Source organism: Electrona antarctica (genome assembly GCF_951216825.1).
Source record: "Electrona antarctica genome assembly, contig: SUPER_24_unloc_1, whole genome shotgun sequence".
Lineage (NCBI taxonomy): Eukaryota > Metazoa > Chordata > Actinopteri > Myctophiformes > Myctophidae > Electrona > Electrona antarctica.
The window spans coordinates 732,234-804,322 of NW_027638775.1; the positions used below are offsets into that span (position 1 = coordinate 732,234).

Sequence of the window (72,089 nt, forward strand, 5' to 3'; positions counted from 1 at the left end):
TGTGAAATACCCATTGATATTTCTCTGCAACAAGGCAAGTTTCCGACAATATGGAAGCATGCAAAAATCTGCCCTATTCCTAAGAATAGTAAATCCGCTTTTACTGCCCCAAATAGTCGACCAATCAGCCTACTTTCCTCCCCAAGTAAAATCTTGGAGAAAGTAGTTAGTGATTATATATGGAAATACATGGAAACAAATAACCTATTAACTCGTGCCCAACATGCATACCGTAAAAACCATTCCACTGAAACAGCTCTCATTGACATGACGGATACCTGGCTGAATGCTCTCGAGTCTTCGACCAAGGTAAACTTGCATCCACTTTACTCGCTTTCGATCTGATTGATCACACAATTCTTCTAAAAAAATTAAATCATTATGGCTTCAGTCAGAATTCTATCAATTGGATGAAATCCTATCTGTATGGCAGAAAGCAGTCTGTATATGTCAACGGCTCATTTTCCTCACCTCGTTCTACTTCCTGTGGAATTCCACAGGGGAGTTGTCTTGGTCCTCTATTATATATTATATACACAAATGATCTTCCATTAGTACTAACCAACTCAAATGATCTTCCATTAGTATTAACCAACTCAAATGATCTTCCATTAGTACTAACCAACTCAAATGATCTTCCATTAGTACTAACCAACTCAAATGATCTTCCATTAGTACTAACCAACTCAAATGCACACATGTTCGCTGATGACACAACCATCACTGCAGTAGCTGAATCACAAACTCAGTTGCAAGAGCACCTGGCAAATGATTTTAAACACGTTGTTAAATGGGTTGAGAATAACAAATTAGTGCTGAACACTGATACAACTAAGAATATGGTCATATGCACCAACAGAAAAAGAAATATGTTGGGTCCATGGAACTTATCTTATGGAGGGGTACAGATAAATGAGGTCACAGAAGTCAAACTACTAGGAATTAAAATACAAAATAATTTATCATGGACAGCTAATACCACAGATATCTCTAAAAAGGTAATGCAAATGGCAGGAATGGTTGGGCGAATTGCAGGGCTTCGACGTTGAGGCTAATATCCCGTAGTCTGATTTATAGTCATGTAAACTATTGCTGTGCAGTATGGGGCAACGCAGCTCAGACCGATATGAGAAGACTGCAGATCACACTAAACAAAGCAGCTAGAATGGTCTTAAGATGTGGGTATGAAACAGACTGATTGATTGATTGATTGAAATATTTATTAACAGTTTGCAGAATTACAGTACATTTCAAGCACAAACTCAATACAAAGGCTGTTAACTGTGAGTGGACGACCCAATTAAGCATTACACTTGTTTCCAATAGGGTCCACCATGTTCAATTCATCAAAAACATTTAGAGACGTACAAATAGACACTTCTATATAGACAAAGAACAGAACAGGAATTCATCATAATGGAGGTAAAAAGGGAAAAGAAACATATACAGTGAGGGGAAAAAAGGGGTGGGCGGTGGGGGGATTCACGTTCAGCTCCATTCATTTGTTTGTGTTGGGTCCCCAAGTCGGCTCCGTGGCCGTACCTTGAGTTGGCTGTGTGGCCGTGACCGTCTCTTGTGCAGACACGGGTGAACTGCATAACAGAATGGGATGGCCCACAGGACTTGAATGCATAATAAAACAGTCTCTTGCATTGATTTCTAAAATAAAAACATATAATAAACCAGTAAACATAAAGTATAAATTAACATTAGTTCGCGAGAAACATCAGGTCAACACAAGATCAAGACACAAAGATATTTATGTTCTACCAAAAATAAAAACTAGTATGGGAAGCCGATCTTTTATTTTTATGGCAGTTAAATTATGGAACTCATCATTATAGCTGGGATTGCTTTCATTGATTCACTATTATGTTGTGATTTCTGTTTAGCTTTGTTTTTTTAGTTCTAGTTTCTGTGTTGGTATGCGGTCAGGTTTTCAGCTGGCTCAGGGAAGAGGATGACCCTGCCATGCATAGTCCACTATAGATAGGTGAATGATCTGTATCTGTCTGTGGGCAGGCATATTCTGTGCCTGTGTGTGTGTGTGTGCGTGAGTGTGTGCGGTTGTATGAGTTGAGGATTAGGTATCTGAAATGTATTTTTGAAATGCAATGTACTATTTTGTAATGTAATATAATGTATTCTGTAATGTATTTATTTATTTCTGGACTCTTGGAAGATTAGCCGAAAGGCTAAAAGAGATCCAAATAAAAATCAAATCAAATCAACCAAGCATATGTACATAAAAAAATCACACCCGTGTGAACTGAGTGGTGCAACTCCGTGTGGGGGTCCCCGGAACTTCCAGACCCAGAGGAACGTGCCCAGGTTGCCAGCCCGGTTCCGGTGAGCTGCCCCGCGTCCGAAACGGTCGAGAAATAGGTTAGGACATAGTCTCAGGTTAGGACATAGGGACATTGCTGTTCCTTGGAGTGGTTGCACCACTCAAAAAAATTACACCCATGTGAAGTGAAAGGCACTCTAATCACTGTACATCATCATGCTTAAAAATAGACACTATGCCTATTTGCTCAGACACTATGACGTAACATTATCCATTCATTGTCAATGGGAATTTAATGTTTGTGTAGGACAAAAATAGGCACACTCAGATGTAGATATAGGATGTATTGTTCACAGTAGTTATGGGGTAAATACAACACATCTTTGATAACATTTCTGTAATGATAAAAAGCACACATAGAGGACCTGTAGTGTTGAAACCTTTATTAAACCAAGAAAACAAACACATATCAATATCAATATTTCCATCAACCTAACCCAGGTATAAAAGGGTTTCTTTAAAGGGACACTTCACCCTTTTTGCAAAAAATAATAATATGTTAATGACGTTTAGAAGATTTAGAACACTTTCCTGGGGGTCTTTGTGTGTAATATGTGGTTTTATATATTTTAGATTTTAGCAGTGAGCCCAGTGTCTCTGATGTCATCGACACCGGGCTCGCTTTCTTCCTGGACTACATTTCCTATAATGCTTTGGTGCACTGCTCCTCCTTGTGGATAGGTGGAGGGCTGTCTTACTGAGACAACATGTAGTCCAGGAAGTAAGTGAGCCCAGTGTCGATGGCCTCACTGGGCACTGGGCTCACTGATAAAATCTAAAATATCTAAACCCACATATTACACACATAAAGACCCCCAGGAAAGTGTTCTAAATCTTCTAAACGTCATTAACATATATTTCTGTGTCCCTTTAAATTCCGAAAAAAAACACCTCAATAAAGACACTAATCTCTGTAGACTATAAACAATCAAAGTAATAAAAAAACTAACTCAACCGTCTCTGGAATCGACCATATTATGTACTTTGATAATGTAACAATGTAAAGAACACACATGTCAACACACAGTGAACAGCTACACAAACCCAGCAGCTTGTCAGCACTTTACTGCACCATAATTTACTGCATATCAATGAACATAATAATTATTGCATAAATATTAATGAATATGACTTGTTAAAATCCTGACCAATGTGGACACACACACACTGATGCTCATATTGTACTACCAGTACCAGTAACCTATGAGCTGGAGGGAATAATGCAAGAGAAAATAAACATGACATTCCACAATGTTGAATAGAAAATAAGATCCATACACAAGATAAAACAAAAATACATCACAAGAAACTATTAACGTGTGTTTTTGCCAGATTATGTAATTCCTCTGCTTTTGAATCATTGTCATCCTAGATTAGACTGCCTGATCATATGTGACTAAATTTGACTGAGGGACTGCCATTGGATTTTTTTGAATTTTCGTTTTTTCATGTCATATTAAAGCAGGGAATCATATCAAATTGACATATTGGTTGTTCAGTTTGACCCACCAGTTTTGGAGATATGGCTTATAGAGTAATGTCTTGCAGAAAACAATAAGTTGTGAAAACAGGCTTGAAAGGTTCACTTCTGTGGTCTCTAACATTACACTTAGCTACATGTTTAAGCATTTATTTCATATTTACATGTCGATTTCAGCTCTGACACTTATTTCAGACATGCTCTATTATGTGAAGAGTCTGCCTGTGCCATTAACTCATTTTTGGAGAAAAAAAAATAACTCCTCTGGTGAAAAGTTGGAATTTGCGCGATGGCAGTCTCTCAGTCAAATCTGGTCACATATGTCTTACACTAAAGGCTTTTGCCTGTATGAGTCCTCATGTGTACTTTTAGACTACCCTTCTCAGTAAAGCCTTTACCACATACTGTACAAGAGAAGGGCTTTTCACCCTTATGAGTCATCATGTGTGATTTTAGATGACCGCTCCCAGTAAAGCCTGTACCACATACTGTACAAGAGAAGGGCTTTTCACCCGTATGAGTCATCATGTGTGATTTTAGATGACCCGTCCGAGTAAAGCCTGTACCACATACTGTACAAGTATAGGGTTTTTCACCCGTATGAGTCATCATGTGTGTTTTTAGATCACCTGTATGAGTAAAGCCTTTACCACAAACTGTACAAGTATAGGGTTTTTCACCCGTATGAGTCATCATGTGTGTTTTTAGACCACATGTCTGAGTAAAGCCTTTACCACAAACTGTACAAGTATAGGGTTTTTCACCCGTATGAGTCATCATGTGTTTTTTTAGACCACATGTCTGAGTAAAGCCTTTACCACAAACTGTACAAGTATAGGGTTTTACGCCTGTATGAGTCATCATGTGTACTTTTAGACTACTCGTCTCAGTATAACCTTTACCACAAACCGTACAAGTATAGGGTTTTTCACCCGTATGAGTCCTCATGTGTACTTTTAGACTACCTGTCATAGTAAAGCCTTTACCACATACTGTACAAGAGAAGGGCTTTTCACATGTATGCGTCATCATGTGTGTTTTTAGATCACATGCCTGAGTAAAGACTTTACCACATACTGTACAAGAGAAGGGCTTTTCACCTGTATGCGTCCTCATGTGTGTTTTTAGATGACTCGTCTGACTAAAGCCTTTACCACATACTGTACAAGGAAATGGCTTTTCGCCTGTATGAGTCCTCATGTGTAATTTTAGATGACCCGTCTTAGTAAAGCCTTTACCACATACTGTACAAGAGAAGGGCTTTTCACCTGTATGAGTCCTCATGTGTACTTTTAGACTACTCGTCTCAGTAAAGCCTTTACCACATACTGTACAAGTATAGGGTTTTTCGCCCGTATGAGTCCTCATGTGTACTTTTAGATTACCCGTCACAGTAAAGCCTTTACCACATACTGTACACGAAAATGTTTTTTCGCCTGTATGAATCATCATGTGTCTTTTTAGATGTGCCTTTAGATTAAACATTTTTCCACACTCTGTACAGCTAAAAGGTTTCTTCCCTGTGTGAATTATTGTGTGTCTATTTAGGACACCCTTCTGATTAAACATTTTTCCACACTCTGTACAACTAAAAGGTTTCTTCCCTGTGTGACTCCTCGTGGAGTCAGGTTGTTTTGATGATTTCAGGTCCTGGGGCTGTCCTCCCACATTTTGTGTGTTTTGTGATTTCAGTGTGTTTAAAGCTGACTGATCTGTCCTAGTCTCCTCAAACTCATCACTGTCTTCAGTGTCAGATTCAGAACAGTGTGAAGAGAGGAGCTGCTCATCACTAGTTGGTTGTGATGTTCCACAGTCCTCTACATCAGCTTGTGTTTTCATGTGTTCAGTTGAGGTTCCGGCTACAGGCTCTGTCTCTCTGTTTTCATCATCATCATCTTCACTTTTCACTGCTAGTAATGTCAATGTTGACCCACCAGCCTCTTCTGGTCTTTGAAGTAGCTCCTCCTGTTCTTCTTTAATGTGTGGAGGTTGTGGTTCCTCCTGGGCCAGACTGGAGCTCCTCCCCTCTTCAGGTGGAGCCTCCTCTTTACACACAGGGAGGTGCAGAAAGTCTAGGAAAAAATAATACAAAGAGACTCTATAAAAGGTTTGAATCTTGTAGTGCAGAGTAGTGGCTGTAAGAGGTATCAACAGATTGAAAAATTTAACATTGAAATGTGACGGTGAACTGACTGTGCTGTAAATAGTGTGGCCATTGTTTGTTTACATTGCAGCACTCTCATAGAAGATGTGAGACGAGCTGAATGAGAGGTAGTCATTATCATAGATATATATGAGAAAGGCTAGATGAACGTCCCCGCTGCTGGCCAATAGAGAGTGACGTTATAGAAGGGGTAGATGACTCGCCCCCGCTGCTGGCCAATGGAGAGTGACGTTATAGAAAGGCTAGATGACTCGCCCCCGCTGCTGGCCAATGGAGAGTGACGTCGCCGCATGTCGGCCATCTTGCTAAAGGTAGCTCGCCCACTCACAGCATTGTGTCTGTGTAGCATGTACTTTTTTGAGTGGTGCAAACCACTCCAACAACCAGCTTTGTCTGTACCCGTGTACCTGTACCCGTGTACCTGTACGTGGGACCCAAAGGAATGAGCATGGTCATTGACATTACGTCAGACCACAGCTGATCAGGCTATATAAGACCTTGCACCACTCAGTTCACACGGGTGTGATTTTTTAATAACCATAACTTGCTCAATTTTCAACTTATTTTCAAACAGTTTGGTTTGTTATAAACGTCAGATGATACTGCATACTTATAATGGACTTTCATATAAAAAGGATTTAAGCAGATAAGCATCCTGAATCAACCTGGCTCCCCTCCAAACCTTCAAAACCGGCCTCAAAACACACCTCTTCAACAAAAAAACATGGATGCACCTGGGACGTATCCTCAGTGATGTATCCCAAGGTCATCAGGGTTTCGGGCAGTGTTGTTTTTGTCGGCTATTTAATTTAGTCTCAGTCTTAGTCCAGTTTCAATCACCGTTGTTAGTTTTTATATTATTTAGTCGAACTCATCCTTTTTTTGTTTAGTCTAGTTTTAGTCGACTAAAAGTCGAGCATTTTAGTCTTTATCTTAGTACATTAAACCGTGAATTTATTAGTCTAGTTTTAGTCAACAAAAACTCTTGGTCTTAGTCTAGTTTTAGTCTGACAATTTAGTCTAGTTTTAGTCTGACAATTTAGTCCAGTTTTAGTCGGACAACTATTTTAGCCCTTTACTTTTTTGTCAGCAGATATGTTTCCATCTAATCTAAAAAATATTTCACAGCATTTTCTCTTATCCTTTAGATGAAAAACACAAGTGTAAGGAATACATCCAGAAATGGAACATGTTTTGATTGAATTTGCATATTTATTTGAAACCGTAACGAGTCAGACACATTGATGCTTGCATTAAAATAATCACACCCGTGTGAACTGAGTGATGCAACTCTGTGTGGGGGTCCCCAGCGGGTCCCTCTACTGTACTGTACTGTACTGTCACACCCAAACTCATCATATAAACAGTTAATATGTGTTTGTGTTAGGCTGCGCAACAGTGCACTTGGTTGTGAAAACAAACCAAATGCTATTTTCGTGCTCTGACACAGGGACACATCCAGCCAGCTGAGCCAGGGACACACATAGCTCCGTAAACGAGTTGCCCCACTCAAAAATAAAAAAATCAATTCGACCAACTCAATTCAACAAACTGACCCCAGTGCAGTACAACAAGACAACTCCTATAGAACTGTAAGGTCCACAAGTTTAACCAACTGACCCCAGTGCAGTACAACAAGACCACTCCTATAGAACCTTAATTTAATGTCCACTTGTTTAACCAACTGACCCCAGTGCAGCCTAACATTACTAAACTCCTGGTTAGAACACACACACACACACACACACACACACACGCGCGCGCACACAGGCACACGTGTGTCGCGTTCATGCATGCACGCACGCACACACACCGCATTCATGTGTGTTGCTACATGCTAAGCTAACGATACTATTATTTCTACTAGGCTGCACGCACGCACGCACACACGCGCCACGTTCATGTGTGTTGCTAGTACTCACGGGACGGAGATCAGATAGAGGGGGCTCTCTATGACGAGACGTTGCTGGACCCTATTTCTTCACAATTCCTGGGGTTTATACCATCTCCAGTTCCCTGTGCTTTGCTGTCCAATAAGCCTTATTATATTCCTTTATTGTCGCTTGTCGAACGTAAGCTTGATAACGTTGGTTCATGTTGCAAACACTTAATTCAACCATGACTCGGTGACAGACAGCCCAACCTGCGTTCCGTAGTTTAGTAACTTTTGTAGCTGTTCTGACTGAGCACAGCATGCAGTCCATTCAACTCTAGTGTGTGTGTGTGTGCGTGGCTGGCTGGCTGCGTGCTGCTGCTGCCTGTTTGTAAACAGAGCGAGCGCCGAGCACATGCATGATGCGCCCACAGGAAGAAAAGTATACGATAAATCAAATATATTTCGTCTAGTCTTCAGACTATCACCAGACTATTCCTGAAATTGCATAATGATTTAGTCCAATTAGTGTTTATACACGTGGGTTTTTGTCTCGTTTAGTCTAGTTTTCGTGCGGTGAAAAATGGGCGTTGACGAACATATTTCGTTTTAGATTTCGTTGACGAGAACAACACTGGTTTCGGGTCTCCCAACATCATACCCCTCACTCAGGTGACCCAGCCGGGGTGATCAAGTCCCGACTTACATCCCAGTAGCTACCCTCGATCAGTCCCATTAGGGAAAAACCAGGGCCACACAATCCGTTCCTCCTGAACTACTCTGCCAGGACTGGGAGGTACCATTCTGGCACGTGGAAGGACTAGGCTCTGTGGGTTGACTCCTGTCCGGGCCCCTCCTACGTCTCACCAGGTCCACTCCTGCTCTCACCAGGTCAGGCCCTGTGCGTTGCACCAGACTCCCAGCACCAGGCACTTTATTCAGGAATGGTGGATTCTCGAGCCGCAACGGTTCCGCAGGCTCCACCTTGCCCTTGGTGGTGCCGCAGGCTCCGCTTGAGGCTTGAATGGCCCTCCTAAAGGCCTCACCGTGGGTTTGTTGGGCTTCTTCCTCACGGAAGACACAGGCTGGGGCGCCAACCCATACTGCTCCCGGGTGCCGTCTACTTTCCGGCTGCCACCCGTCTCTCCGGTGGTCACCAGACTATTCCTGGTTGTCACGTAGTCTATTCCTATGAGTCACTATAAATAGAATAACTAAAACAAAATACATACATACATGGATGCACCTGGGACGTATCCTCAGTGATGTATCCCAAGGTCATCAGGGTTTCGGGTCTCCCAACATCATACCCCTCACTCAGGTGACCCAGCCGGGGTGATCAAGTCCCGACTTACGTCCCAGTAGCTACCCTCGATCAGTCCCATTAGGGAAAAACCAGGGCCACACAATCCGTTCCTCCTGAACTACTCTGCCGGGACTGGGAGGTACCATTCTGGCGTGTGGAAGGACTAGGCTCTGTCGGTTGACTCCTGTCCGGGCCCCTCCTACGTCTCACCAGGTCCACTCCTGCTCTCACCAGGTCAGGCCCTGTGCGTGCGTTGCGTTCCGCAGGCTCCACCTTGCCCTTGGTGGTGCAAATTGCTTTACCCAGCTAACCCTTTTCACTGTTTTTAATGTTTTTAGCTCTTGGTGTTTATTTCTTTTTCCTAATAAAGTTGTTTTTATTTTTGTTGTCATCTTTGTTTACTCAGAAAAGCGCTATATAAGTTTGAGATATTATTATTATGTCTATGGTCATTATTATTTATTCCATCTAGCCTTTATGTCTATGGTCATTATTATTTAGAAAGTAAAAGTAGTAGTAAAAGTTAATAGTAAGCCTTGCCGAGCCATGAGGCCCATGGGCAGGAGCCTATCTCCTGTTTCTGTAGCGTGAGGCAGCTTGATGTACAAGTACACCCCCTAGACATGACGCTAGTATATCGCAGGGACTTACCCCAAATCCAACCCTTGATGCTGAGTGCCAAGCAGGGAGGCACTGGGTCCCATTTATATAGTCTTTGGTATGACCCGGCCGGGGATAGTTAATAGTATACTGAAGTAGAATTAACTCCATCTCATGATGCTGATTTTTACAATGAAATGAAAAGTCTTCTCTCTGCTTGTGATAAATATAATGAGACAATATTTTTGGGGGACTACAATGTGAACTGGGCCGATAAAAAGGGCAAATTAAAACTGAAATCTGTAATGGAGAAATATAAATATAAACAGTTGATAGATAAACCCACCCGCATAACTAGAAAGAGTGAAACTCTTATCGATCTGATTTTCACAAATAGGCCAGAGAGAGCAATAAAAACATATAATCTTATAACTGGACTCTCAGATCATAATATGACCCTGATTGTAAGAAAACTAACAGGAAAACGTCTGGTCCACCATTGTAAAATGGAAAGTCGCACCCCAACGACAGGAATTCCCAGGGCAAATGTAGTTAACTTTGAACAGGATTTAATGGAAACCAACTGGGAAGGGGTAACCAGAGAGCCAGATTTAAACAATAGTGTAAATCATTTCACCTCAATCTTGGGCAATTTAATAAATAAATACACTAAAACGTGGAGAAGCAGGCCAAAGAAATATTCTCTCCCTTGGTTCAATAAAGAAATCCTCCAGCTTACTAAAAAGCGAGATCTGGCCCATAAAAAGTCCCTAAAAACAAAAAATAATACTGACCACCTTCTCTTCACAGGCTTGAGGAACAAAGTGCTGTCTGAGCTAAGGAAGGCCAGGAGTAACTACTTCCACAAGCTTATTGAAGAGGCTAATGGCAACAGCTCTAAACTATGGCAGCATATCAACCGAGTAACAGACTCAAGTAGGCACAAGCACGCTAAAATAAATAGTCTGAAAGTAAACAATAGCCTTGTTGACAGTAATATTGCTATGGCAAATGCTTTCAACAATTTCTTCATTGAGTCTGTAGAGGAATTGTCCAGTAATTTTAGACCCACTGAGTCACCCTTTGAGGAGACTGACAATGCCCATTCAGATGATTTCCGAATCAAAGAGGTATCCAGTGATGCAGTAAAAAAATGCATCGCAAATATGAGTAGCTCTATGTCAAAGGATATCCACAGTTTATATGCTGAACTAATAAAAAAAAATCTGACCTGCTTGATAGAGCCTATCACCTACTTAGTTAATCTATCAATAAAAACAAATAGGTTCCCAGAGAGCTGGAAAACGGCAATAATTGCCCCGATCCATAAGTCAGGAGAGAAGGACTTGGCTAGCAATTATAGACCTATTGCCATTCTTCCTGTTGTCTCTAAAATATTAGAAAAGATTGTTGCTATGCAACTAACTGAATGTTTAGAGTCTAAACAACTACTGCACCCACAGCAGTTTGGATTTAGACCTAAACATTCCACAGAGACAGCTAACTGCTACTTACTAGACAGGTTCAAGGGTCTACTGGTGAGGGGACATGTTGTGGGGACAGTGTTCTTGGACCTAAAAAAGGCCTTTGACACTGTCAATCATGGAGTCTTGTTGTCTAAGTTAAAACACTTTAAAATATCAGCAGAAGCTTTACAGTGGTTTAAGTCATATCTGGGAGGGAGACAGCAGTGTGTCAGGGTCAATGGGGAGAAATCAACGCTGCTCCCTAACAACATGGGAGTGCCCCAAGGGTCGGTACTTGGACCGCTGCTGTTCACCATGTACATTAATGATCTTCCAAATACCTGTCCAGGCGTTAGCTGCCAGATGTACGCTGATGACACTGTCATCTATACATCTGCTAAAACAGCCAGCATGGCAGCTGCGCCAATGTGTATCTCAATGTGTATCTCCATCCGCAGCAGGCCTGCTGCGGATACCTTTGAGGTACGCATCAAAAATGAAACTCTTGCTGAAATGAGTGAAGTGAAATACTTAGGAATAATCTTGGATAAAAACTTAAAATTTGAAAAACAGGTAAAGCATATATGCAAGAAGGTTAAACCAAATCTAAATTGTTTTCGTCATATCAGAAGGGACTTATCAGCTAAAACTGCACAACTGTACATGCATGCTATGATTTTCTCACACCTAGCATACAGCGTTACAACATGGTCACAATCCTCTAAAACTGTCTTACAACCAATAACATCAATATACAAACAGGCTATAAAAATCATGGATCAAAAACCGATGAGATGGCACCTTTGTGGTATCCTAAAAAAACACAACCTTTTTACGTTTGACAATTTTGTGTTTTTTTCTACTACCAAATTGGTTTTTAAATGTTTACATGGTTCACCTTTGTTCTCTGGACTGGTTGATAGACTTCCGACCACTGGTAGAGCAACCACACGAGCCTCAACAAGTGGTAACTGTATTGTTCCTAGGTGTAACAACTCATTCGGACAGTCTGCCTTCTCAGTAAAGGGAGCAAACTTATGGAACTCTTTGCCTACGGCTCTAAAACTAGAGTCTGATGGTAACGTGTTCTACAGAGGACTCAAACTATGGTTGAAATCAAATCAACTGTGTTCACATGTATAGCTTCTGACTGGTTATTAGAATGATTATGTTTACTTTTGTATTAGAGATTATGTAATGGATTTTGTAATTGTGCTGTAAATATTATTAGAATGTATAATCTTTTGTACTTGATTGGGTGTTTTTTAAACTATAGTGTCCCTGTAGTTTTTTAGAAAAGTCTCCTGTGGACAAGTGGTGAAAATTAGCACATGTGCTAACACACTGTAAATGATGCATCTACTAATTGTACAACTGTGCAATGAGCAATGTGATTGTTATGTCCATATCAAATAAATAAACATAAACATAAACATAACTGCAAAGCTTCAGTGAACGCATTAATACATTTACAACCAAACTATCGTCCCATTCAGAATACATTTAGATCAATGCATCGATGTAGTCACATTGTTAATGCTTAAGTCGATAACCGATTCATATTGGTTCATATATTTACACCTTCAGTACCGACCCACTGTCACCAATAAAATAAATAGACATCTTTACACCCTCAGTACCGACCCACTTTCACCAATAAAATAAATAAAGACATCTTTACACCCTCAGTACCGACCCACTTTCACCAATAAAATAAATAAAGACAGATTGCTTTAAACTTACTGGGATCCATGTGGTCTTCAGGTTCCTGTTTAAGGTAGTCTTCAGGTTCCTGTTTAAGGTGGTCTTCATGTTCCTGTTTAAGGTGGTCTTCAGGTTCCTGTTTAAGGTGGTATTCAGGTTCCTGTTTAAGGTGGTCTTCAGGTTCCTGTTTAAGGTGGTCTTCAGGTTCCTGTTCAAGGTGGTCTTCAGGTTCCTGTTCAAGGTGGTCTTCAGGTTCCTGTTCAAGGTGGTCTTCAGGTTCCTGTTCAAGGTGGTCTTCAGGTTCATGTTCATGGTGGTCTTCAGGTTCCTGTTCATGGTGGTCTTCAGGTTCCTGTTTAAGGTGGTCTTCAGGTTCCTGTTCAAGGTGGTCTTCAGGTTCCTGTTTAATAGAACCAGTCGTGGCTGGAGAACTGATCTTCACCTGCAGACTGGACTCCACACACTGCTCTAAAATGAAGGAATACAATAAATACTTTAAAAATGGAGTGCCACAATATTTGTATTTTTCCAGTTTTTCACGTGTCTATGAGGTGACAGTACTTCATTAGACCCCCTGGTGTGTTTCGTATGTGCAATGGTGTATTCCCTTTGTATTTAGGGTGTCTTCCTGGAGGCTGGAACCCTTGACAGTCAATGAAATAAACACTGATGTGTGTCGTAAGTGTGACGTATAATTAGCGCACGCACCCACGCACTTCCCCCTATATTTTTGAGTGGTGCAAACCACTCCAACAACTGGCTTTGTACCCGTGTACCCGTGTTTGTTCGTAGCAAAAAAACGAGCATGGTTGCTATGGTAGTTGCACCACTCAGTTCACACGGGTGTGATTTTTTTTAATACGACAACCTCTGTGGGCAGAGCTGCCACATATACAAGTGTGCATTTTGAACACAGCGGTGGCAGGGTGCTCTGAGTCTGTACCAAACTGTGTGACAGCTGTCAGTCATTTGATTCTGACACATTACCAGCTGACAGCAGGCGTGAGCAATGGCTAAATTAAGCAATATTACACGAGAGGGTGTTCTTTATCGTCATTAATGCACGCCTGCGGTGCCGTAGGAACTCGCCAGAAAGTAGCAGGTCATAACATGTCGCTTGTTAGATTAGAATCGATAAAGTGATATTTGATTTTATAATACCTGCGAGAGTGTCACAGCTCATCTCCCAGTCTAGTAAGGTCAATGATGACACATCAGCCTCCTCCTCCTGTTCTTCTTTAATGTGTGGAGGTTGTGGTTCCTCCTGGACCAGACTGGATGTCCTCTGATGTTGTGGAGGTTGTGGTTCCTCCTGGACCAGACTGGATCTCCACTTCTCATATTCAGATGAAACCTCTTTACACACAGACAGAAGGAGGAGAGAATAGGTTAGCATCAGCTCAACAACTCAAATGCTTTTTTATCATGTCAGGATGACATTGTTTAAAAAACACAAGTAGAGGCTCCTGGAATAGGCAAGCCTGTGTCTGTGTGTCCGCACTTGTTTTGTTTTTTTTCTTCATCTGAACAACAACTATTCTCTATGAGGCAATGAGGGCCTTTCTCTGCCCCACCCCTCCCATTTGTTTATATTGTGTTTAGGATCAAAGATGGCCGCAGCACCAGGAGGGGGTGGGGCGGAGGTGAGGGGGTGGGGTCGACATATGCCCTTACTGGGCTGCGTTCACACATTCAAGACACCAGTCTTGTGTCTGCGTTTAATGGCTGCTCCAATGCATTTCCAATGGAAGCCCATATGGTTTGACCAAACATTTTGTTTGATGGGGAGGGGGGCAGAACACATCCATCAAAGCTGTGTTCAGACACAAGGCAAGTGTCTTGAATGCAGCCCAGTAAGGGCATATGTTGACCCCGCCCACTCACCTCCGCCCCACCCCCTCCTGGTGCTGTGGCCATCTTGGAAACTAAACACATGGGAGAAGGGTGGGGCCGATAAAGGCCCTTATTCTATGGGCAATATCGGTAGAAGGCGCTGCAGTGTGTAGTTTGGTGTGTGTGTATGTGTGTGTAACTGCAGTGTGTAGTTTGGTGTGTGTGTGTGTGTGTGTGTGTAGTTTAGTGTTGTGTCTAACACATACCTGCAGTGTGTAGATCGATGTCCATATCAAAATCAATGTCCAGCAGTTTGTTTTGTTTCTCCAGCAGAATCTCTAGTGTCTCCATCTCTCTCTGGAAGAGGCTGCACATCCACACCGCGGCCACACGGAGGCGCTCCAATACAAACACTCTGACATGACCATCAAGCTTCACACAACAAAAATCAGGACCACGCTGCTGTTTGTCCAAAACACACAATATGTCCTCTCCCACCACTGACGTCATGTGTTCATGTATCTTCAGCCGTACAGACTCCATTTGACTCGTTTTACCTCCTTGGATGAGACATTTACACCAAATAGACTACTCTTCGAAACTACCGCTGTTTCCTTGGCTTCAACGCCGACAAATTGAACTCGATGCTGGGCTGAATGAGTGAGGATACACCTCTGGAGTGCCAAGAGATGATTTCGGGTCGTCACGTTTCAGTGACACCGAAGAACCGACTTAATGTAATATAAACATAGGCTATATAATGTGTAAATGTTTCTGTTCCTACTGTAATATAGAATGTGTGTTAAATATACTTATAACTTATAGCCAATAGTGTGTAAGAGACTATCTTCCAAACTACCGCTGTTTCCTTGGCTTCAACGCCGACAAATGGAACTCGAAGCTGGGCTGAATGAAGGAGGAAACACCGCTGGAGTCCCGAGACCGAGATGGCTTCAGTTGTTAAGACTCGGCCGTACCTTGAGCTAGCTCTCCTGGCGTGGCTGCTCCAGAGAGTTGGAGTTCGGGGGTCGATTCCAGCTCAGGGTGATAAACGTTACGTTGTTAAATATACTTAGAACTTATAGAATGTGGAAAATGTCTCTTTTTTCTAGATGAGGATCAACAAAGAGCTTCTCTCCGATTCCGCCATTACGCTGAAAAGTGAAAACACACAACACGCATCGACTTCCGGTTCAACCGACGAACCGGAAGTCGATGTGTGACACTGTCACACCGAGCATGCGCCGCTGCCTCTATGCTGCCACCTGGTGGAGGAGGTGTGTAACTGTTACTGAATACATGATTGTAAGGATGAATGAATGGACTGCTTTCCACTAGCTTCAGGAATAACATGAATGTTAAACAATGTTACTGAATACATGGATGGTGATTGATGATTGACATTCTTTATTTATAGGAATACTAAACCCTTATCTCGTTTAAAGAGCACACCACCAATAAGCCATGAAACAACAGGTAACAGAGTATGTGGAATGCGACATCGTGAAAACATAACCTTCTTCCCACTCTGCATGGAAGTGATATGTTTTAGGCTTCTTTGCCGCACGCATCTTGATATATGATTGATATCCTTTTAATTTGTTTAATTGTTAACAACACAACAGACCATGCAGACTTGATCTTGATATATGATTGATATCCTTTGAATTTGTTTAATTGTTAACAACAATGTTCTTTTGTGTATGTTCTTTTTCTCCTTTTTCCATGGCAGCTAGTGGCAGGCGGTCTACCTGCGCAGCGCTTGCGATCGACGTAATGGGCATCCCTGATCTACCACATCTGGAGGCATGATCATTGAGAGCCCCACCCTCCTCCATGAAGGGATTTCTCAGGTCCTCAAAAGGCATCCACCAGTGCCAGCACATCTGTCTAAAAAATAATTATGCAGCCTCTGAATGTTTAATAATGCACATCAGAAAATTACCTTGTAGCCAGCTGGCCTTTTTGCGTATTGTTCATGACGGCTCCATTCTTCTGACTTATAGAGGGTATGCGCGTGACATCATCATCATACCCGGAAGTTATGCAGGAATGCCTACTGAGTGGCAAAACGCTACTTTCTGGCCTTGACAGCCCATACATCCAAACAGAAAAGTCCTATTTGATTCCATTAAATGACTTTAAACAACATTAAATTCACTTTGTCACTCACTTTGCCACTCGATTTGCCACTCGATCTGCCATTCACTTTATGCATGCGCATACCCTCTATAGGTGGCCTCAATTTCCTGCGTGCCAACTCATTATAAAGAGAAGATTCCAAAGCCAGTACACCATCTCTATTTCTTTCAGATTCAGAATGTCGCTTGGCTTTGAGGACACAGCCAAAATTGCCGTCTGTAATTCGTCCTTTGCGGTGATTATGCCAGTCTTGGTTGTCCGCTTCATGGCCAGCAGTCATAGTGTTATGGATGACGTAACATCAAACTAACCGTTACGTCATTCTCCCTTCTTTATAAGGCTGATTCCAGCCAAAATCACCTTATCGGACAATAAACTTGCGAAGGGAACCTAAATTCTAAATCTAACCTATAACTTCACGACTTGGTTCAAAACCTTAATTTAATCAAGACAGACCCTCGGTATTTTCCCTGCGTTTGGTATCTTCCCCTGTCAGACTCCCCAGCTTCGATTAACATTAAGGTATCTAAAGCAAACCTTAACAGTATTTTCCCACCACCTCAGGTCGAAGCGGAGTCCCCATGGACACATCTAGGAAACCCAAGGACCTTAAAATCAAGCACGTAGTACCTACCCCATCTTCTTCCAACAAGGGACCCAAAGACCAGCCCGAAGACCAGGCAGTGTCCCCCCTCCAAACAGGCGGACACTGCCTCCACTCTCGCACAACTACTGGTACAACTTATTGCTAGCCAGCAGAGACAAGAGGTTCTCTTGACTAACCTTGCTGGGAATCGACCCCTTAGGCACCGTTCCCTTAGGAACAGACATCTTAGGAATCGAACCCTTAGGCAAGGTGCCCCCTGTCCCACCAACCACCCACCCACCCACCCTCCCACAGTATGATCCTCTGCTGTTCCTCTTGTCAATTCCATTCTGGAGATAGAGGATGGCGGCTGGTCCTACTCCTACTTGGCCACACTGAGCAACAGTTTTTATATAAGCTCATCTGCAACCGTTCTGACTCTCTTTTGCTCCATGCTTTCCTGTTTAGCTGGGGTCGTCGTATCACATGTGTGGACTGTGTGTGCGGGCGCCCTTTTACGTCAAGCCATTTTTCATATGCACTTAACCACGGACCCCAAGTTTACCTTTTTTTTTATCTCTGGGACCCCAATCTGCACTCTAAAATCATCTTTATTCTGAGAGTGTACAAATGGAACCAAATAGACCCGTAAGGGTGCATTTGGTTCCATTTTGTACGCTTTCTTGAGTTACAGACCCTTATGCTTCTGCAACCCGCCGTTGAAAAACAATGGCCTATACATCTCTAGCACTTGCAAGTTGCAACAGAGAGAACGCACTGAACTCTCTTCCAAACCTGCTGCTGATTGAGTTGCTGCTGGACAGTGTCTGGTCTGGAGATGTACAGCGTTTTATGAAGTATGATTTGTGTGTTGAGAACTATACGTGTCTCTCTAACTTGTGGTTGTAATTAAACCAGGCCCGTCAGTGAATTAGAAAGCATGGCTCCACTTCCAACTCTAAAACAGGCCCGTCAGTGAATTAGAAAGAATGGCTCCACTTCCAACTCTAAAGCGACAATGTGATTACGTCCCGAAACCACCTGCAGTTACGAGGCTGGGTGCTGGGTCTACTATAAAGCCCTGACCACAGCAAAGGGTCTCCATGCAACTCCTCGCAACCAAACGGTTGTAAGGAGTTCCATGGAGACCCTTTGCTGTGGTTTGGGGCCGTTGAATTGAACCAGGACATGACACACTGCTGGGACCAACGCTGAAACCGTCTCCACCCTTTGGTCGTGTGTTTTGGGCTTAAAGTTCAGCATGTGAAAAATAATCAAATCTGCACGCCAAAATGATGCTTGCACTTGGAGAATGTATGTCGACCTCAACCTTTTTCAACGAGCCGGGAGGTGGTTCAATTCGTTGCCAAGCAAATGCATATTTTGGTGTGCAGAATTTTATTCTTTGCCACTTTTCAACAAGACTATATTTTTTCTGTCATTGTAAAATGAAGTTCAGAGGCTGGCGTGCACACTACAATTAATAATAATAATAATAATCGTTAACAGTTCATTGTGATCACCATCTGCTCATTAATGTCAGCCAGTCAGTTACTCATGTTGTGGCCTTGTGACCACCTGGGGATGCTCGTATCACATCCCCACCAGAGATATTTAACACCTGGGGTGTGTTCACTGGTATCACATCCCCACCAGAGATATTTAACACCTGGGGTGTGTTCACTGGTATCACATCGACATCTCCACCAGAGATATTTAACACCTGGGGTGTGTTCACTGGTATCACATCCCCACCAGAGATATTTAACACCTGGGGTGTGTTCACTGGTATCACATCTCCACCAGAGATATTTAACACCTGGGGGGTGTTTACTGGTATCACATCCCCACCAGAGATAGTTAACACCTGGGGTGTGTTCACTCGTATCACATCTCCACCAGAGATAGTTAACACCTGGGGGGTGTTCACTGGTATCACATCCCCACCAGAGATAGTTAACACCTGGGGTGTGTTCACTGGTATCACATCTCCACCAGAGATAGTTAACACCTGGGGGGTGTTCACTGGTATCACATCCCCACCAAATGTAGGTTGTGTTAATTGTATGGTTGTACGACAATCACACCGGTGGCGTCAGAAATAAATGACTATTTGTACGACAATCACACCAGTGGCGTCAGAAATAAATGACTATTTGTACGACAATCACACCAGTGGCGTCAGAAATAAATGACTATATTTGTACGACAATCACACCGGTGGCGTCAGAAATAAATGACTATTTGTATGACAATCACACCAGTGGCGTCAGAAATAAATGACAATATTTGTACGACAATCGGTCACCAGTGGTGTCAGAAATGGAAGACAATTCAAGGTGGCCGAACATTACAGTAGCAGAAAATGGCCGATCTACAAGCTCTACCTAGCTCTAACTCGACCTGTTGAGTGTGAGTTTGTAGATCGGCTATTTTCAGCATAGATATTTAGTGTAGAGAGCCCTTGGAAAATGCGTTAAGCTAAGTATTGGGTATCTGCAACCTTTTGTTTTAAATGTGCCATGTTTTTAATTTCTAGATGGTCACTGTGCCATGTCAATATTTTAATGACGCCACATCATGAATTCCAACATTTTGTTGGATTCCTTTTAAATATTTTCCTCAGTCAGTTTTAATGTAGAATTATGTGGTTGTAATTTACATACAAATGTAATACCACGCATCTGTCTAAACATGCATGGATGGACTGGAAGTGGAACAGAGATGTCATTGAGGTGATAGTTTCCAGGGAAGAAGAGTGGAACACATCCACTGTGAGATGTCACTGTGGATGATGTTTCTTTCCAAAAACTCAGTGGTTGTCAGATTACACAAGGCTCGCTCGCTCGCAGCCATGCAGTCACTTGGTGGTGTAATAATAAAATCCGGTCCTCTGGCTCCATCTACTGACGGAAGTGAAAACAACATGGGCTTTCACAGGAGTTAGAAAATCACACATTTTGAACATAATAAATATTGTGAAAATGGCCGATCTACAAGCTCACATACAAGTTACAACACCTCGCTTTTGCGAGCTTGTAGATCGGTTATTTCCGCAACGTCTGCCTCCTTATATTTGACAATTTTGCTGATGTTTGACCAGTTTTCTTTTTATAGTAGATGCAAGTGAAATATCATTTAAGACCCGGATATATTTCTACTTGCAAAAAAGAGATTGCAACCTTACTACTACGTTGTACTACTAGGAAATTATGTAAAAAAAAAAGTTATGCAAATCGAATTATTAAAATATAATAAAACATTCATAATTTACATTTGGGGGATATATTTCACAATAATAAATGAAACATGTTCCAGACATTCTAATGATCACAAAAAATATATAGTAGATTTAGTCGACTAAAATCTTATATTTAGTCGAATAACTAGAATAACTAGACTAAACACAAACATTCCAGGTGACTAAAATGTGAGTAAAACTAAATGAAAATTATCGAAAAGACTGACTAAAACTAAAATAATTTAGAGGTATATGAGCTTGTAGATCAGCTATTTTTGCTAGGACATGCATTGCGGCTCTCTGGAGAGGGTGGAAATCGTCAAAAAGTTAGAGCACCATTTCATCCCAGAATGGACTGAATAACTTCTCATACTCATATAATACTATAGTATAAATGTAGCATGTTGGCTTATGGTTGATGACAGAGTACAGCATCTTGCAATGGGTCTGGTCCACAAGATTCACTACACCACCAAGATACCCATGTACCTGTCTAAATACTTCACTAAGATACCCATGTACCTGTCTAAATACTTCACTAAGATACCCATGTACCTGTCTAAATACTTCACTAAGATACCCATGTACCTGTCTAAATACTTCACTAAGATACCCATGTACCTGTCTAGATACTTCACTAAGATACCCATGTACCTGTCTAAATACTTCACTAAGATACCCATGTACCTGTCTAAATACTTCACTAAGATACCCATGTACCTGTCTAAATACTTCACTAAGATACCCCTGTACCCGTCTAAATACTTCACTAAGATACCCCTGTACCTGTCTAAATACTTCCTTAATGTCAACAAAGTCCACACCCACAACACCAGAGGGAGTTCAACAAACCAGATTCGGCACAAACAAGGGACTAAATAATTTTCGCTCCTATGCCACCAAAATGTGGAACGCTCTACCAACAGTCATTAAGACATGCAAATCCCTTGACTCCTTCAAACTGCTCTCAAAGGGCCCCTACGGACGGCTGCAATTCAATACTGGCCCCGTACAATCTGAATTGTATGTCTTTATGTCCAATATATTTGTATTTAAGTTCATAAAGTTAACAATTATAACTAAATGCATTTTTTTTTAAATATACCTTTTCAGGATTCAAATATTCAATTTCAATTCCAATTCCAATTCCAATATTCAAAAACATTCAGGATTGCAAAAAAAAATAAAGCAGCTAAAATGGCAGATCTACAAGCTCAAAACACGTCACACTGCGACCCGCTTTGAGCTTGTGGATCGGCTATTTTTGCTATTGGGACTCACTTAACATGTTGCGTAACCACTCTGTGTGTGTGTGTGTGTGTGTGTGTGTGTGTGTGTGTGTGTGTTTGTGTGCGTGCTTGCGTGCGTGTGTGCAAGTGCGTGTGTGTGCGTGTGTACGTGCGTGCGTGCATACAGACAGGTGAATGACCCTCACCACAAAAGGTCACATCCAAAATAATTTTAGTTATTTTATTAACAATGCTGTATTAATTCATGTAATTTCGGTACAATGTAAATACAACAGCATTCATTTCACTTTCTTGAAGATATGATAGACATGAAATGGTTCAACATAAAAAATGAAATTGAAATTACATTTTAGATAAAATACAATGATGTTCAAAACCCTTCATTGGAGTAAATGTAAATAAATGATCAATAAAACGATACAATATGCATTTTTAAATGTTCTATCCATCCCAACAGGCACTTGGAATTGAGTCGAGGCGTTACATTTACTTGGACTCGGTTATGGCACTGTGAGCTTGTAGACAGTGGCGTGCACAGACATTTAGGTCACATTCCCACCTAATACTTCGGTAGACTCGATGCGAATGGGAGGAGAATTGGGACTTCTTGCATATTTAATTTGCTGCGGTTTGCCTTCACACTGTCATCCGCAGCTATTGGAAACGCAGCAGGGGGACCTTTATCAATGTGTTCCATTCATAAACTATAGCCTACACAGTGAAATCTATGGTGATCAAAATTTCAAATTATACTCATAACGTGCATGTGTCGTGGTCTGGGACTGGTCTCTCTCTCTCTCTCTCTCTCTCTCTCTCTCTCTCTCTCTCTCTCTCTCTCTCTCTCTCTCTCTCTCTCTCTCTCTCTCTCTCTCTCTCTCTCTCTCTCTCTCTCTCTCTCTCTCTCTCTCTCTCTCTCTCTCTCTTCTCTCTCTTCTCTCTCTTCCCCCCCCCCCCCCCCCCCCCCCGCACGCAGCCACGCACTGTTCTTTTGGGCATGGAAGAACGGCGCTGAGCGCACTGATATAACAGACAGCAGCGCAAAATGTTTACAAGTTTATCGAGATGAAAGTCCCTACTCCCCAGTCCCCACACAGTGACAGCACTCCATGTTTACGGCACGCACAGACAGAATATTCTGTAGTGTAGGCTATAATACACTGCAGTGTTTTTATGTGTTTCCTTAAGCAATTGATTAATGTACTCGTCCTAATTTCAATCAGGGCTTCAGTCTTCAGTCTTCAGGCTTCAGGCTTTCCTCATTCGACCACGTCTATCCACGGTAACGGGACATCTTTGCGCTGCGTAAAATATGCCTTCTCCGTCTCCAACTGTGTCCAGCTCCTCACCCGCCACATTGTTTGCTTCATTTACTGCGGATTGCATTCACACCTGCACCGAATCGTAATCAAGTGCGATTGGAAGCGAAGCGAAACCCCCGTTTTAGCTCGGAGTAGAATGGGGTTCTTTGATACGCATTAGGATTCAAATGAGCCTTCACACCTGCCAAACGAAGTGCACTTTCTGACAATGCGCAGCAGGATTCGTTTTAATCGCAGCAAAGCTTTCTGGTGTGAATGTCACCTTAGAGGGGCAGGACAGTGGCGTGCACACAGACATTTAGAGGGGCAGGACATTGGCGTGCACACAGACATTTAGAGGGGCAGGTGCTCAAGTGAAAAAGGGCACCTTGTGCAGCGGGTGGAACCGGCCGGTTGCCTTAATAGTGTGAGATTTATAGATTTTGGGGCCTAAATAATATATTAGAAGCTTTTTATCAAGAATTGATCAATGTCACCATGGTCCACATACTGTACACTGTACAACAACAAATATATATGTGTCCATCTGTGCACGCCACTGATTAGATGGGCATTTTTCACAATATCCGTTTGCATCTTTCTTTTGTGACCCCAGATGACCCCAACAGTGACCCCAGATGACCCTAACAGTGACCCCAGATGACCCTAACGGTGACCCTGGATGACCCTAACAGTGACCCCAGATGACCCTAACCGTGACCCCAGATGACCCTAACGGTGACCCCGGATGACCCTAACGGTGACACCAGATGACCCTAACGGTGACCCCAGATGACCCTAACAGTGACCCCAGATGACCCTAACCGTGACCCCAGATGACCCTAACGGTGACCCCGGATGACCCTAACGGTGACACCAGATGACCCTAACGGTGACCCCAGATGACCCTAACAGTGACCCCCATGGAAACCAAAACATATTGATTATGTAAACACCCCACCCCACACCACACCTGTTCCTGATTATTACATTATGATACAACACACTCGTCTGTCCCCACAGCCTGTCTGTCTGTCCCCACAGCCTGTCTGTCCTCACACAGGGACACAGATGAGCCGTGGTAAAGCCTAAAGCCAGCATAGAGAGGTTCTGTGAACGTGGCCTGGAAGGTGTACAGGTGTGTCAGAGTGTCCTCTAACACTCTGTAGAAGGACAGAGTCCCAGCGGGACGGTCCAGATACACGCCTACTCTGTTGGAGCCAGAGGGAAGGATAGGAAGGGCACTCTCCTTACAATTGTGTATGATAGAGTAATAGTAATGGCTATTACAGAGCAGACTCCAGGTCTGTTTAGTGTGTCCAAGCATACAGTTCAGACCGGGTCCTATCCTACTGATGTCTCTGTCAGTCAGTCCTATCTGAACCGTTCCACTGAACTCCATCTCACTGTAGCAGCGCTCATCATCTAGACTCTCTAAACTCAGAACCTGAGGACAGACATCGAACCTGTCAGGATGATCAGGATATGAATTAACCCGATCATCCCGTGTCACCTTCCTGTTGTTCTCAGACAGAGAGAGGGTTATGTGTGCTGTGTTTGTGTCCAGTGTGAGACGCTGGAAATCTGATGAGAAAACAACACAGTAAACATTAAATACAGCATGTACTGAATGATGCACACACGCGCAAGCGCACACGCGCAAGCGCACACACACACACACACACACACACACACACACACACACACACACACACACACACACACACACACACACACACACACACACACACACACACACACACACACACACACACACACACACACACACACACACACACACACACACACACACACACACACACACACACACACACACAGACACACACACAGACAGAAGGGGGGGTTACATAATCAAAGGTTTCCATAGCGATGTGAGACAGACAGACAGACAGACAGACAGACAGACAGACAGACAGTTTAAGGGCCCCAGACGGAGTTCTCTGTCCCGTTACTTAGTACGGTCGGATGCCCGAAACGGAGATTGATTAAAACGACGGAGATTAATGATATCAAAACCGGTCGCATCGCTCCACAGCCTAGGAGCGCGTGTTGCGCAATCCTCGATGTTGCGCAACAGTGAGACGTCATCGGAAATGTCCCCCCCTGTTTAGCCGACGACAACGAAAATCTTAAAACGTTAACACATTGTGTGCCCACACAACACTTTCAAAATAGTAACCCAGGGTGCCCACTTTTTACATTCATTTTTTTGACATATTGTTTTTTTATTTGCTAGGACGTCCACAGACGTCTTGGGCACTACATAGCGGGATTTCCCAGGACGTCCCAGGTTATGTGTTAGATTGGATTAAATAACCCCGGGTAAGTAAGATGTTAACTGAGGCTAGATTCTACAAATCATCATGACAATAATGGACATTTTTCTAAAATGTATGTTTCTATGTCAGTGGTTCTCACAGGGTTAAAACCCCATGTTTCTATGTCAGTGGTTCTCACAGGGTTAAAACCTCATGTTTCTATATCAGTGGTTCTCACAGGGTTAAACCCTCATGTTTCTATGTCAGTGGTTCTCACATGGTTAAAACCCCATGTTTCTATGTCAGTGGTTCTCACAGGGTTAAAACCTCATGTTTCTATATCAGTGGTTCTCACAGGGTTAAACCCTCATGTTTCTATGTCAGTGGTTCTCACAGGGTTAAACCCCATGTTTCTATGTCAGTGGTTCTCACAGGGTTAAACCCCATGTTTCTATTTCAGTGGTTCTCACAGGGTTAAACCCCATGTTTCTACTGGTTCTCACAGGGTTAAACCCCATGTTTCTATGTCAGTGGTTCTCACAGGGTTAAAACCTCATGTTTCTATGTCAGTGGTTCTCACAGGGTTAAACCCCATGTTTCTATGTCAGTGGTTCTCAAACTATTTCATGTCAAGGACCCCCACAATTATCTGTATTTGGCCACCGACCCCCATCTGAAAATATGTTGTTCCAGGGACCCCTCAGCAGCAAAGATATGAGTTAAAAACATTCAATGTGAAAGAATATATATTCAAAGATTTGCCCCACATTTTCATGTTTAAAAAAAAAATAGCAAGCTTGTAGCGCGGCACTCGGTTCCGTGCTATGAGTTTGTAGATCTGCTATTTTTCAACAGCTAAAGTTTAAAATAATGGTTAAAGTGGTTAAAACTAATTGGTGACACAGATGTGTTCCAGGTCTTAATTGGGTTAGACAGACAGACAGACAGACAGACAGACAGACAGACAGACAGACAGACAGACAGACAGACAGACAGACAGACAGACAGACAGACAGACAGACAGACAGACAGACTCACGTGTTGTAAGGAGTTGAGGTTTAGTCCAGTGTTCTCCTCCATGAGTCACACTGTAGGAAGTAGAACAACAATGAATCAAGTGAAAACCACTGCTGCTTAATGTCTCACATCGGCCTGTTTTAGTCCCACCAAATATTTACTAAACACATTTTGTCATCATTCTCCCACAGACTCATTGGTACACCATATCTCTATGGTCATGTGATTAGGACGTAGCTCTCAGATTTGGATAAGATTGAGGAGTGGTGCGTTTTGAACTCATGAACGATTGTCTGAGAAACATTGCTGGCCCACAATAAGCTACCCGTCCTGGCGGAGACCTGTGCTCTGAGGAACACATGTTTCTAGTTGAAATAAATAAACAAATGGTGCATTTATATAGCACTTTTATCCAAAGCACTTTACATAGATTGTGCATTACATTCACCCATTCCCCCATTCACACACACACATTCACCCATTCACCCATTCACACACACATTCACCCATTCACCCACACACACACACACACATTCCCCCATTCACACACACACACACATTCACCCATTCACACATTCACACACACACATTTCCCCATTCACACACACATTCCCCCATTCACACACACATTCACCCATTCACACACACATTCACCCATTCACACACACATTCCCCCATTCACCCATTCACACACACATTCCCCCATTCACCCATTCACACACACATTCCCCCATTCACCCATACATTCCCCCATTCACCCATACATTCCCCCATTCACACACACACACACACATTCCCCCATTCACCCATTCACACACACATTCCCCCATTCACCCATTCACACACACATTCCCCCATTCACACACACATTCCCCCATTCACCCATTCACCCATACATTCACCCATACATTCACACACCGATGGCGGAGGAAACCATGCAAGGCACCAACCTGCACATCAGGAGCTATTTTCAGAACGTGGAACTATGCAGGCTGTGAGAACTGAGACCCTTCACAATAAAAGCATACAGCTTTCACAAGTTGGCCCATAATAAAGATAAGGAAAAGGATTAAGAATTAGGTGGCATTTCACATTGCATATGAGCTATTTTTTTCTCCAAAATGTATTTTTTTAAAAATATATAATAAGGAATTAATTTGGATAATGGTAATGGAGATATTGTAAAAGTTGTCACTTTATTAATCCCCCAAGGTCTTTTTATTCAATAAAGTCTGAGGTTCTACATGTGGGCTGTGGTAATAATAATAATAATAATAATAATAATAATAATAATTTTTGGAACCACGAACTTTAGTTCAAAATGTTGAATGATGAACTAAGAACTGAACTAGTTCCTTTTTAAATTTCTGAACTGAACTAGTTCGTAAAATAAATGAACTTTCCCAACACTGGTCCTATAGTCTACTGACCAACATGGACACAGTCCTATAGTCTACTGACCAACATGGACACAGTCCTATAGTCTACTGACCAACATGGACACAGTCCTATAGTCTACTGACCAACATGGACACAGTCACCAACATGGACACAGTCCTATAGTCTACTGACCAACATGGACACAGTCCTATAGTCGACTGACCAACATGGACACAGTCCTATAGTCTACTGACCAACATGGACACAGTCCTATAGTCTACTGACCAACATGGACAGTCCTATAGTCTACTGACCAACATGGACACAGTCCTATAGTCTACTGACCAACATGGACACAGTCCTATAGTCTACTGACCAACATGGACACAGTCCTATAGTCTACTGACCAACATGGACACAGTCCTATAGTCGACTGACCAACATGGACACAGTCCTATAGTCGACTGACCAACATGGACACAGTCCTATAGTCGACTGACCAACATGGACACAGTCCTATAGTCTACTGACCAACATGGACACAGTCACCAACATGGACACAGTCATATAGTCTACTGACCAACATGGACACAGTCCTATAGTCGACTGACCAACATGGACACAGTCCTATAGTCTACTGACCAACATGGGCACAGTCCTATAGTCTACTGACCAACATGGGCACAGTCCTATAGTCTACTGACCAACATGGGCACAGTCCTATAGTCTACTGACCAACATGGACACAGTCCTATAGTCGACTGACCAACATGGACACAGTCCTATAGTCGACTGACCAACATGGACACAGTCCTATAGTCTACTGACCAACATGGACACAGTCCTATAGTCTACTGACCAACATGGACACAGTCCTATAGTCTACTGACCAACATGGACACAGTCCTATAGTCTACTGACCAACATGGACACAGTCCTATAGTCTACTGACCAACATGGACACAGTCCTATAGTCTACTGACCAACATGGACACGGTCCTATAGTCTACTGACCAACATGGACACAGTCCTATAGTCGACTCACTTGACAGTCTCCACAGCAGCAGTCAGCTTCTTCAGACCAGAGCCTCCTAAGTGGCTGAAGTTCAAGTCCAGCTGTTTCAGCTTGGAGGAGGGGTTGGAGGTCACAGCTGAAGCCAGAGCAGAACAGCCTTCCTCTGTGACTCCACAGCCTGACAACCTGCAGAGAAAATACACATTTAACAAGGTTCAAGGTCTTTATTAGAGTCCCAGAAGGGCAATTAGGTTTACAGCAAGAGTAGTGGTTTAAAACATACAAACAATACAGGACAACAACAGACACGAGACACCATAGCATAAACAGATCTAGTGCAGGTATAAAATCAAAGATAAAAAATAAAAAAGGCTACATTCAGAAAAAAGTGCTAGGATATAAAGTGCCGGCATTGCTTCAACATCGTCATCATCAGCAACATATTATCATCATTTACATTACGTTACTGGCAGCGTTGACTGAACGAATCGAGGCAGGGACAAAGGAGTGCTTATATCTGTTGTTTTTTACAACGGGGGCACCCAGACGACGGCCCGATGGCAACAGCCTGTACTCTGACTCCAGTGGGTGGGCATCATCCTGCCGAATGGCCCTGGCCTTCATTATCCTGCTGAATGGCCTGGCCTTCATTATCCTGCTGAATGGCCTGGCCTTCATGAGCAGCTGTCTATTGTAAAAAGGATCGAGGCTCTCCAACTGAATGCCAGTAATTTTGGAGGCAGTTTTCACAATATTTTTTATCTTTAATGGCGAGGTTGCCATACCAACAGATGATAGAGAAGGAGATAACAGAATGTACATAGGCACTGTAAAACAGTTTCATCAGGTCTCTGTCGACATTAAATCTGGCTAATTTCCTTAGGCAGAAAAGGCGTTGCTGGCCCTTCTTACACAGCATGTCAGTGTTTACATCAAATTTCAGTTTGCTGTCAATAATCGTGCCCAGGTATTTATAGCTGGGTACGATTTCCACTGGCTGGCCACAGATATCAGTGTTCTGGGTGGGATGGGGACCACGTCTGAAGTCAATACAGAGCTCTTTTGTTTTTGAGATGTTTAATTCAAGGAACGCATCGTTGCAACAGGACAATAAGTCCTCTGTGACCTGGCCATGCCCGACCTCGTCATTGTCGAGAAGGCTGACAATGACTGAGTCTGTTGATGTTAAAATAAAGATCCACACAGCGAGAACACATTATTTACCCCAGGATCTGCAGTCTACACTGTGGACTCTTCAGTAACGCAGAGAGCTGGAGCAGTTGGTATTCCTGCAGGCAGATGAAACTGAGGTCCAATTCTCTCAGATGGAGAAGATTAGAGCTGAGAGCTGAGAGCAGAACTTCAAATCCTGTCTGTGTGAAGGTACAGCCAGCAAGTCTGTAATTACACATGAAATATCTGGACTGAATATCAGAGCTTTGGAGTAAAGACCCCAAGAGATGGAAAGAGAAGGCAGGCAGGAATAATGTGCATGTCAACAAGGCTCTACATACTGTAATCACTGTACCTCATTAGTTCACATATTGTAGTTACTGTACCGTAGCATTGATAATGATAATTCCCTAGCAGCCATGATGGATCACATATTGTAGTTACTGTACCGTAGCATTGTGATGCGAGAGTGAGTATTATACTGGGATACCATGATGTCAACTTTATTCACTCTCTTATTGTTATTATTATCAAACAATACATAATAAATAAACTAATCAAACTAATAATCTGACCTCAGTATCTCCAGTTGACAGTTTGGACTCTTCAACCCAGCAGAGAGCAGGTCCATGGATGGATCCGTTATGTGATTATAACCGATGTCCAATTCTCTCAGATGTGAAGGATTAGAGCTGAGAGCTGAAGCCACAATCTCACATTCTACCTTTTGGAGGTCACAGCCAACAAGTCTGTAAAATCAGTGATTATCAACACAGATTAGATCAAGTTCATGTTCAAGGAAATTCACTGTAATGTAAAGTTAGTTGGTCAGTCTAGTGTACAGTCTAGTTGGTCAGATATTGACAGGTCAGATAAGAACAGTCTAGTTGGTCAGATATTGACAGGTCAGATAAGAACAGTCTAGTTGGTCAGATATTGACAGGTCAGATAAGAACAGTCTAGTTGGTCAGATATTGACAGGTCAGATAAGAACAGTCTAGTTGGTCAGATATTGACAGGTCAGATAAGAACAGTCTAGTTGGTCAGATATTGACAGGTCATATAAGAACAGTCTAGTTGGTCAGATATTGACAGGTCAGATAAGAACAGTCTAGTTGGTCAGATATTGACAGGTCAGATAAGAACAGTCTAGTTGGTCAGATATTGACAGGTCAGATAAGAACAGTCTAGTTGGTCAGATATTGACAGGTCATATAAGAACAGTCTAGTTGGTCAGCTATTGACAGGTCAGATAAGAACAGTCTAGTTGGTCAGATATTGACAGGTCATATAAGAACAGTCTAGTTGGTCAGCTATTGACAGGTCATATAAGAACAGTCTAGTTGGTCAGATATTGACAGGTCAGATAAGAACAGTCTAGTTGGTCAGCTATTGACAGGTCATATAAGAACAGTCTAGTTGGTCAGATATTGACAGGTCATATAAGAACAGTCTAGTTGGTCAGCTATTGACAGGTCAGATAAGAACAGTCTAGTTGGTCAGCTATTGACAGGTCATATAAGAACAGTCTAGTTGGTCAGCTATTGACAGGTCAGATAAGAACAGTCTAGTTGGTCAGATATTGACAGGTCAGATAAGAACAGTCTAGTTGGTCAGCTATTGACAGGTCAGATAAGAACAGTCTAGTTGGTCAGATATTGACAGGTCATATAAGAACAGTCTAGTTGGTCAGATATTGACAGGTCATATAAGAACAGTCTAGTTGGTCAGCTATTGACAGGTCAGATAAGAACAGTCTAGTTGGTCAGATATTGACAGGTCATATAAGAACAGGGAACCAGAAAACAAGTGAAAGACAGATAATCTGTATTAATACTACAGTGTAACTTCTATGATCAATGAATTTTGAAAGTCAGAACTAGTCAGAACTATGAAAGTCAGTCAGTTTCATTAGGCAAAAATGCTGTATTTTAATTATGTAAAAAATATATATACATATACCATCCGTACCGTAATGTAAAATGACACACATACACATGGTAGATTGATTCTATTCTAATAGGTTTTCTATTCACATGACTACTAACCGAGCCTTTCTGCAGTTCCTCACAGCTGGGACCAGACAGTTTTTCCCCCATGCTGTTGTGTAGTATTGGTGCAGGTCCAACTTCTCCACAACCTCCTCTGACGTCAGCAGCATGAAGGCCAGAGCTGAACACTGGGATGGAGACAGTTCTGTCTTTGATCTGTTCGCTGACTTCAGGTACTGTTGGATCTCCTGATGTAATGAGTGGTCGTTCATCTCCATCAGACAGTGGAAGATGTTGATGAATCTGTCAGGAGAGAGACGCCCATCCTCATTTTTCATCTCCTTCAGGTTGTCGATGACTCTCTGGATATCCTCTGGACTGTTCTCTGTGTGACCCAGCAGGCCTCCTAACAGACTCTGGTTGGACTCCAGTGAGAGGCCATGAAGGAAGCGGACAAAGAGGTCCAGGTGGCCGTTCTTACTCTTCAGGGCCTTTTCGGAGGCTCTCTGCAGGAAGTCCTCCAAGGAACTGACATCAACTCCCAGGAATGTCTTCACTGCCTCCATGTTCTCCTGTGTGAAACAGTGCATCAGGTAGACTGCAGCCAGGAACTCCTGGATGCTCAGATGAACAAAGCTGTAGACCTTTCTCTGAAATTGAACGGTCTCTTCTTTGAAGATCTCTGTGCACACTCCCGAGTACAGCGCGGCGTCGTTCACATCGAGACCGCACTCTTCCAGGTCTAATTGGTAGAACATGACGCTGCCTTTCTCCAGATGTTTAAACGCCAGCTTGCCCAGCTTCAGGAGAAAATCCCAGTCATCAACAACATCAACATCAGTCTCCTTTTTTCTTTTTTCTCTGTTTCTTTCTTTTTTGTTTCTTTTCTTTTTCTTTTCTTTTCTTTTCACGCCATGAGTCTCGTCATACTTCATCTTCATCCTCCTTAACTGGAGCCACACGAAGTGGCTGAACATCCCGGTCAGGCTCTTGGGCAGCTGTCCTGTCTCGTCTGTCTTCACCAGGTCCTCCACAACGGTAGCGGTCATCCAACAGAAGACTGGGATGTGACACATGATGTGGATGCTCTTTGATGTCTTCACGTGTGAGATGATGGTGCTGGCCAGCTCCTCATCCTCACTGAACATCTTCCTGAAGAACTCCTCCTTCTGGGGGTCTGTGAACCCTCGTATTTCTGTCACCATGTCAACGCATGCAGGAGGGATCTGATTGGCTGCTGCAGGTCTGGTGGTTATCCAGAGGAGAGCCGAGGGGAGCAGATTCCCCTTGATGAGGTTCGTCAGCAGCACGCCCACTGATGATACCACCTTGACATTAGAGATGATGTCATTGTTGTCAAAGTCGTCAGAATCGACGTCAATGTTCTGAAATTTCAGCGGAAACCTGCTTTCATCGAGACCATCGAAGATGAAGCAAACTTTCCAGGCAGCGAGCTGCTCTGCTGTGACGCTCTCTAACGTTGGATGGAAAACATTGATCAGTGAGAGAAGACTGTGCAGCTCATCTCGGACCAAGTTCAGCTCCCGGAATGAGAAGGGAACCAGGAGAATGATGTCTTGGTTCTCCAAACCTCTTGCCCAGTCCAGAGCGAACTTACGCACGGAGAATGTCTTTCCGATGCCAGCGATGCCATTGGTCAGAACTCTGCTGCTGGGTGTGTCTCTGCCAGGGAGGAGGGTCTTAAAGACGGCACGGCACTTGATTAGGACGTCATGGAGGGTCTTCATGTTGGAGGCGGTCTCAAGCTGCCACACCTCATGTTGCTGATTAACCCCTTCACTCCCTCCCGCTGATAGGTGGAGGTCTATGTAGATGTTGGAGAGGGAGGAGGGCACTTCAGTGGCGTATGTCACACCATCAAGACCGTCCAAAGTGACCTTATAGACCTTTAGCTCCTCCTGAACACTGACATCTGATATGAGGAGAGAAGGAATACATTTTAAAGACCTGTAAAGGAAATGTAATGATTCATTTAAAAAAGGAAATCACACCTGTGTGAACTGAGTGGTGCCTATCTCTCTCTCTCTGTAATTAGCGGGCAACAGTGCAACACTATCTCTCTCTCTCTGTTTCTGGCACAACAGCGCCACATTTTTGCCCCTACTGGTACTCTAAACATAGTCACATAGGTGAGGACATTGCTGTTCCTTGGAGTGGTTGCACCACTCAAAAACTATATATACTATAAAAGAGCAATAACTTGTGAAGCCTGTCTTTGAACTATGTAGTAAATAATTAAAGAGTGACATAGTTCTGTTGCTTTTTCTGTTTTGTATTCATATATGGATTTAACATCACTCGAAGTCTAATAGACCCCCAGGTGTTGTGTATGGAGTTAACATTACTCTAATAGACCCCCAGGTGTTGTGTATGGAGTTAACATTACTCTAATAGACCCCCAGGTGTTGTGTATGGCGTTAACATTACTCTAATAGACCCCCGAGTGTTGTGTATGGAGTTAGCATTACTCTAATAGACCCCCAGGTGTTTTGTATGGAGTTAACATTACTCTAATAGACCCCCAGGTGTTGTGTATGGAGTTAACATTACTCTAATAGACCCCCAGGTGTTGTGCATGGAGTTAACATTACTCTAATAGACCCCCAGGTGTTGTGTATGGAGTTAACATCACTCTAATAGACCCCCAGGTGTTTTGTATGTGTCTATGGAGTTAACATTACTCTAATAGACCCCCAGGTGTTTTGTATGTGTCTATGGAGTTAACATTACTCTAATAGACCCACAGGTGTTTTGTATGGAGTTAACATTACTCTAATAGACCCCCAGGTGTTGTGTATGGAGTTAACATTACTCTAATAGACCCCCAGGTGTTGTGTATGGCGTTAACATTACTCTAATAGACCCCCAAGTGTTGTGTATGGAGTTAGCATTACTCTAATAGACCCCCAGGTGTTTTGTATGGAGTTAGCATTACTCTAATAGACCCGAGGTGTTTTGTATGGAGTTAACATTACTCTAATAGACCCCCAGGTGTTGTGTATGGAGTTAACATTACTCTAATAGACCCCCAGGTGTTGTGTATGGAGTTAACATTACTCTAATAGACCCCCAAGTGTTGTGTATGGAGTTAGCATTACTCTAATAGACCCCCAGGTGTTTTGTATGGAGTTAGCATTACTCTAATAGACCCCGGGGTGTTTTGTATGGAGTTAACATTACTCTAATAGACCCCCAGGTGTTGTGTATGGAGTTAACATTACTCTAATAGACCCCCAAGTGTTGTGTATGGAGTTAGCATTACTCTAATAGACCCCCAGGTGTTTTGTATGGAGTTAACATTACTCTAATAGACCCCCAGGTGTTGTGTATGGAGTTAACATTACTCTAATAGACCCCCAGGTGTTTTGTATGGAGTTAACATTACTCTAATAGACCCCCAGGTGTTTTGTATGTGTCTATGTAGTTAACATTACTCTAATAGACCCCCAGGTGTTTTGTATGTGTCTATGGAGTTAACATTACTCTAATAGACCCCCAGGTGTTTTGTATGGAGTTAACATTACTCTAATAGACCCCCAGGTGTTGTGTATGGAGTTAACATTACTCTAATAGACCCCCAGGTGTTTTGTATGGAGTTAACATTACTCTAATAGACCCCCAGGTGTTGTGTATGGAGTTAACATTACTCTAATAGACCCCCAGGTGTTTTGTATGGAGTTAACATTACTCTAATAGACCCCCAGGTGTTTTGTATGGAGTTAGCATTACTCTAATAGACCCCGAGGTGTTTTGTATGGAGTTAACATTACTCTAATAGACCCCCAGGTGTTGTGTATGGAGTTAACATTACTCTAATAGACCCCCAGGTGTTGTGTATGGAGTTAACATTACTCTAATAGACCCCCAAGTGTTGTGTATGGAGTTAGCATTACTCTAATAGACCCCCAGGTGTTTTGTATGGAGTTAGCATTACTCTAATAGACCCCGAGGTGTTTTGTATGGAGTTAACATTACTCTAATAGACCCCCAGGTGTTGTGTATGGAGTTAACATTACTCTAATAGACCCCCAAGTGTTGTGTATGGAGTTAGCATTACTCTAATAGACCCCCAGGTGTTTTGTATGGAGTTAACATTACTCTAATAGACCCCCAGGTGTTGTGTATGGAGTTAACATTACTCTAATAGACCCCCAGGTGTTTTGTATGGAGTTAACATTACTCTAATAGACCCCCAGGTGTTTTGTATGTGTCTATGTAGTTAACATTACTCTAATAGACCCCCAGGTGTTTTGTATGTGTCTATGGAGTTAACATTACTCTAATAGACCCCCAGGTGTTTTGTATGGAGTTAACATTACTCTAATAGACCCCCAGGTGTTGTGTATGGAGTTAACATTACTCTAATAGACCCCCAGGTGTTTTGTATGGAGTTAACATTACTCTAATAGACCCCCAGGTGTTGTGTATGGAGTTAACATTACTCTAATAGACCCCCAGGTGTTGTGTATGGAGTTAACATTACTCTAATAGACCCCCAGGTGTTGTGTATGGAGTTAACATTACTCTAATAGACCCCCAGGTGTTTTGTATGGAGTTAACATTACTCTAATAGACCCCCAGGTGTTGTGCATGGAGTTAACATTACTCTGACAGACCCCCAGGTGTTGTGTATGGAGTTAACATTACTCTAATAGACCCCCAGGTGTTTTGTATGGAGTTAACATTACTCTGACAGACCCCCAGGTGTTGTGTATGGAGTTAACATTACTCTAATAGACCCCCAGGTGTTTTGTATGGAGTTAACATTACTCTAATAGACCCCCAGGTGTTTTGTATGGAGTTAACATTACTCTAATAGACCCCCAGGTGTTGTGTATGGAGTTAACATTACTCTAATAGACCCCCAGGTGTTGTGTATGGAGTTAATATTACTCTAATAGACCCCCAGGTGTTGTGTATGGAGTTAACATTACTCTAATAGACCCCCAGGTGTTGTGTATGGAGTTAACATTACTCTAATAGACCCCCAGGTGTTTTGTATGGAGTTAACATTACTCTAATAGACCCCCAGGTGTTGTGTATGGAGTTAACATTACTCTAATAGACCCCTAGGTGTTGTGTATGGAGTTAACATTACTCTAATAGACCCCCAGGTGTTGTGTATGGAGTTAACATTACTCTAATAGACCCCCAGGTGTTGTGTATGGAGTTAACATTACTTTAATAGACCCCCAGGTGTTGTGTATGGAGTTAACATTACTCTAATAGACCCCCAGGTGTTTTGTATGTGTGTATGGAGTTAACATTACTCTAATAGACCCCCAGGTGTTGTGTATGGAGTTAACATTACTCTAATAGACCCCCAGGTGTTTTGTATGGAGTTAACATTACTCTAATAGACCCCCAGGTGTTTTGTATGTGTGTATGGAGTTAACATTACTCTAATAGACCCCCAGGTGTTTTGTATGTGTGTATGGAGTTAACATTACTCTAATAGACCCCCAGGTGTTTTGTATGGAGTTAACATTACTCTAATAGACCCCCAGGTGTTTTGTATGTGTGTATGGAGTTAACATTACTCTAATAGACCCCCAGGTGTTTTGTATGTGTCTATGGAGTTAACATTGCTCGAATAGACCCCCAGGTGTTGTGTATGTGTCTATGTAGTTAACATTACTCTAATAGACCCCCAGGTGTTTTGTATGTGTCTATGGAGTTAACATTGCTCGAATAGACCCCCAGGTGTGGTTATAATATTCAAATAAGTCTTCCCTGTGTGATTTTAGATCACTTCATATAAGAACTGTGTTTGAAAAATAAACCGACCACCCCGGCCTTTCTGTCAGGGGAGTGGCTGTGCGTCGTTAATGATGTCCATTCATATTTGATACAGCCAGTTTCTGGAGAAAATTTAATTAATGTGGCCGCAAAAGCCTTGAAACTACATATGAAGGCAATGTCGCTGCTAATATACGTCACGCCCAGCTGTCAACATATTGCGTTCCTGAGATTCCTCGTTGACGTAAGCTCAGCTGGTGGTGACTCGACTCGTACTAACCACGAAACATTAAATATCAATAAAATAAAAATAAAAATAAACGTAATTATGTCAGTTTCTGTTGTGCGACGGGCAGATGCAGCCACCCCGCCTACCCGGAAATGTAGTCTCTGGGTTGTTTGGCTCGTTTATACCGCTTATTTTGTTACTCTTTGGGTATATTTGTACATTTCCACCTTCAGTCGATGCTTCATATCCATATGAGTGAAAAGGCCGGGGTGATCGGTTTATTTTTCAAACACAGTTCTTATAGGAGGCGATCTAAAATGGAGATTACAATGCAAATAAAAAGTACACGAACCTGTGGATTGACGCCCTCTACTGACAGTGACGTCAGGACTTCGGTGCTCTATAGCAACACGAGTTAGACTTTAATATATTAGCGCCCCTCACTTCACATGGGTGTGATTTTTGGTTTCTTCCTGAAAGAAAGCCTTTGAGCCAAAAGGCCCAATCAGACAAACACCTAGCTAAGGAGCTACGGTGATTTATCACCTTAGCTAAGGAGCTAAGGTGATTTATCCAGTCTTACTTTGTCTGCTAGTAGTTTGACTGGGTGTCTTCGGTCCCCATGTCTTCTCTCTGTGGGGATGAAAGCAATTTATTATTAGAGATAGAGATATTATTATGACTACCTGACTATATTCATTAGAGATAGAGATATTATTATGACTACCTGACTATATTCATTAGAGATAGAGATATTATTATGACTACCTGACTATATTCATTAGAGATAGAGATATTATTATGACTACCTGACTATATTCATTAGAGATAGAGATATTATTATGACTACCTGACTATATTCATTAGAGATAGATATTATTATGACTACCTGACTATATTCATTAGAGATAGAGATATTATTATGACTACCTGACTATATTCATTAGAGATAGAGATATTATTATGACTACCTGACTATATTCATTAGAGATAGAGATATTATTATGACTACCTGACTATATTCATAAATACATTTATTTACATATGTGGCTATTTTCCTACTGCATGCTGCTGCCATGTCATTAAAGGACCAATTCACCACTTTTCAACCTATCTTCATATAGTAGGTCCTCACAAATAATCATGAAAAAATGGCGCAATTCTTTTCTACTCTGTCTGAAAAGTTGCAATGCGAAAATGGAAGCCATCGTTCTCACAATAATGAAAATCTAAACATTTTTGTAAAAAAATCTTGTTTAAAAAAGAATCTGCCTAATGATGATGTCACTGGAAGACGGTTTCTAAACTGCCCACAGCCCTCCTATGAGACAGACTGAGTAGAAAAGAATCGTGACATTTTATCATGATTATTAGTGAGGACCCATTATATGAAGATAGGTTGAAAAGTGGTGAAGTGGTCCTTTAAGTATTGTGGATGTGCTGGTACGAATGCACGTGTGTGCTTGGTGGGTATTGATACAAATATGGTACAAATATACACTTCTATATAAAAAAAGGAAATCATGTGAGGTGAAAAGGGAAAGGAAACATACAGTGAGGGGAAAGGGGGCGGCGGGGATTCACATTTTACTGTACGAGGGCCAGTTTCGAATTGCAGCCGTCCGTAGGTGCCCTTTGAGAGCGGTGCCCTTTGAGAGCGGTTTTAATGGCTGTTGGTAGGGCGTTCCACATTTTGGTGGCATAGTGTACACGGGGAGAACATGTGAGGGTACCTACCCTAGGGGACACAGGGAGAACATGCGAGGGTACCTACCCTAGGGGACACGGGGAGAACATGTGAGGGTACCTATCCTAGGGGACACGGGGAGAACATGTGAGGGTACCCACCCTAGGGGACACGGGGAGAACATGTGAGGGTACCTACCCTAGGGGAGACGGGGAGAACATGTGAGGGTACCTACCCTAGGGGACACGGGGAGAACATGTGAGGGTACCTACCCTAGGGGACACGGGGAGAACATGTGAGGGTACCTACCCTAGGGGACACGGGGTACCCACCCTAGGGGACACGGGGAGAACATGTGAGGGTACCCACCCTAGGGGACACGGGGAGAACATGTGAGGGTACCTACCCTAGGGGACACGGGGAGAACATGTGAGGGTACCTACCCTAGGGGACACGGGGAGAACATGTGAGGGTACCTACCCTAGGGGACACGGGGAGAACATGCGAGGGTACCTACCCTAGGGGACACGGGGAGAACATGCGAGGGTACCTACCCTAGGGGACACGGGGAGAACATGTGAGGGTACCTACCCTAGGGGACACGGGGAGAACATGTGAGGGTACCACCCTAGGGGACACGGGGAGAACATGTGAGGGTACCTACCCTAGGGGACACGGGGAGAACATGTGAGGGTACCTACCCTAGGGGACACGGGGAGAACATGTGAGGGTACCTACCCTAGGGGACACGGGGAGAACATGTGAGGGTAGCTACCCTAGGGGACACGGGGAGAACATGTGAGGGTACCTACCCTAGGGGACACGGGGAGAACATGTGAGGGTACCTACCCTAGGGGACACGGGGAGAACATGTGAGGGTACCTACCCTAGGGGACACGGGGAGAACATGTGAGGGTACCTACCCTAGGGGACACGGGGAGAACATGTGAGGGTACCTACCCTAGGGGACACGGGGAGAACGTGTGAGGGTACCCACCCTAGGGGACACGGGGAGAACATGTGAGGGTACCTACCCTAGGGGACACGGGATGAACATGTGAGGGTACCTACCCTAGGGGACACGGGGAGAACATGTGAGGGTACCCACCCTAGGGGACACGGGGAGAACATGTGAGGGTACCCACCCTAGGGGACACGGGGAGAACATGTGAGGGTACCCACCCTAGGGGACACAGGGAGAACATGTGAGGGTACCCACCCCCCTAGGGGACACGGGGAGAACATGTGAGGGTACCCACCCTAGGGGACACGGGGAGAACATGTGAGGGTACCCACCCTAGGGGATACGGGGAGAACATGTGAGGGTACCCACCCTAGGGGACACGGGGAGAACATGTGAGGGTACCCACCCTAGGGGATACGGGGAGAACATGTGAGGGTACCCACCCTAGGGGACACGGGGAGAACATGTGAGAGAACAGAGCGGTAGATTCATTATGCTTCAGGACACTGTGTGTAATGCAGGAACAGAGCGGTGCGTCTGCGATAAGGTGGTTGAAAGCAGCGTCGCGCTAGATCGGTAACGACACGCACGCATCTGTAAACGCGCACGAGAAATGAGTAAATTCAAACCTTTGATCAGTAGGGTCGTCTCCGTCACTAGAGCTCATGCCAGAAGCAGAAATCCCCATTTTCTTCATAGAGATATTGTATTATCAGTGACAGTAAAATGTCATAACAATCCAGTATTTAGAAAGAGACCCCATTGACAGTAATTACAAAACCTGTCAAGATGACGTGCCTCCTGTCAATTGAACTCCATTGAACAGTTCCTCAATCTATATACAGTAGACTTAGTAGTCAGTAGACTTAGGACTGAGTAGACTTAGGACTGAGTAGACTTAGCACTTTTGACTTGCTTGTAAAGCTATGCTTGATGCTTCTGTAGAACCCACACTGTCTGTATGCAGGCAATCAGTGGTGGACAAAGTCCTCCGTTAGTAAAAGTAAAGTAAAACACCGTATTCAACCTTTTATTGAGTAAAGGTTTTAAAGTATTGGCTGTGTTGTGTAGTTCCTTCAATATTATGGTCATTTAAACCGTCTTGTAGCTTTTTTTGTGTTTTCCGATTCTTGTGGAATCAAAGGTGTTGTGAGTTAATTTGTCGCTGGTTGGCTTGATTCCAGCCTTCAAACTCTTAATATAAGGATTTTTTTAAATGTTTGTGCAGTATGTTGCGTGTTGTTCTATGTCTCAAAGGTGGACCACAATGGAAACAAACTACAGCTTTAGTGTATAGTCCATGTTGGTGTTTTCCTAATGGATCACAACTTGTTGTGATTTGTTTTAAATTGCCAATAAAGTACTATCTATCTATCTATGATTCTATGAATCTATCTGTCTGTCTGTCTGTCTGTCTGTCTGTCTGTCTGTGAATCTATCTATCTATCTATCTATGATTCTATCTGTCTGTCTGTCTGTCTATCTATGAATCTATCTATCTGTCTGTCTGTCTGTCTGTCTGTCTGTCTGTCTATGAATCTAAATGAATGGGACATTCTCTTCTGGCTCCATGCGGTGTTGCTCATCTCCTGATGACTCCTGGTAGAAAAGAGAGGATGAACATTATTTAGTGAATCATTATAATCCATGTTGAATCTACAGCCACTGGTCACACATCTCTTATATTATAGCACTCTGCTAGGCCAGGTTGTTGGGGGCACAAAGTCAGGAAGGCACTTAAAGACAGTTGGAAATGGAGGTGTATGAGAAATCTGACTGACTAGACTTGGCCCGTCCTCAGTGGGGAAAGCACTTTTTTTCTCCTGCACATAAATTTGGAGCATTGTCAGGTTGGTCGTTGATATTTAACATCACACAGCTTAGCTCACGATAGTTCCATCTTTAATAATAGTTAAGGAATCCTAGACTTTAGAATTTGTATTTTAATAATAGTTAAGGTATCCTAGACTTTAGAATTTGTATTTTAATAATAGTTAAGGTATCCACCCTAGCATAGCCCCTTAGATAGCACATTATGTAGACATTATGTTTTAAACAGACTTATAGCTTGTTACGTAGACAGCTCTAGAATTGCACTTTATGTAGTCATAGCACTTTATAGTACACCTGTATAATATATTATATAGTATAGTATGTATAGTTTAAATAGATACTCCACTGTTACGTTCTTAGTTTACGCATGATTCATGATAACTACTTTTTATATATGTGATGTATGCCATGCTTTTTGTTATTGCTTAATGTAAATCGCTCTGGATTAAGAGCGTCTGCTAAATGCCTAAATTGTAAATTGTATCCTAGACTTTAGAATTTGTAGAGTAATAATAGTTACGGTATCCTAGACTTTAGAATTTGTAGAGTAATGGGGTTACTCTACAAAACCCCATTACAGGGGTAATGGGGTAATGCAGGGGTTCTCCACGTTTTTGGCTGGGTACCCCCTCTGGGGACCCCCTCCCTCTGGGGACCCCCACTGGGGACCCCCTGGGACCCCCTCCCTCTGGGGACCCCCTCCCTCTGGGGACCCCCACTGGGGACCCCCGGAAATGCTTTGGCCATGTCTCGTGACCACGACCCCTGCCCCGACCCCCCTTCCCCACCACCAATACAAACTGACTGCAAAAATAACCTTAATAATAGAAAACATATCATAAATGAATACTGAAACCAGATGTAATAATGTTTATACGGTGTACTGTGTGTACTGTGTGTACTCCAGGCTCCTTCAGTCAACACTTTGAAGAATAGACTTGACAAATTTTGGTCAACAAAAGATGTTTTGTACAACTATAGGGCTGGCTTGTTAAGGTCATACAAGGTAAATACAGGACTTTGAAACTGTATTATGTATAGATAGAAGAAAACCCAAGAGGGCGGGTCCACATGAACTTTGTTTATTTTAAAGTGTAAGAAAAAAAGAAAAATAAATACGAATGTATGTATGTATGTACTTGTGAATAATATGTATATGTATATGACATAAATAATATGTATTTATGTCTGTCATGAGTCTGGCGTAGAGGATTTTATCCTGTGCTGGAAATCTTTTCAATACATTTCAATACATTTCAATAAATAAACTATGTAAACTCTTATTTTCCATTTTCCAGTCAGTTGCAAAAAAATTGTTTCGTTTTTTTTTTTTATAATTTGGGGTTGGGTATGGGTTTTGCAAAATCCACCTGTTGGTGGCGCTATAACAGGCCAATGTGAAAAGGGTGGGATATATTCCTCAGCTTAGTAGGAATGTCTGTGAAAGATTTCACGTGAATTGCACGCTGCGTTCATGATTTGAGGCTTTTTGTTCAAAACGGGCCAATCCTGCAAAGCCAATGTTAGCCAATTAGGATGGAATATGAAATATCGGACAAATCCGTCTTGAACACATGACTATAGAGAGAGTGTGTAACGATTTGCGGGGAAAAAAAGAGAGAGAGTCACTCAATAAAACATACTCTCTCCCCATGCCTTCGGCCTGGTGGAGACAACTAAACATACTCTCTCCCGAGTCCCCATGCCTTCGGCCTGGTGCGTTACGGACATGTTGGTGACAACTGGACGAATTAAGGCCTTTAATTGTTCGGACGTACTTTCATATAACATTTTCATGTGGTCTGTTACGTTTGTAAGCCTATGAAAAAACTTATTTAAGGATAGGCTATAATGTAGCTTAGTTTAGTATTAGAGAAAGTAAAGTATTGAATATTCAGAGATACATGTATACAGTAGGCCTATTGTTAAGCACAGGGTAAGTGTAAACACAACATACTAACGGCATAAAAGTATCTTTTCTACAGCCTACCTGTACCGTGTTGAGCAGAGGAGAGGAGAGGAAAAACAGATCGCCAAAATGATCTTCTGCCTGTTTGGGGAGAGGAGGGGGAAGGGAACGAGACACTTCCTCATTCCTCCCACACTAGAAGAGCAGATCTACAAGCTCACAGCGCGTCGCATCGCGCCGCGCTGTGAGCTTGTAGATCTGCTGCCTGGCTGGCTGGCTGCCGCCATTTGCGTGCGACGGTTAAAACACTCCCAGGGCAAGGTCTCTCTAGAGAGAGAGAGAGGGAGGGATGGAGGGAGGGAGGGGGAGGGGAGCGAGAGAGAGAGAGAGAGAGAGAGAGGGAGGGAGGGAGGGGGAGGGAGAGGGGAGAGAGAGGGAGGGGGAGGGAGAGAGAGAGAGAGAGAGAGAGAGAGAGTCACTCAAGGAGAGTTTGAAAACATGATTATAATGACAAAAAACTCCCCCTATCTGTTGGGTGAAGTACAACAGTAATAATACAACCTCGATTCTTACTCAATTCTTCGATGAATTGAGTAGGCCTACATGAGGACCCCAATGGAAACAAAACAAGCCGAATGGTGCAAACCACTAAGGACTACAAATCATTGTGTGTATCCCTGCTCTTTTTAGTTTTTTTGTTACAGCAAATGACCTTGGTACATATAAATACTGTTCAAATGACCTCGGTACATATAAATACTGTTCAAATGACCTCTGTACATATAAATACTGTTCATATAAACAGAGAAACTAACTTTAAGTCAATTACATTTTAATAAAGTGGTATAAAGGTTTTTTTTTTTATGCCAATTAAGTGAATGCAAAACATTGAAATAGGCTATACTGCTGTCAACCAAAGATGTAAGCTCACCAAGCTGGCCTTATATGGAGCTATAACTAGCCTGACAGAAACTGCACCAGGTTTAATGTTTGTTTTTAGTTCAGTTTGTTTTAAAAAACGCCATTGACAAGAGAAATTAATGTTTGTTTTGTCCCTAAACACAAACATGAAATCCCATTAACAACTAGACCTGCAGTCTGTCCAGTGCACACTATAGTAGGCCATAAATGACCTACTAGTGCGCAAGCAGAGCGCGCAAGTACTGTCGACCGCTACGAACTTTAAAATCTCTGGCTCGCAATGGTGACGTTATAAAGATAGGTTTCAGATTACATATATACATGTATGTATATGTAAATTGTATGTATGTATATGTAATTTGTAAGTTGATTAGCAGTATACTGTGGTGACTTGGGTCATTTGATGCGTATGTCCGTAGCTGCGTATGAAGATATGTACCAATGCCAGGGTATAACTGGCACTCGATGGTGACGTAATAATGATATGTTTCAGTGTCGGGTGGATTAAAGGTAATGCCCCTATGTATACATGTATGTAATCTGAAACCAATATACCATATCAAGCACAAATTAATCATTACGTCTACACAGCCACGGACATACGCATCGGAGCACCGGACAAACTTGCGCGCTCTGCTTGCGCAAGTAATAAAGATAATTTAATGTTTGTTTTACATATGATGATGTAAAACAAACAACAACATCACCTGATCATAGCAACATTTATAGCTGCTCCAAGCTATACCGAATTCCCGATGATAAGAGCGCCCCTCACTTCACACAGGTGTGATTTTTATTTTAATATTTTGATCTCAAGTCTTGCATAGGCAGCTCAAATACTTGGGGAAATATGCTGATTAAAGCTAAATATTAATGTCAATATACTGCTTCCGTATTGCTCAAACGTGTAAACTGAACGTTGAACTGGAATTCTCCCGTGCATGGCTCTAAGTAGGCTAAAATTAAATATTGATAAAGTGAACTAGAATTCAATAGCTCTAATCTGATTCATGGTTAAAATGGATTCAAGTTTGTATGATTCTTGTTAACCTTATAAAGTGTCTTGATATGTGCTGTTCTTGTTACCTGTTATGTTATAAGTTGCCCATGTACAGTACATCTAAGTCTGTGTCTGTGTACTGGAACTTGAGATACAGTGTACTTGATATGTATTGTGTTTGTGTACTGCCTGTACTGTAGCATACTTTATAGATAGGCTACGAGAGACATCTCAGCGTAAGGTCAGCCTTGCTGCATTAGTCAGTATCATGTCACGTTTCTACGTCTCATATCTTGTTGTCACGTCATTATGATCCAGCACTATAATATGTTCCTGTTTGTGTAATAAACCTGGTGAACCTTTAGCGTGATACTGTCTCGTGTGGCGTTATTGTTCTCCCGGGCCCGCCGCCGCAGTCGCCGTACCGAAGGAATACTTCAACTGGATTATCACACACCACCCAGAACCACACTACCACTACCAGTCTGTCAGAACCACACACCACCCAGAACCACACTACCACTACCAGTCTGTCAGAACCAGACACCACCCAGAACCACACTACCACTACCAGTCTGTCAGAACCACACTACCACTACCAGTCTGTCAGAACCAGACACCACCCAGAACCACACTACCAGTCTGTCAGAACCAGACACCACCCAGAACCACACACACTACCACTACCAGTCTGTCAGAACCACACTACCACTACCAGTCTGTCAGAACCACACACCACCCAGAACCACACTACCACTACCAGTCTGTCAGAACCACACACCACCCAGAACCACACTACCACTACCAGTCTGTCAGAACCAGACACCACCCAGAACCACACTACCACTACCAGTCTGTCAGAACCACACACCACCCAGAACCACACTACCACTACCAGTCTGTCAGAACCAGACACCACCCAGAACCACACACTACCACTACCAGTCTGTCAGAACCACACACCACCCAGAACCACACTACCACTACCAGTCTGTCAGAACCACACACCACCCAGAACCACACTACCACTACCAGTCTCTCAGAACCACACACCACCCAGAACCACACTACCACTACCAGTCTGTCAGAACCAGACACCACCCAGCCTACCAACCAAGGAAGTTGAAAAGCTTTAGCGCCTCCCCTGGTCGAAAATGTCCAACTGACTTCAGTTCACTCGACATGAACGCACGCACGACTTCCTTGATAAACATGGAAGCGGCTGACTAAACAACCGCTGTAACGCTCGTGTAACCGTTTAAAGTTGGATTTTCTTGGACGTTGCTAAAGTTGAATTACTCAATTTTTGGATTAATTGTGCAGAAAAGGGTAAGAATCGTTCCTTGTGGAAAAATGCTCCGTTTCTGAACCGCGGTGGGAGGGGCCCAGGGTGTGACCTCATCTCGGAGCTACAGAATGAGCGTAGTGCTGAGGGAACATACTGGGGTCACTCACCACCCAGCCTATCAGAACCACTCACCACCCAGCCTATCAGAACCACTCACCACCCAGCCTATCAGAACCACTCACCACCCAGCCTATCAGAACCACTCACCACCCAGCCTATCAGAACCACTCACCACCCAGCCTATCAGAACCACTCACCACCCAGCCTATCAGAACCAAACACCACCCAGCCAATCAGAACCACTCACCACCCAGCCTATCAGAACCACTCACCACCCAGCCTATCAGAACCACTCACCACCCAGCCTATCAGAACCACTCACCACCCAGCCTATCAGAACCACTCACCACCCAGCCTATCAGAACCACTCACCACCCAGCCTATCAGAACCACTCACCACCCAGCCTATCAGAACCACTCACCACCCAGCCTATCAGAACCACTCACCACCCAGCCTATCAGAACCACTCACCACCCAGCCTATCAGAACCACTCACCACCCAGCCTATCAGAACCACTCACCACCCAGCCTATCAGAACCAAACACCACCCAGCCAATCAGAACCACTCACCACCCAGCCTATCAGAACCACTCACCACCCAGCCTATCAGAACCACCGCCCAGCCTATCAGAACCACTCACCACCCAGCCTATCAGAACCACTCACCACCCAGCCTATCAGAACCACCGCCCAGCCTATCAGAACCACTCACCACCCAGCCTATCAGAACTACTCACCACCCAGCCTATCAGAACCACTCACCACCCAGCCTATCAGAACCACACACCACCCAGCCTATCAGAACCACACACCACCCAGCCTATCAGAACCACACACCACCCAGCCAATCAGAACCACTCACCACCCAGCCTATCAGAACCACACACCACCCAGCCTATCAGAACCACACACTACCCAGCCTATCAGAACCACCACCCAGCCTATCAGAACCACCGCCCAGCCTATTAGAACCACTCACCACCCAGCCTATCAGAACCACTCACCACCCAGCCTATCAGAACTACTCACCACCCAGCCTATCAGAACCACACACCACCCAGCCTATCAGAACCACTCACCACCCAGCCTATCAGAACCACACACCACCCAGCCTATCAGAACCACTCACCACCCAGCCTATCAGAACCACCACCCAGCCTATCAGAACCACCACCCAGCCTGCACACACTACCAGTCTGTCAGAACCAGACGAGGGTCCAGTTTAGAAAATACAACATTACCCATGGTGGGGTTTTGCTATGCTCTCTGATTGTTGAGGGGCGCTAGCCCCTCCTATAGGTTTAATGTTTGTCTTTAGTTCAATGTTTGTTTTAAAAATCACACCTGTGTGAAGTGAAGGGCGTTAATAACTCATGTTGATTAGGTGATGTAGCCAGTGCAGCAAAGCATTATGGTCATTGTAGGAATTCAGCAATCCAGTCAAACCCTCTAGCAAAACAACAAAGAGATTGTTGTTCCAGTCGTTAGTGAACCTTTGATTGATTGATTGAAAACTTTATTGAAAATTAATTCAAAAGGATACAGACATAAGAAAGCCGTCAGGCTTGTTTCCGTTGTGGTCCTTTTGGGGAAAGAGAACATGGAGAGTAACACAACATGGAGAGTAACACAACATGGGGAGTAACACAACATGGGGAGTAACACAACATGGGGAGTAACACAACATGGAGAGTAACACAACATGGGGAGTAACACAACATGGGGAGTAACACAACATGGGGAGTAACACAACATGGGGAGTAACACAACATGGGGAGTAACACAACATGGGGAGTAACACAACATGGGGAGTAACACAACATGGAGAGTAACACAACATGGGGAGTAACACAACATGGGGAGTAACACAACACGGGGAACACAACACGGGGAGTAACACAACATGGAGAGTAACACAACATGGGGAGTAACACAACATGGAGAGTAACACAACATGGGGAGTAACACAACATGGGGAGTAACACAACATGGAGAGTAACACAACATGGGGAGTAACACAACATGGGGAGTAACACAACATGGAGAGTAACACAACATGGAGAGTAACACAACATGGGGAGTAACACAACATGGGGAGTACAACATGGGGAGTAACACAACATGGGGAGTAACACAACATGGAGAGTAACACAACATGGAGAGTAACACAACATGGAGAGTAACACAACATGGGGAGTAACACAACATGGGGAGTAACACAACATGGGGAGTAACACAACATGGAGAGTAACACAACATGGGGAGTAACACAACATGGGGAGTAACACAACATGGAGAGTAACACAACATGGGGAGTAACACAACATGGGGAGTAACACAACATGGGGAGTAACACAACATGGGGAGTAACACAACATGGAGAGTAACACAACATGGGGAGTAACACAACATGGGGAGTAACACAACATGGAGAGTAACACAACATGGGGAGTAACACAACATGGGGAGTAACACAACATGGAGAGTAACACAACATGGAGAGTAACACAACATGGGGAGTAACACAACATGGGGAGTACAACATGGGGAGTAACACAACATGGGGAGTAACACAACATGGAGAGTAACACAACATGGAGAGTAACACAACATGGAGAGTAACACAACATGGGGAGTAACACAACATGGGGAGTAACACAACATGGGGAGTAACACAACATGGAGAGTAACACAACATGGGGAGTAACACAACATGGGGAGTAACACAACATGGAGAGTAACACAACATGGGGAGTAACACAACATGGAGAGTAACACAACATGGGGAGTAACACAACAGACAGTCCTTTTGGGGAAAGGGGACAAACATGGAGAGTAACACAACAGACAGTCCTTTTGGGGAAAGGGGACAAACATGGGGAGTAACACAACAGACAAACATGGGGAGTAACACAACAGACAAACATGGGGAGTAACACAACAGACAAAAACAAAATACCACTTGTATTTTGCCCTGACCCTGCTCCTTTTGGGGAAGGGGGGCAGGAGACAAAGACATAAGAAACAACATACAAATAACCCAACCAATAACCAATACAAATTTGTTTTTTTTTGTTTTTTTGTCTTGTTTTTTAACCTATTCTAATCTAAAAGGTCAGGATTTAAAAATGTAGGTCATGTTATCAGCCAACCATCTTTTTAATGTGCATTTCAAGTTTTCGAAGGAACTGCTTAAGGCTGGAAGTCCCCTATAGGCCTACCCCACAGGGACTAAAACACATTTTTACACAACCACCCTTAAAAAAAACAATATATAAACTAGAAAAAGTGCCCTTCCGGGCACAGGTCTCCACCAGGAGGATAGGAGTGTGTGTGATGTTTGGCAAAATGTTTAGGAGTAATGTTTAGGAGCCTTTGATGGCAATTGGATGATTTGAGGCATTTTGTTCCAAAAATGTGTTTTGCAAAAATCAACCTGTTGGTGGCGCTATAACAGGCCAATGTGAAAAGGGTGGGATATATTCCTCAGCCTAGTAAGAAAATGTGTGAAAGATTTCACGTAAATTGTATGCTGCGTTCATGATTTGAGGCTTTTGTTCAAAACGGGGCAATCTTGCAAACTGTGAAAGCCAATTATAGCCAATTAGGATGGAATATGAAATATCGGACAGATCCGACTTGAGCACATGACCATAGAGATACTGTGTAACGATTTGTGAGATTTGTGGACAGAATCTGGAGGAGTAATATCAAAAAAGGTGTTTTACAAAAGTCAGCCTCCTGGTGGCGCTATAAAAGGCAGATGCGGAAATTGCAGGTCAAAGGTTTGTCCTTGGCCACTAGGGAGTGTGCATGCAACGTTTCACGCAGATCGGTGCAGTTTTAGGTAAAAATGTGAAAAGCTGCCTCATGGTGGCGCTATAACAGGCCGTTCTGGAAAATGCGGGGCAGAGGTTCATCGTTGCCATCCAGGGAGTGTGTGTGCAAAGTTTGGCATCGACCGGGTTAACGGTGCCGGAGATTAGCTGTACACAGACGGACGGAAGGGAAGGACGGACGGACACACACACGGACGACGGACACACGGACGGAGTGCAAAACATACTCTCTCCCCATGCCTTCGGCCTGGTGGAGACAATAAGAATGTTACACTGCTTTAAAATACACGTCGATGTATCTTTGTAATGTGGTCATTGTCCAGTGTCCACCACCTAGTGGACTCATTGTAGAACTACACCACCTAGTGGACTCATTGTAGAACTACACTTTAAACTACAGCGTTAATCTGACTCATCAGAACTGGCCTGTCCTCTCTCTCTGTCTCTCTCTCTCTCTCTCTATGTCTCTCTCTGTCTCTCTCTCTCTCTCTCTCTCTCTCTCTCTCTCTCTCTCTCTCTCTATGTCTCTCTCTCTCTCTCTCTCTCTCTCTCTCTCTCTCTCTCTCTACTCTCTCTCTCTCTCTCTCTATCGTCTATGTCTGTCTGTCTGGTCTGTCTGTCTGTCTGTCTGTCTGTCTGTCTGTCTGTCTGTCTCTCTCTCTCTCTCTCTCTCTCTCTCTCTCTCTCTCTCTCTCTCTCTCTCTATGTCTGTCTGTCTGTCTGTCTGTCTGTCTGTCTGTCTGTCTGTCTCTCTCTCTCTCTCTCTCTCTCTCTCTCTCTCTCTCTCTCTCTCTCTCTCTATGTCTCTCTCTCTCTCCTCTCTCTCTCTCTCTCTCTCTCTGCTCTGTCTGTCTGTCCTGTCTCGTCTGTCTGTCTGTCTGTCTGTCTGTCTGTCTGTCTCTCTCTCTCTCTCTCTCTCTCTCTCTCTCTCTCTCTCTCTCCTCTCTCTCTGTCTCTGTCTCTCTCTCTCCTTAATGTCAACGAAGTCCACGCACAACACCAGAGGGACCTCAACAAACCATGTGCAACCCAGATTCGGCACAAACAAGGGACTAATTTCGCTCCTATGCCACCAAAATGTGGAACGCCCTAAGACATGCAAATCCCTTGACTCCTTCAAAACTACCCTCAAAGGGCCCCTACGGACGGCTGCAATTCGAAACTGGCCCCCCGTCAAAATCTGAATCCCCACCCCCACCACCCACCCCTAATCAAGGACCACCATAACTCTGAGAGTGTACAAATGGTCCAAATGGATGGAGCCTGCACAGGCAGCATAGGTCCAAATGGATGGAGCCTGCACAGGCAGCATAGGTCCAAATGGATGGAGCCTGCACAGGCAGCATAGGTCCAAATGGATGGAGCCTGCACAGGCAGCATAGGTCCAAATGGATGTAGCCTGCACAGGCAGCATAGGTCCAAATGGATGGAGCCTGCACAGGCAGCATAGGTCCAAATGGATGTAGCCTGCACAGGCAGCATACCTGTAGGTCCAAATGGATGGAGCCTGCACAGGCAGCATAGGTCCAAAATACCTCTTTGTCTTTCTTACAATGATCTAGATGATCTTCATCAGGTCATCAATGTCAGACAAATAAATAAAGCAGTCTTTTGTACCTGGTATGTGGTAGGCCTATATGGTGTGCAAGCTCCATCCGTCTCTTTAACCCAGCACCCACCTCTCTTGTGTACAGATAACGATTTGTGTAGCTATAGACCTGTAATGGTCTATATTAGTCCATTTATAGAAGAGTGTGGTAAAATGTGATTGTCCACTAATTTGCAAGTCCAACACAAGCCAGCATGGAGATGACCTTTGCACTCAAAGGGATAGTTCAGATTTCTTTTAACTTAAGCTGTATGGAAATACTGCCATTAATATAGTGGTTGCAACTGTATCAATTGATTGCCCGAGTCCCGTGGTGGGAGTTCTGCTCTGGTTTTGGTCAATATCAAGTAGTTCCGGTCATTTTGTGGGCACTGGGGCCACGCAGTAAAAGTAAATTAATCCACAAAACTAACGTCATTTGTATTGTTGACCTATTTCTAAAATATTAGTGCAACTTTTGTTCAACTTGACCCCTCTATCACAGGGAAATATCTTTTGGGCGTAGTGATATGGACACAAAAAACATTGTTCCGTGTGATAGAGGGGTAAAAAATGAACGAAATGTTGAAATATTTCAACAAAACCAGAGCAGAACTCCCACCACGGGACTCGGGCAATCAATTAATACAGTTGCAACCTCTATATTAGAGTATTTCATACAGCTTAAGTAAAAAAAAATATCCCTTTAATTACAGCTCTACTACAACTTCACTGACACAACTGTGCTGCCGTTTATTTTTTTCATTAGGCCTGCAATTTGTGCAAGGAACAATACTAAGAATAGAAAATAAAACTATGGCAGAAAAAATATATAAAACTTGGCAGCATAAGTATCATGTATACAACAAGTGGCAAATCACTTTATAATGTCCAAGAAACAAGTCTAAAATAACATACACAGAAACACATTTGATAACCAACTCTTGATTCACCATTTGATGCGATTTAGCCTCTCAGACTCAAGACGTTGTTGACGCATAGGATTTTGTCCACAATTCCATGCTTCCACCTTCAAACCCACTGATATACTGACCTACAAGGTCAAAGGTCAAACCCACTGATATACTGACCTACAAGGTCAACCCAAACCCACTGATATACTGACCTACAAGGTCAACCCAAACCCACTGATATACTGACCTACAAGGTCAACCCAAACCCACTGATATACTGACCTACAAGGTCAACCCAAACCCACTGATATACTGACCTACAAGGTCAACCCAAACTCAAGGATAGCAGCGTTGGAACTGCTCTGCTGTGTTCTGGTCGTGCTCTGCCCGTTTCACTTCGATGACAACAGAGGCAAAGTGCTCACAACTGTTGTACACTGGTAATTGGTAATATGTGACGTGTAGTCATAGGCATAATAGATATGATACGATAACACTTACACACTGCAGAACATGTAAACATACATGTGAGAAATACAAATCACACCTGTGTGAACTGTGAAGTTGTGTCCTCACCTTCGTCATCAATGGTTGTGTTTACACAAACCCCCAGAGCGAGGGGCTTGCGCCCCTCAAAAATATATTTCTTCTAAAATAATGAAAATATCTACAAGTTGAGCTTGTAGCTTGGGCATTTTCACTATTTTTTTTAAAACTGCCTGCTCTATTTTTGAGGGGCGCTGCCTGTCTTACACAAACATTAAATTCCCATTGACAATGGACAATTTTACATCATAGTGTCTGAGCAAATAGGCATAGTGTCTATTATCTATCATGACGATGTAGAGAACGCCCCTCACTTCACACAGGTGTGATTTTTGTTATACTTTTTTAATAGGGCCAAAGTGGTTAATTCATTAAGTGCACAATGTGTAAAAAAAAATGTAAACAGTTGCAGAGTAAAGCAACCATGTGCTAAAGGTGTAATCCCAGAGCTATCTGGTCGTAGGACAGCTGATCTTAACTGGACAGTGTGACAATGAATTGAACATTTTCTGTAAACATACAACTGGACAGAGGACAGCAGTGAGACAGCATTTGACAGCCCTCCTGGGAGTTGCACCCAAATCCCAACATATAGCTGGGAATACGAGACATCTCACCCCGGTGAGTTGTCTTCACTTTTTGACATGTCGGGGTGAGATGTCCGGGGTGAGATGTCCGGTCAGCTCACCCCGGAAAGTGAAGACATCTCACCCCGGAAAGTGAAGACATCTCACCCCGGTGAGATGTCTTTACTTTCCGGGGTGAGATGTCTTCACTTTCTGACATTGCGGGGTGAGTTGTCTGTACTTTCCGTGGCACCCATTACAGTAGGCATAATTCAATTTCGGATCTAACTATCGGTTCCTACAGACGTGCGCAGTCACGGCTAATTATTTATTTATTTAACAGTAAAATCCGGTGAAACACTTAGGAGTAGAGCGTCTCTCTCTCTCTCTCTCTCTCTCTCTATGCAGCATTGAGGGGGGGGGGGGGGGGGGGGGGGGTCGTTTGTGGATAATGTTTGCGCTTCAAAGGCAGAGTCTGACGGCTGTACAAAGTTGCTAATTAGGTCACATTCTCACCTAATACTTCTGTAGACTCAAATGCGTATGGGCGGAGAATTTGGATTCTTGCATATTTAATTTGATGCGGTTTGCCTTCACACTGGCTGTGTCAGGGAAAGCAAGGAAACGTAGCAGGGAATTTTATCAATGTGTTCAGAAGCCGATGTTAAAAAATAGACTTTTCACGTAAAGTGAGAGTAACGGATGCAGTGTGTCGTCGGAGACTTACTGTGTGTGTGTGTGTGTGTGTGTGTGTGTGTGTGCGCGCCACTGTTCTTTTTTTGGGCACATGAACGAGGCACAGCGGAGACGGGAGCGCAACATGATCCGAAGTTTACAATAGATAGCCTACTCCCAGAGTCCCATTGATGATCCGATCACAATTATTATGCATATTCCATGTTAGCTATACAGTTTATAGATCATGCTGAGCTAAACATGTGTTTTAATTTTGAAGTATTTATATTTAAACAAGATGAAGAAAGTCTCCACTCGGATCCCCACACAGTGACAGACAGACACATTAGACACGCATTAGGATTCGAATGAGCCTTCACACCTGCCAAACGAAGCGAACTTTCGGACAATGATCTTGCTACTGCTAGTTAATTAGCATGTGAGAAAAGTGACAGCCATCTGGACTCTTCTGGAGTAACCAAATTGAGAGGGGTTCAGTTCACATTTCTTCAGAAGTTTGCACACACACACACACACACACACACACACACACACACACACACACACACACACACACACACACACACACACACACACACACACACACACACACACACGAGTGACAATGTCGCTAATGATTGCATATTGTAAAATAAATGTCTTTGCAAAATAGCCCTAAAATAATGTGCTGAATACTGTATAATATCACAGTATAACATTTGGCATATAGGCTGCGTGCTATAGTGGAATTGTGGATGCATTGCTTGATCTATACCAAATACTGAGTTAATTATTTCTAAGTATCTCTAGTCTAGACAGGAACATATATATATATATTAGATTTGTTTTTGGCTTTTTGCCTTTTTATACAAGTGAAGGTAGACAGGAACAACCCTGCCTCCCAAGCTAAACATGACTGGAAAGAGGGAGAGAGAGAGAAGGGGAGAGACACGCAGCAAAGGTCGTCATGAACGGGACTCGAACCCGTGACACGCAGTCAGGCCAGAGCCATATTATGTGTGGCATGCGCCTGGACCGCTAGGCCAGCGGGCGCCCGACAGGAACACATATATTAATGATTGCACACTGGATAGCTAAACAAACTCAATTTATTCGGTCTAACCATAACAAGCATAGTTCTAGTAAGTAGAGAGTGATCGAGAGGTTTTTTTCCACATACACAAAGTTACACATTGTAACTCTATAAGTCATTCTGACATTGAGAGCAGAGAAGAAGACAGCTTTATTTAGTTAGATGCTGCAGAAAGTCTGAGTTTTAGGAGACAGAATGAGACAGAAGTGGGTTTTAATGGCCTCTGTGCTATATCAATTTGCTTCAGTGCTGCAGTCTGACTATCTCATGTTTACATTCTTGCATAATTGATAGATTGTACACATTTTTTTAAGCATTGTTAGAGGGGTGTAACAGTTAAACCCATTCTGGATGGGAACCCCTTTTGGTGTTTTAACTAAGCATTATGTTATACTTTAAGCTATTGAAAAATAGCAGATCTACAAGCTCATAGCGAGTGGCGCGCTACGAGCTTGTAGGTATGCTATTTTTGAAAAAATCGTGAAAATGCAGCACAAATCTTTGAATATATTCTTTCAGAAGACTTTTTTTTATTTCGAAGTCAGGTCTAAATGGGTTAAAGCAGTACTATGTCACTTTTTAAACAACTATATAGCATTATTATGTCTGATAAAAATTATAAAGTTACAAGCAATATCAATCATCGTTCCATAGAGGTCCCTGACTAGGGGCTTGACTGTGAGTTGCACATTCATCTAAACATATGGGTAGGCTACTGGGTATTTGCTCGTTGATTTGCTGCACAAGGAAGCTACCTTGATCGACTTCCAGCTGCGTATGGTGTCAGAGAACAAGCTACGCCGCTACCAGCGAAAGCAGACCAAGGCTACACAGGGCAATCTGGCCCAGTTGTGGAAGGACTTGGAAAGGAACGATCTGACCATCATGGACATGCTAACTCTCGCTTCTGAAGTGAATGCCCCAGTGTGGAGATGAGCACACTGCACTGCACAACTTTTGACCAAAATGGGACAGCACACTGCACACAGCACAACGTTTTTCTTTCTTTTTGTAGATATGACAACTTTTTAGTGCACAACTTTTGACCAAAATGGGACAGCACACTCCCCTACACACAGCACAACTTTTGTCTTTCTTTTTGTAGATATGACAACTTTTTAGTGTTTTTGTAGCAAACTGATGTTTTTTTTTTATGACAACTTTTTACTATATTTTTTAGTTTACATTTTTTCTATACTTAACTTTTTTCTATATTTTTTTGTACAAACTGATGTTTTTCTAAACTTTTGATGTTTACCTTTTTTTTATATTTTTTGTACAAACTGCTGTTTGAACTTTGTTTACAATGTTTCTATATTTAAATAAACTACATTACATTTGACCGTACATTTGACTCTTGTGTTATATTCTTGTGAAATATTCAGTAAAGTATAGCTCAAAGAATACGAGACATCTCACCCCGGTGAGTTGTCCTGACAACTCACCCCTAAACGTGAAGACATCTCACCCCGAAAGTGGCCAAAAGTGAAGACATCTCACCCCGGAAAGTGAAGACATCTCACCCCTAAAAAAGCAGGGGTGAGATGTCTTCACGTTTAGGGGTGAGTTGTCTGGACAACTCACCAAAAGTGGCTTTAGGGGTGAGTTGTCTTGTTACCATAGCTGGCATGTACTACCTACCAGGGCTTTGTTTGCTATGTCAACACTACTTACCATCACCACGGGGAGAACATGCAAACTCCACAAAGAAAGGCCCTTTTGCCTACATTCTAAGCCTCTATTAAAGAACTACATGTTCCATACACCACGGCCGACGCTAGAATAACTACATTCTAAGCCTCTAAGAAAGAACTACATTCTAAGCCTCTAAGAACTACATGTTCCATCCACCACGTGACGCTAGAAGTCAATTTGAGCATTAGCTTAAGTTATTTAGCCTTGTCTTAGCTTTATAGCTATTATTAAGGGCGGCTTGCGTGTTTTATCGTTGCTTTAAAGGACAGTACAATCATTGTGTAATTAATTAGGCTACGTAATAGTTGGATGTGTTGAAATAAAGAACAGTTTTACGTCAAATGTAGGACTTTTTACATCATTTGAAAAGCTAGCTAGCAGGCTAGCAGTCACAGAATTCGACAGGTCACCCATTTCAATGTAACACACCGGAAACATCAACCAGAATTTGGTCACTTCCGCGCTAAACAACCTTTATTTATAACTCGATGTAAACATCAGAAATGTCTGCTTTTAATAACGTATAAAACCTTTCAACAGCTACAATACTTATTATTGATGATATTTAGGAACTTATACAACTATCAACAGTATAATAGTTGTGAGTGTCTCTTATAGAAACGCCATTAGATTATAGTTTAAGTTTATTAATGCTTTAAAATCAAGCTTTGTGGTTAAACTGCAATGTGCCGTTATCACCACAAGATGGCAGCAAAGCCATGCCTATATTGTAAATTTAGCTGTAAAATGAGGGGAAATCATTTTGTCTGTAGTTTGTTATTATTATTATTATTATTATTATTATTATTATTATTATTATTATTATTATTATTATTATTATTAGCAGCAGTAGTAGTAGTAGTAGTAGTAGTAGTAGTAGTAGTAGTAGTAGTAGTAGTAGTGAACATAATAAATGTGCCTACATTTAAATCATTTACGTCAAGTCGTCCACCAACACGTGCCTACAACTCCCAGAGTTCAACATCATAGTTGACGTCGATGTCACGTCCTGATGTTGTGATTGACCCATTTTGACACCTGTTTGACTTGGCGCAAGCATGTCGCAAATATGAAGATGAAAACAGAAATGCACTGTTTATAATTTATAAAATGCAAATTTGAAGAACGTCTGCTTTGAACTACTTCATAACCATTTTACCAGTAGTCTACCGGTATATTATTTATAGCCTACTGTAGCAGCTACTATAAAGTTAGGTTACTATTCTTTTTTTTCTCCAATGCTCATCATGAAAACTGCAAGTCTGCAACTATCATCAAAGTAAAAGAAACCAATTCCCTCCATGTTTGGTGAGTAACATGTCTTATGAAATTGTGTATTGTAATACATTTTTGTAAGAAACAAGAACTTCCCCAATGTAGGCTAGCCTATATTCTTGACGCTTTTTTGTCTGTTGTAAAAATAAATCTCATCTTCAGCAACAATACGAATGAATGAATTAATGAATGAATGAATAGTTTATTTCAATGAATGAATAGTTTATTATTTCAGTGATTTTTTTTTAATGGTAAAATACTTCAGTTTAGTCTTTTATAAACACAGTTGACACTGAAAAAGTGTAGGCTGAAGACGAAGCTTATTATTCCAACCCTTTTTGAAGAGCAACTTATAGTTACAGACAAAACAGAACAGAGGAAAAAAGAAAACACATTTTCAGAACTCAGTTCTACAAAATGTAAACAAACAAAAAGAAAGCAATAACTTGATCGGGGCTCCACCAGGCCAGGTCAGGTTGTGGCCTCCTGGTGGCACTATGATAGGCCAATGTGAAAAGGGTGCCATTTCTTCTTACGCCTTGGATGGCAATTGGATGATTTGAGGCATTTTGTTCCAAAAATCCACCTGTTGGTGGCACTATAACAGGCCAATGTGAAAAGGGTGGGATATATTACAGTCTCTCAAAACACTTCATAATCACCGGCGTGAGAGCGACTGCCCAGCCTGTAGTCGTTCATGCAGGTGATGGCTGAGGCTTTGGGGACAGGAATGATGGTAGTGGCTTTTAGACAGGTCGGAACAGTCGCTTGCTTAAGTGACAGATTGAAGATGTCTGCAAAGACTGCGGCGAGCTGGTCAGCACACGCCTTCCAGTGTGGTTTTCGTCGACTAAAACCAAGACGAAAAATGTTCGTCGACTACCTGTTTTCACTGACAAACTAAATGGAAACTAAATGAAAACTAAGCTATGATGACTAAAACTAAGACTGAATATACTGACAATTTCGTCAACAAATTAGACTAAAATGTTAGGAAGGGACTATGACGAGAGATCCAGTATAAGTCATTTTACAATTAATTGCATGCTGAAAATAGACAATCTACAAGACCATAACACATCGTGCTGTGACGCGTTGTGAGCTTGAAAAAAACTGTCATTACGACAGCATCAAGGCCTAAATCAACACTAAAACATTCTAGGTGACTAAAATGTGACTAAAACTAAATAAAAACTATTCAAGAGACTATGACTAAAACTAAAATCAAAATTTGCTGCCAAAAACAACACTGACGCCTTCAGTGCTCGACCTGGAACACCGTCGGGTCCAGCTGCCTTGTTGCCGTTGATATTCTGGAGGACCTGTTTAACCCATTCTGTACGGGAACCCCTTTTGGTGTTTTAACTATTGAAAAATAGCAGATCTACAAGCTCATAGCGTGCCACTGAGTGGCGCGCTACGAGTTTGTAGGTCTGCTATTTTTGAAAAGTCGTGAAAATGCGGCACAAATCTTTGAAATCTTTTCTTTTTTTTTTACGTCAGGCCTAAATGTAGAATGAGTTGATGGCCACCCTCTGTTGTGATGTTAATGAAATGTCTGCACCTGCATTGCTACTATTCTCAAACCAAATCGGGGGCCAGGGGAAAAATGATTCAAACTGTGGTCACAGTGTACGTACTTAAGTACATTTTAGTATCGAGAGCTGGCACTATAAACTAAAGTACAGTATTCAGCATTTATAACTTAGTAAATGTACTTACTGGTATCTATTGAGCACCACTGTATGGTATATTTACAGCACATTTATGGATTCATTGAATAATCACAGGTTCAGGTGAGAGATGAGGTCAAAATGATGTTACATGTGCCAACAACAACCCATTATTAAATACATTTGTATGATGTTTGCTGCTGATGCTTATTCCATAAGTGTGTGTGTGTGTGTGTGTGTGTGTGTGTGTGTGTGTGTGTGTGTGTGTGTGTGTGTGTGTGTGTGTGTGTGTGTGTGTGTGTGTGTGTGTGTGTGTGTGTGTGTGTGTGTGTGTGTGTGTGTGTGTGTGATCTAAAGGAGATCTCAGTCCTGAGGAATGCTGTGGCCGAGATGCGAGACCTTCTGCTCAAAGAGTTTGAGACTCAGACCCCGATCAAGAAAGACATTGAGGTAAAGCAAAACGAGAGTGCTTAGGGACCGGTCGAAATTTAAATAGGGGTACCCCTGGAGGAAATGTATGTATCCTGATATAAAATACCATCACCCTCCCTGTGAATGAAAATAAAAATCCAGTCCCCTCCCCAGGTGATTAAATAAAAAGGAATCACCCTCCCCTATTAATTAATATCACATTTACCTGAGTATTATTTATTCCTAACTTTAATCTGCTAGCGTTTTAAATATGTGAGAAAATAAAGTGACCGCAAAAATCGCAGAAAAAAACTGTTCGCTGTGAGGTTTGTACTCACGGCCAACGCAGACAATGGTCTTGTAGTCTAACGCCTAACACAGCAAGCTATGGAAGCTATTGAAAACAAATTGAACAATTTGAACAAATACGGACAAACGTCAGTGTGGAGTGTGACTGAATGTAGGTTCCTTTTAAAGGAGTGGTGACATGGTGAAGGTGCACAAAATCACCGTGGCAGCGGTGGCCGAACAGATAGCGGAGCGGTCTTGATACCGGAAGGTCGCCAGTTCGAATCAGCGGTCCGACACGTTAAAATTACCACCGCTGAAGTGCCCTTGAACAAGGCATTGAACCACTACGATGAAATGTGTTCTATGAGCAGGGCCTGGCTGGAAACAAGTTCTTGAGTTTAGCCCAGATACCCTGGGTAAATATAGTAATAATTTCATTTCATATCACAACCGGTGGGTAATCACAGATTGGGACTGTAATACAGTCTCTGTTAGCAGTCAATAATGTGACTAGCAATTACATCTCAAAATATACATATATATACAGAGCAAAACAATTATAGGATTGTTTAAACACAGCTAATGTAGGTCGAAATAAAACACTGCACTGCTGACCTGAGCTTTGCTCAATGTTCTCCCTGAAATAAAACACTAGTAATAAAGGGAAGATTAGCAAAATGTGTGGCAAATCTGTTGGTCTATTCACACAAACTCCATCATTCTATTAAACTGAATGAAATGGGTTTTACATGACTTAAGGTCTCCACACACCGAGCGCGAATTCGGATTTTTAAGCGGCGTTTCTCCATCGGTTTTCCGAAAAACGTGGCCGGTGTGCAACCACCTTTACTCCAAGATTTGCTTAGTGATGTAGTGTTCTCTGTGTTATATATGTGGAACTTATGACTAATTAACAGTAGTGTGATGATGGTGTAAGTAGCCAGAGACTGCAGCTATAGTACTTTTTTTTTTATCCACCAAATAATGAATGAACAGAAATCAAATCAAATATAAATAAATGAAAACAATAACAAAAACAAAGACAACAAAAGAAACTCAAAGATAAACAGAAAAACAATTTTAAATTTTTCAAATTAAGTGCAAGGCAAGACAGGAAAGAGCAGGAGACATGACTCACAATATACAGCAGATATGACATTATTTTTTACAGACAAAACAACCACTACACGACACTTTTACAGACCCAACAAGGCAACAACCTCTACACATACACCGAAACACCCAAATACAATATCACAGAAGTGCAGCTATAGTACTTGTGTGTGTGAATCACCGCATTGAGATCATATGGAATCTCCCACAGGGGAATTCACAATGTATGGGTGGTAATGAAAGAAGTCAATTTGCAGCACGTGTCCACCAGGGGGAGACAAGCGAACATCACATATTACACCCAAATTTAAACACTCCCTCTCTCTGCTTAATTTATATTGCCATGATAGCTTTTAAAGCCATTTACATTATAATAAAACAATAGTTTATGTGTATAATGTAATTATTGAGGACTTTATATTTAGAATCAGTATTGATATTCTCCATTTCAGTGTTCTCATTGACTTTTCTGTGTCCTGTAAACATGCTGTATTGAATTTGAGTGGAGGTTTGTGTATGAGCACATTAGCACTTCTAATGAAGTGTAATTGAAATGGACAAAACCACCTACAAGCACTCAAATTAACGGCCAATCTACACCAGGCTTTTCTCGCACAAAACGTGTGCGTTTACCCTAAACGCGTGCGTTTTAGCTGCATATTGTAATAAACAAAATCATAGTATAATTATGCCAAGTTGTCTTGGAGTTGACAAAACACAAGCACTGTCTGGCGTGCAAACTATATCTTAGAATAAAGCTTATAACGTTCAGTGAAAATACCTCTTTTCCCTCAGTTACTTAAAAAGTTACTTAAAGGGGCATTCCACTCATTTTCAACATTTTACCATGTCATTAATATACCTTAGAGCTGTTGTGTGGAAATAATAAAAAAGTCCCCCCATGCTGTGTTTCCTAGTATGAAAAGTATGAAAAAAATCGTTTCACCATGTTAATGATTTGTTTCAGACCTCCAGTTCTAGGAAACACAGCATGGGGGGACTTTTTTATTACAGCTCCAAGGTATATTAATGACATAGTAAAATGTTGAAAATGAGTGGAATGCCCCTTTAAAATCAGAAAGCTTCTAAAGGGATACAATGGAGGGTGCAGTGTTTTCAAATGTGCATTCCTAATTAATGCATTTTGGGCGGGAACCCCTTTTGGTGTTTTAAGCGTTACGTTATACTTTAGCTATTGAAAAATAGCAGATCTACAAGCTCATAGCGCGCCACCGAGTGGCGCGCTACGAGCTTGTAGGTCTGCTATTTTTGAAAAGTCGTGAGAAACGGGCCGCAAATCTTTGAATATATATATATTTCAGAGACACCATTTTTGAGTGGTGTAAACCACTCCTACGACTGGCTTTGTTAGTTTACGTGTCTGTCTGTCTGTGCTCAAAAAATGAGCATGGTTGCTACGGTCACCCAGTTCACCCGGGTGTGATTTCATTACGTCAGACATTACGTCAGACCACAGCTGATCAGGCTATATAAGACCTTACACCACTCAGTTCACACGGGTGTGATTTTTAACTAAAATATTGGCTTCCGGGGGGTCCCTGGAACAACATATTTTGAGATGGGGGTTCTATTTAATTCTGGGGGTCCTTGACATGAAAAAGGTTGAGCACCACTGACACATAAACATGGGTTTTTCAGAAAAATCTTAGGATTTAGAAGCCTTTTTTTTTATCGACCTCAGTCCAAAATGGGTTAAGCAAGTAATCACTGCAGTATCATGAGATCATACTTCACAATATCCAAAATGCAGACACAGAGATAGTTGTTCACGTCTCATACGTTGGCACCGTGCAGAAGGTAGAAATCTCTGTACTGGCCCTGAGTGGTGTGTTGGCGCTATATGAAGCACGGACCCCCATTGCGGTATACCAAGTAGGCTACGGTCGCCCCTAAACCATCTCGCCCCTCGATTTTTTTCCGCCGACCTCACGCCGAAACCTCGTGGAAACCTCACGCAAGAACCTCGGTTCCGACGGTTCTTGTATTCTTTATTTTGTTTTACTGAGAATAAGGTTAGAAATAAGTTTAGGGTTAGGCATAGTTTTACTGGGGTCAAGTTTAGGTATAGGGTTAGGTTTAGGCATAGTTTTACTGAGGTTAAGGTTAGGAATAAGGATAGGTTTAAGGGGCACGGTGGCACAGTTGGTAGTGCTGTCGCCTCACAGATAGAAGGTCCTGGGTTCGATTCCCGCTCGGGGTGCTGTGGGTGCTGGCGGCGTGTTTCCTCCTCCGCGTCATCAGTGCCCATACCCAAGGCGAGGGTTGGCGAAAGGGCCTTTCTGTGTGGAGTTTGCATGTTCTCCCCGTGTCCCCTAGGGTAGGTACCCTCACAAAAACATGCAGTAATCCTGGTCTCTAAACTCTAAACTCTAAACCCCTGGTCATCCGGGGCGCCTGATGGAGGGGAAAGGAACTGGTTGGAATAAGTTCAAGTTCAACTTCTTTTATTAATCTCCGTCCTGAGCGCTGGGCGTTAGGAGTTCGGAGAACTCTGTTTATGCCGCTCGGGGTGTTAACCAGGGAGAGGAGGGGAAACACTAAATATGAAATCATAAACATACTGTAAAGCAGGGTTGGGCAACTTTGACGATGGAGAGGGCCACTATATTTCCACACTCACTCCCTAGGCCAGGGCCATATATTACTGTCGTAGCAAAAATAGCTTGTAGATCAGCTATTTTTGCTATATTCGAATTGAAATCTTGAATTTTTGCTATTTTTGTGTAATTGGAATCCTGAAAATTAACATTTTTATGTCATTTCAAATGCCTTTAATTATACTTGTGTTGAGCAATTGAGCTACTAATTTAGACTGAAGTAATTAAAGCGGGTCATGTTTGCATGTTGTGGAATTGTAACAGCTGAAACCAATATTATATCAGTATTCTAATTTCTGACATTAACCTGAGGGCCACATTAAGTTAAAGTGGGGGCCGCATGTGGCCCCCGGGCCGCCAGTTGCCCACCCCTGGACTAGGGCCACTATATTTTCACACTCACTGCAGAGGGCCACATTGCATGTCAGGCAGAAAACTCATACCTCCATGTTATTTCCTTTGTCATTCTGTGTCACACAAAAGTTAGCAAAAGGGCCAATCTAAAAGAACTGCTATATTTGTTATTTTTTAATTAGAATCCTGAAAAGCAAAATTTTTGTTTAATTTCAAATGCCTTTAGTTATACGTATGTTAACTTCCCATTCTGGGCGGGAACCCCTTTTGGTGTTTTAAGCATTATTTAAAACTTAAATACCGAGTGCCGCGCTACGAGCTTGTATAGGTCTGCTATTTTTGAAAAAATCGTGAAAATGTGGCGCAAACCTTGGAATATTCTTTCAGAGTGCACGTTTTTAACTCAAATCTTTGCTTCTGGCGGTGCCCCTGGAACAACATATTTTGAGATGGAGTCCTTGACATGAAATATTGAGTGATATAGGCCTAGAAACATAGGTATTTCAGAAAACTGTCAGGATTTAGAAGACTTTTTATTTTTATTTCGACGTCGGGCCTAAATGGGTTAACCCCCTGCATTGTTTTTGTTGCTATTTCTCAGTTGGAATGCTGAAAAGCAGACACAGACCTATACAGGCTGAACTTATCTATTCACAGCTTCAGCCATACCCCATCCCCCCCCCCCTTTTTCCCCCTCACTGTATATGTCTCTTTTCCCTTTTTACCTCTATGATGAATTCCTGTTCTGTTCTTTGACTATATAGAAGTGTCTATTTGTACGTCTCTAAATGTTTTGATGAATTGAACATGGTGGACCCTCTTGTAAACAAGTGTAATGCTTAATTGGGTCGTCCACTCACAGTTAACAGTCTTTGTATTGAGTTTGTGCTTGAAATGTACTGTAATTCTGCAAACTGGTAATACATATTTCAATCAATCAATACATCATACCGTAGGCCTACTTAACGCATTTAGGCCTGACGTCGAACATTTTCTGAAAAACCTCATGTTTCTGTATCAGTTCAGTGGTGCTCAATATTTCATGTCAAGGACCCCAAACATGATATGTAATTGGCCACCCACCCCCATCTGAAAACATGTTGTTCCAGGGACCTCTCAGAAGCAAATATTTGAGTTAAAAACGTTCACTCTGAAAGCCAAAAATAGGTTAAACACTCCATTAGTCATTAACCCATTTAGACGAGATCGAAAATGTCTTCTAAATCCTGACAGTTTTCTGAAAAACCTATGTTGGCCGCCGACCCCATCTCAAAATATGTTGTTCCAGGGACCTCCAGAAGCAAAGATTTGAGTTACAAGCGTTCACTGGGACAGAATAAGATTTGCACACATTTTCACAATTTTTCTAAAATAGCAGATCTACAAGCTCGTAGCCGAGTGCCGCGCTACGAGCTTGTAGATCTGCTATTTTTCAATAGCTAAAGTATAACATAATGCTTAAAACACCAAAAGGGGTGTTAGGAGTGCGTGCAGGCGGTGTGTTTACGGATGTGTGTTATAGGAGTGAGTGGCGGTGTTTTTACGGATGTGTGTTATAGGAGTGAGTGGCGGTGTTTTTACGGATGTGTGTTATAGGAGTGCGTGGCGGTGTGTTTAAGAATTGGGGGGGGGGGGGGGGGGGTGGGGGGGGGGGGGGGAAAAAGGAAGGTTTTATAATAAAATAATAATAATCACACCCGTGTGAAGTAAGTGTGGGGTTCCCCGGGAGCGAGCCGCCCCGCGTCCGAAATGCTTGAGAAATGACAGTTACCGTGTGGGGGTCCCTCTACTGTACCCTCTACTGTACTGTACTGGCACACCCAAAATCACCATATATACAGTTAATATGTGCGTGTGTGTGTGTGTGTGTGTTAGGTTGCGCACAGGTGGTGAAAAACAACCATGCTGTTTTCGTGCTCAGACCTACCCAGCCAGTCAGAAACCCACACACAGTCACTTAAAGGGATAGTTCAGATTGTTTTAACTTAAGTTGTATGAAATACACCATTAATATAGTGGTTGCAACTGTATCAATTGATTGCCAGAGTCCCGTGGGGGGAGTTCTGCTCTGGTTTTGGTGAAATATCAAGTAGTTCCGGTCATTTTGTGGGGGGCACTGGGGGCCACGCAGTAAAAGTAAATTATATTCATGTCCATTTGAGTAACCAGAAAATACATGTTCAGGTGGGTTGCCAATTTCAGCCAATCTGAGCGTGCCCAATTATCCGCTTCAATTTGATAGTGTTCCAGTTCCAAATGTATCTGCTCATTTCTTTGTATGATCACTTCCAATATCACTTGTTTGTTTTTACTTGTCCTGTATCCTGTTTGACTTATATCTCCTGATTCGATCAAATTTAGTGTCGTGAACTGAAAATGCATTTTCTGTTTACTAAAGAGCCGGAGAGACAACGAGACCCCTGTAGAAATGATTGCGGCGGTGTGTTTACGGATGTGTGTTATAGGAGTGGGTGGCAGTGTTTTTACGGATGTGTGTAAGGAGTGTGTGGCGGTGTGTTTACGGATGTGTGTTATAGGAGTGGGTGGCGGTGTTTTTACGGATGTGTGTTAGGAGTGTGTGGCGGTGTTTTTACGGATGTGTGTTATAGGAGTGAGTGGTGGTGTGTTTACGGATGTGTGTTATAGGAGTGAGTGGCGGTGTGTTTACGGATGTGTGTTATAGGAGTGAGTGGCTGTGTTTTTACGGATGTGTGTTAGGAGTGAGTGGCTGTGTTTTTACGGATGTGTGTTATAGGAGTGAGTGGCTGTGTTTTTACGGATGTGTGTTAGGAGTGTGTGGCGGTGTGTTTACGGATGTGTGTTAGGAGTGAGTGGCTGTGTTTTTACGGATGTGTGTTAGGAGTGAGTGGCTGTGTTTTTACGGATGTGTGTTATAGGAGTGTGTGGTGGTGTGTTTACGGATGTGTGTTATAGGAGTGAGTGGCGGTGTGTTTACGGATGTGTGTTATAGGAGTGTGTGGCCGTGTGTTTACGGATGTGTGTTATAGGAGTGAGTGGCGGTGTGTTTACGGATGTGTGTTATAGGAGTGTGTGGCCGTGTGTTTACGGATGTGTGTTATAGGAGTGAGTGGCGGTGTGTTTACAGATGTGTGTTATAGGAGTGAGTGGCTGTGTTTTTACGGATGTGTGTTATAGGAGTGTGTGGCGGTGTTTTTACGGACGTGTGTTAGGAGTGCGTGGTGGTGTTTTTACGGATGTGTGTTATAGGAGTGAGTGGCGGTGTTTTTACGGATGTGTGTTATATGAGTGCGTGGTGGTGTTTTTACGGATGTGTGTGTTAGGAGTGAGTGGTGGTGTTTTTACGGATGTGTGTTATAGGAGTGCGTGGTGGTGTTTTTACGGATGTGTGTTAGGAGTGTGTGGCAGTGTTTTTACGGATGTGTGTTATAGGAGTGTGTGGCGGTGTTTTTACGGATGTGTGTTATAGGAGTGCGTGGCGGTGTTTACAGATGTGTGTTAGGAGTGAGTGGCGGTGTGTTTACAGAAGTGTGTTAGGAGTGCGTGCAGGCGGTGTGTTTACGGATGTGTGTTATAGGAGTGAGTGGCGGTGTTTTTACGGATGTGTGTTATAGGAGTGCGTGGCGGTGTGTTTAAGAATGTGTGTTAGGAGTGAGTGGCGGTGTGTTTACGGATGTGTGTTATAGGAGTGCGTGGCAGTGTTTTTACGGATGTGTGTTATAGGAGTGCGTGGCAGTGTTTTTACGGATGTGTGTTATAGGAGTGCGTGGCGGTGTTTTTACGGATGTGTGTTATAGGAGTGCGTGGCGGTGTTTTTACGGATGTGTGTTATAGGAGTACGTGGCGGTGTTTTTACGGATGTGTGAAATAGGAGTGCGTGGCTGTGTTTTTACGGATGTGTGTTATAGGAGTGAGTGGCGGTGTTTTTACGGATGTGTGTTATAGGAGTGAGTGGCGGTGTGTTTACGGATGTGTGTTATAGGAGTGAGTGGCGGTGTGTTTACGGATGTGTGTTATAGGAGTGAGTGGCGGTGTGTTTACAGATGTGTGTTATAGGAGTGAGTGGCGGTGTTTTTACGGATGTGTGTTATAGGAGTGTGTGGCGGTGTTTTTACGGACGTGTGTTAGGAGTGCGTGGTGGTGTTTTTACGGATGTGTGTTATAGGAGTGAGTGGCGGTGTTTTTACGGATGTGTGTTATATGAGTGCGTGGTGGTGTTTTTACGGATGTGTGTGTTAGGAGTGAGTGGTGGTGTTTTTACGGATGTGTGTTATAGGAGTGCGTGGTGGTGTTTTTACGGATGTGTGTTAGGAGTGTGTGGCAGTGTTTTTACGGATGTGTGTTATAGGAGTGTGTGGCGGTGTTTTTACGGATGTGTGTTATAGGAGTGCGTGGCGGTGTTTACAGATGTGTGTTAGGAGTGAGTGGCGGTGTGTTTACAGAAGTGTGTTAGGAGTGCGTGCAGGCGGTGTGTTTACGGATGTGTGTTATAGGAGTGAGTGGCGGTGTTTTTACGGATGTGTGTTATAGGAGTGCGTGGCGGTGTGTTTACGAATGTGTGTTAGGAGTGAGTGGCGGTGTGTTTACGGATGTGTGTTATAGGAGTGCGTGGCAGTGTTTTTACGGATGTGTGTTATAGGAGTGCGTGGCAGTGTTTTTACGGATGTGTGTTATAGGAGTGCGTGGCGGTGTTTTTACGGATGTGTGTTATAGGAGTGCGTGGCGGTGTTTTTACGGATGTGTGTTATAGGAGTGCGTGGCGGTGTTTTTACGGATGTGTGAAATAGGAGTGCGTGGCAGTGTTTTTACGGATGTGTGTTATAGGAGTGCGTGGCGGTGTTTTTACGGATGTGTGTTATAGGAGTGCGTGGCGGTGTTTTTACGGATGTGTGTTATAGGAGTGCGTGGCGGTGTTTTTACGGATGTGTGAAATAGGAGTGCGTGGCTGTGTTTTTACGGATGTGTGTTATAGGAGTGAGTGGCGGTGTTTTTACGGATGTGTGTTATAGGAGTGAGTGGCGGTGTGTTCACAGATATGTGTTATAGGAGTGAGTGGCGGTGTGTTTACGGATGTGTGTTATAGGAGTGAGTGGCGGTGTGTTTACGGATGTGTGTTATAGGAGTGAGTGGCGGTGTGTTTACGGATGTGTGTTATAGGAGTGAGTGGCGGTGTTTTTACGGATGTGTGGTAGGAGTTCGTGGCGGTGTTTTTACGGATGTGTGTTATAGGAGTGCGTGGCGGTGTTTTTACGGATGTGTGTTAGGAGTCAGTGGTGGTGTTGTTACGGATGTGTGTTATAGGAGTGAGTGACGGTGTTTTTACGAATGTGTGTTATAGGAGTGAGTGACGGTGTTTTTACGGATGTGTGTTATAGGAGTGCTTGGCGGTGTTTTTACGGATGTGTGTTATAGGAGTGCGTGGCGGTGTTTTTACGGATGTGTGTTATAGGAGTGCGTGGCGGTGTTTTTACGGATGTGTGTTATAGGAGTGCGTGGTGGTGTTTTTACGGATGTGTGTTATAGGAGTGAGTGGCGGTGTTTTTACGGATGTGTGTTATAGGAGTGAGTGGCGGTGTTTTTACGGATGTGTGTTATAGGAGT

At 42.8% G+C, this 72,089-nt stretch overlaps 2 protein-coding genes and 1 long non-coding RNA gene across 3 annotated transcripts; all 3 read right to left on the reverse strand.

Moving 5' to 3' along the window:
• Window positions 1-2,896: 2,896 nt before the first annotated feature.
• LOC306917691 (uncharacterized protein) lies at window positions 2,897-15,821 on the reverse strand. Its single transcript, XM_079530600.1, has 4 exons — window positions 15,040-15,821; window positions 14,102-14,296; window positions 12,980-13,408; window positions 2,897-5,899 (listed from the first exon to the last, which is right to left on the reverse strand). Exons 3-4 carry the CDS (start codon window positions 13,274-13,276, stop codon window positions 5,747-5,749), a joined length of 450 nt encoding a protein of 149 aa, XP_079386726.1. The 5' UTR covers window positions 13,277-13,408; window positions 14,102-14,296; window positions 15,040-15,821; the 3' UTR covers window positions 2,897-5,746.
• A 3,025-nt stretch (window positions 15,822-18,846) lies between these two features.
• Window positions 18,847-19,547, reverse strand: LOC306917697. Its single transcript, XR_013789222.1, has 2 exons — window positions 19,225-19,547; window positions 18,847-19,170 (listed from the first exon to the last, which is right to left on the reverse strand). It is a non-coding gene; the product is annotated as an uncharacterized lncRNA (long non-coding RNA).
• Window positions 19,548-22,206: 2,659 nt separating this feature from the next.
• LOC306917698 (protein NLRC3-like) lies at window positions 22,207-44,708 on the reverse strand. The gene is made up of 10 exons (XM_079530606.1): window positions 44,609-44,708; window positions 41,415-42,384; window positions 38,718-38,767; window positions 32,203-34,078; window positions 30,730-30,903; window positions 30,206-30,379; window positions 29,012-29,167; window positions 26,608-26,657; window positions 22,962-24,874; window positions 22,207-22,831 (listed from the first exon to the last, which is right to left on the reverse strand). Exons 2-9 carry the CDS (start codon window positions 41,480-41,482, stop codon window positions 24,282-24,284), a joined length of 3,141 nt encoding a protein of 1,046 aa, XP_079386732.1. The 5' UTR covers window positions 41,483-42,384; window positions 44,609-44,708; the 3' UTR covers window positions 22,207-22,831; window positions 22,962-24,281.
• Window positions 44,709-72,089: the final 27,381 nt, after the last annotated feature.

Coding starts and splice junctions, on each gene's coding strand:
- LOC306917698 (XM_079530606.1), bottom strand. CDS start 41,482: ATGAAGAAAATGGGGATTTCTGCTTCTGGCATGAGCTCTAGTGACGGA. Junction 38,768..41,414: donor GACGACCCTACTGATCAAAG/GTTTGAATTTAC, acceptor TCATCCCCACAG/AGAGAAGACATGGGGACCGA. Junction 30,380..30,729: donor TGTCAACTGGAGATACTGAG/GTCAGATTATTA, acceptor GTGTAATTACAG/ACTTGCTGGCTGTACCTTCA.
- LOC306917691 (XM_079530600.1), bottom strand. CDS start 13,276: ATGAACAGGAACCTGAAGACCACCATGAACATGAACCTGAAGACCACC. Junction 5,900..12,979: donor TGAAGACCACATGGATCCCA/GTAAGTTTAAAG, acceptor ATTTTTTCCTAG/ACTTTCTGCACCTCCCTGTG.